At 39.4% G+C, this 72,089-nt stretch overlaps 3 protein-coding genes across 3 annotated transcripts; all 3 read right to left on the reverse strand.

Annotated features, from left to right (window-relative positions):
- Window positions 1–12,257: 12,257 nt before the first annotated feature.
- LOC141632638 (uncharacterized) lies at window positions 12,258–13,470 on the reverse strand. Its single transcript, XM_074445166.1, has 3 exons — window positions 13,379–13,470; window positions 13,085–13,186; window positions 12,258–12,756 (listed from the first exon to the last, which is right to left on the reverse strand). The coding sequence occupies exons 1-3, from the start codon at window positions 13,468–13,470 to the stop codon at window positions 12,258–12,260; spliced, it is 693 nt and encodes a 230-aa protein (XP_074301267.1).
- A 75-nt stretch (window positions 13,471–13,545) lies between these two features.
- Window positions 13,546–23,181, reverse strand: LOC141632639 (uncharacterized). Its single transcript, XM_074445167.1, has 3 exons — window positions 23,073–23,181; window positions 22,717–22,921; window positions 13,546–13,819 (listed from the first exon to the last, which is right to left on the reverse strand). Exons 1-3 carry the CDS (start codon window positions 23,179–23,181, stop codon window positions 13,546–13,548), a joined length of 588 nt encoding a protein of 195 aa, XP_074301268.1.
- Window positions 23,182–52,945: 29,764 nt separating this feature from the next.
- On the reverse strand, window positions 52,946–53,509 carry LOC141632640 (uncharacterized). The gene has a single exon (XM_074445168.1). The coding sequence runs from the start codon at window positions 53,507–53,509 to the stop codon at window positions 52,946–52,948; it is 564 nt and encodes a 187-aa protein (XP_074301269.1).
- Between the last annotated feature and the right edge of the window lie 18,580 nt (window positions 53,510–72,089).

Below are 72,089 nucleotides of genomic sequence, written 5' to 3' on the forward strand. Positions count from 1 at the left end.
GATTTTCTTCTGGGTCTGGGTTTAGTGCTGGGGCTTCCTTTGGGCGTGGCCGTGGAAGTGTGAGTAATAGTTGGGGAGTGACCTGCTATGGTTGTGGTGGTGTAGGCCACAAGAGACATGAGTGCACGAGTGCACCGGGATCTTTTCAGAGACCTGCACAGAGCTTCGCGAGCAACAGACCGGCTGGATCATGGCCAAACCGGGGAAGTCAGAGTTACCAGAGTGGAGGCAACCGCAACGGCGGTAATTCTTATCAGAAAACACCGACGAACAACAACAACAATCAAGGGTCGGGTGCTAAGCCGACCGCATCAGCCAGTACTGTCCAGGGAGGTGGACAGAAGACCAATGGCAAGTTATTCATGATGGAGAAGAAAGCAGCTGAGGAAGATGCGCACGTTATCACCGGTACATTCCTTGTTAATGGTATTCCTACCTTTGTTTTGTTCGATTCGGGGGCTTCTCAGTCGTTTGTGTCTTCGAGTCATGTTAAACAGTTGGGTTTGAGAGTATATGAATCTGTTAGTGAGCAAGTTTTCATACCTTCGGGTGAGTCTGTATCGTGTGGGAGATTGTTTAGAGATGTATCTTTGATAGTTGGGCAAGTTGATTTCCCTGTAGACTTGCTAGAGTTTCCTTTTAACGGTTTTGAGATGATAGTTGGGATGGATTGGTTAGGAAAGTATAAAGCTAAGATAGACTGTCATCAAAAGAAAGTGTCCTTAAGAGGTCCAAAGGGTGTTAGTGTGTCTTATCGTGGGTTTCTAGTCAAACCCAAAGTTAAGTTGATTGCAAATTTACCTTGAAGTCTTATCGAGGAAGGGATGTCCTTTGATCCTGTGCCATGTGAGAGATGACCGGATAGAGATTCCGACAGTTGATGAGATACCAAAGAAGTGGGAGAGTTTGCAGATGTTTTTCCAGAGGAGATTCCGGGGTTGCCACCGAAGAGGGAGATAGATTTCACCGTTGAGTTGAAGCCAGGGACGGGGCCAATCTCTAAGGCACCGTACCGTATGGGTCCTAAGGAGGTGGAGGAGCTTAGGAAGCAGTTGGATGATTTGATAGAGAAGGGATACATTAGACCAAGTGTATCGCCTTGGGAGCACCAGTTCTTTTCGTGAAGAAGAAAGATGGGAGCTTGAGGTCATGCATAGATTACGGGAGCCGAACCGTGTGACGATAAAGAACAAGTATCCTTTATCAAGGATAGATGACTTGTTTGATCAGTTGAGTGGTGCAACAGTCTTTTCTAAGATTGATTTGAGGTCGGGGTACCATCAGGTGAAGATTAGAGAGGTGGACATACCAAAGACAGCTTTCACGTCGAGGTATGGCCATTACGAGTATGTGGTGATGCCGTTTGGGTTGTCTAATGCGCCGGCAGTGTTTATGGATTTGATGAATAGAATCTTCAGACAGTTCTTGGACCAGTTTGTAGTGGTGTTTATCGATGATATCTTAGTCTACTCTAAGACTAAGGAGGAGCACTAGGAGCATTTGAGAATCGTGTTGCAGACTTTGAGGGATCATGAGTTGTATGCCAAGCTGTCCAAGTGTGAGTTCTGGTTAGAGAAAGTTGCTTTTCTGGGGCATGTGATCTCTAAAGATGGGGTAGTCAGTGGATCCGGCGAAGATTGAGGCAGTGACAAAGTGGGAAGCACCAAAGAATGTTGCTGAGGTTAGGAGTTTCTTGGGTTTAGCTGGATACTACAGACGGTTCGTGAAAGATTTCTCCAAGATAGCTAGACCGATGACAGCGTTGATGAGGAAAGAGAACAGGTTTCGTTGGGATGAGAGTTGTGAGACGGCGTTCCAAACATTAAAGGAGCGTTTGACCACAGCTCCTGTCCTAGCATTGCCTGAAGGGAGCGAGAATTTTGAGGTTTATACAGATGCCTCGAAGAATGGGCTGGGATGTGTGTTGATGCAGAATGGTAAAGTGATTGCCTATGCTTCTAGGCAGTTGAAGCCTTATGAGGAGAATTACCCTACTCATGATCTGGAGTTGGGTGCAGTGGTGTTTGCTCTCAAGATTTGGAGACATTACCTTTATGGAGCAATCTTTAAGGTATTTTCTGATCACAAGAGTCTTAAGTACATCTTCACGCAGAAGGAGTTGAACATGAGACAGAGGAGGTGGATGGAGTTGATTGGCGATTACGACATGGAAATCATCTACCATGAAGGGAAGGCCAATGTTGTTGCTGATGCTTTGAGTAGGAAGAGTGTACATTCCTTGTGTACAGCTCTATCTTTAATGAGGCTGAGGGATGAGGTAGCGAGCTTTGGGATACATATGATGCAGAAAGGAGATGCCATGGGTGATATGACAGTACAACTTGAGTTTTATGATGATATTCGAGGTAAACAGGCTTTGGATCCTAAGATAGTTGAGTGGAGAGCTGGAGTAGATAAAGGGACAGTGTCCCGCTTTTCTATTCATACAGATGGTAGTTTGAGGTTTGATGGTAGGTGGTGTGTTCCTAATGATGAGGAGTTGAAAAAGACGATCATGACAGAGGCGCATTGCACACCATATTCAGTTCATCCAGGTGGAGACAAGCTATACAAGGATTTGAAGAAAACGTTTTGGTGGCCTGGGATGAAGAAAGAGACAAATTTGAGTTTGTGTCCCGTTGTTTGACATGCCAGAGAGTTAAAGGGGAACAGAGAAGACCACAAGGTAAGATTCAGTCTTTAGAGGTGCCTGAGTGGAAGTGGGAATCCATTTCCATGGATTTCATTGTGGGTTTGCCTAAGAGTCAACAAGGTAACAACATGATTTGGGTGATAGTGGATCGTCGACCAAGTCACTCACTTTGTTCCAATGAAAGATACATGGACTAAGGCACAATTGGCTATGGCCTATCGAAAGAACGTGCTTAAGTTACATGGAGTCCCTAAGGACATTGTGTCTGACAGAGATGCGAGGTTTATATCGAGGTTTTGGAAATAGTTGCGGAATCGTTGGGAACAACTTTGAAGATGAGCACAAAGATTTCATCCCGTGATGACGGGCAGATCGAGAGAATAATCAAGACTCTTGAGGATATGTTGCGAGCTTGTGTGATGGATTTTGGTGGTAGCCGGGAGCGAGAGGTTGGACTTGATAGAGTTTTCTTACAACAACACTATCACACCAAAAGATTGGTATGGCACCGTTTGAGGCTTTGTATGGGAGGAGATGTAGGAGTCCAATCTGTTGGGACGACAAAGTCTTTGAGGCAAAGGGTTTTAGGACCAGAGATGGTGCATGAGATGGTGGAACAGTTAAGATGATCGGGGAAAGGATGAGAGCAACTCGGGACAGTGAAAAGAGTTATGCGGATCTACATCGCCGGGATATAGAGTTTCAAGTTGGGGACAAGGTTCTTTTGAAAGTTTCTCCTATGCGCGGAGTTATGAGATTTGGGAAGAAAGGCAAGCTAAGTCCGAAGTTTATAGGGCCTTATGAGATCTTAGAGCGAGTTGGGAAGTTGCTTATCGTCCGGCTTTACCAAATTGCGTTAGAGAGAGTGCATAATGTGTTTCATGTATCGCAATGCGAAGTATGTGAGTGACCCGTCACATGTGTTAGAGGCAGAGAGCTTAGAGCTAGATGAGTCCTTATCATATCTTGAGGTGCCTAAGCAGATTCTAGACCGAAAGGTTAGAAAGACTAGGAGTGGTGAGACAGTTTTGCTTAAGATCCTTTGGTCTAACCACGAGACCGAGGAAGCTACATGGGAGCCAGAGGAAGCTATGAAAGAGCGTTACCCTTTCCTCTTTGATCAGGTATGTATGGTTACGGGGACGTAACCTTGTTTCTTTTAGGGGGGTAGGAGATGATCGCGAGAGTTTTTAAGAGTTTTATACACCTTTTATATGTAGTGTCGGTATGTTTGTCGGGATGAGTTGGGTTAGTATCAGGTTTTATGTTAAATTTTGTTTGGCTTTTGAGTCGGGAATGTTGTGGGAGTACCTTTGTTAGTAGTGGTTTGAACTTCGGGGACGAAGTTCCTTTAAGGAGGGAAGACTGTAATACTCCGTATTTATAAGTCTTGGGGTACTCTATCGAGTAGGCCTTACTCGTCGAGTAAGGGTAAGTTGCGAAATAAAATAGTTTCTGACCTGTTGGGTACTCGATCGAGTAGCTGGGGTACTCGATCGAGTAAGGGGGTACTCGATCGAGTACCTTGGGTACTCGATCGAGTGTCCGGTTTTACGGGGAGTTTTCTCGGGTTTTGTTAATTATGCGATTAAGGTATTTAAGTTTCGTCGTCATTGTTTTAAATCACTTTTACAAAACCTAAATCCTGTTTAAGAGAGAAAGCAACCAGTCATCTTCCTAATCGCATTCTTAGCAATTCCCGAGTTCGACGGTCGGTTCTTGTCGTTATTCGTATCGTTGAGTTCCTTGCGTCGAGGGTAAGATCTATGTACCCTTTTATTGTTTTTCCCTTGATTTGGTTAAACCCTAATTTAGAGATTGGGGTTTTGTGTGTAGTATGTGATGTGTAGCCTCTATGTGTTATATGATAGGAGGAGGATTCGTAGAAGAGGCTTTTTGATACAAAAGTGTTGATACCGTCTGATCATTGTGCTTTCCGGGATTTCCTACTCGGTATTAGTCCCATAATGGGATATTGGTTGATGTATTGTAATTGGATGTTTGATATAATAATTGTATTGTGATTGTGGTTGTGATTGTTGTTTATTGGTTCTCGAGATGCGTTCTCGGCTGAGTGGGGTCACTTGCGGGAGTGGCTTCACGCCCTAGTTTCGCCCTTCGTGGAACCCGCCACGGAAGGGGATGTGCACATTAATGGACAGGGTTATCGCTCACTATGTGGAGCGGGGATTTGGTGGGTACGGCTGCGGTCCCCCACTGGCAGGGCTGGTCCAGTGGACAGTCAGGATTGAGATGATGGGAATTGGTTGGCTGTGTGTGTGTGTGTGTGTGTGTGTGTGACAGTTAAGTTGTCTGTTTATCTTATTATTGTTATACATGTTGATTGTGTGATTAGTACTGACCCCGGTGTTGTTTTGTAAACCTGCGGTGATCCATTCGGGGATGGTGAGCAGATATTGAGCAGGTATTGAGATGAGTACTGGGATAGCTGGGATGCCACGACATGATGATAGGAGTCTTCCGCTGTAGCCTTTAGTTTATTTACATTTCAGTTAGACAGTCAGTTTGAAATCATGTATCGTACTTTTGGTTTGGTTTTGAGGATTGTATCTATTCACTAAATTATTTATAATAAACATTTTTTTTTTTTTTTGTTTGATTATCATTGCCTCGGGTAACCGAGTGGTAATGTTTTCATACCTGAGTGGTCCTGGTAAGGCACTTGGAGTATGGGGGTGTTACATTATCAATTTGAAAACATCTATGAATCTCTTACACAGTGGAGTTGGAATTATACGAAACTTTTAAGTACAAATTAAATGAGAAATTTACAAAATCGTTTGTCGAAAACTTAACTGTACAAGAACATTCCGACCACTATCCATTAAAATATTTATTTCTCTCAAACCGTAACACTTTTAAACATGAGACATCGACATTGGAAGGCTAACTTACTGGGTTATCACTCATAAAAATTTCAACCTTAGACGATAAAGTGAGATCAAATGGCAGCTAGATCAAATAGAGATAAAAATATGACAGAATAAGGTTCAGCTCTAGGTTCCTTTTTACGAGGTCATAAGCCCTCATTAACACCCTCCTATACATGTATCAACAGAATTTGGTCATCATACTTCCCACACGAATAACATCTATCCTAAAGCATTCCTATCACAAGTTTAATCATTTCATAATATTGTAAATAACATGGTTTCGGGATTCACATAACCGCATATCACTAGAAATGATACTGTCACAAAACATCCAACCACATTATAAATATCGATTCACAATAAATTTCATGCTCAAAATCAAAACAATTCATCATCAAATCCTTATTTCATCCATTAAACAATATTAATTCTCATCTCATGGCCAAGCCAACAATCATTCACAATACTTACCGTAATATTTCCCTGTAACAATGTTAGTAACTTTATATCAAATATTCTCTAAAATATACCTCATTAAAACTACCTCATACTCTCAAGTATTTTCTCAAGGTTCCCGATTCAAAATTGAGAAGGTCATGGTACGAATTAAAGGCGCCTTCTTAACCGCACTAAGAGGGGCACCAAATAGTTCCTACCCGGGGTTTATTTTATTAGACTCATCCTAAATTCATTATGGTTCATTAGTTAGGCCTGAGGATCGTTTTGCTCTGATACCACTTTGTAATACCCCATTTATTCAGGAGCCTTTAGCTAGACATCCCAAGTAAATGAGAGCGTTACCATCTCGGTTTCCCGAGGTAGTGAATTACAAAGTACAACAAACCAAAGTACTTTAAATAAAATTTAGCGATTACATGTTTATTACATCTTAACCAAACTAAACCTTAATATTATAAAATAAATTACAACTCGCAGCGAAAATAAATAAAGTGAATAAAGAACTATGTGACCTAGACTTCTAGGTAGACTGGCCGGAGTCCTCACGTATCCCATAAGCTCCCAAGTCAGCTAATCTTAAGCACTTGCAAATCTGCTCCCCATTTATGGTTCATCACAGGTATTCACGAATACACTGTCAAACACGAGGTTAAGTAGGAATAAACTAAACAACAATAATAATCCAATCAAAATAGACATCCTTCAAATTCTCATCACTTCATTCGTATAACTCACTTACATCACTGGCAGTAGCACAACCCCCTTAACACCGTGCTATGCTCAACTGGCAGTAGTACTTGCGTACCATGCTCACCTGGCAGTAATAATTACTTACTATGCACAACTATCTCTGGCATTAGTATTACTTACTATTCACATTTGGCAGTAACGATTACTCGCTATGCATAACTGGCAGTAACACCCACCGTGTTATGCCCAATACCCGACACCCAAGAACACGTGAAAACAACCCAAACCATCAACGGCAAAACACGTGAAAACAAACCCACATACACACGGCAAAACGGTGTCAACCACTCAACCCTACCCGCCTTTTCCCGACACCACCAACTACCAATGACACCACCACGGCCAACCGCCACTAGCCTGCACCACGACGCATCCCGACATCCTCCTACCACCAGCTAAACCGTCCTCTGCAACCCTCAATCACACGCCCTAAACAGTCCCTCAAAACCCGACACAAACAATAACATAAACAACACCTTCACCCTTAACCACCCTCACGGCCACCAGTGGCCTCCACCTACTGCCCAGCCACTCTCCTGACACAGGCAACACAGCCCCCACACGACCACTACAACCCTGCCCTAGCAACACCACCACGACAACCTCAAAATAACAATACTCTCGACACAACAACAATAACTCAACCTCTTATCACCACCAGCAGCCACCTATGGCCACCACCGTGGTCTCCTCTGACCCACAGTGGTCCCACATGCGGCACCCTACCCTCGGTCATGGTCACGACCAGTCGAAGAAGACCTACCGATTAGGAATAACAACAATCACGACTTTCCGGCAGCAACCGCACCGAGCACCACCTCCGGCCACCCTATTCCACCCAAAAAGGTCGACTAACCACCCTGATACCAACCCTAGCCAACCCAGGTTAAGGCGAGTCCAAATAAGGGTTTTAATTCCGTCTAAACATATGATACATACCCTTCAAACCACCCTCGAAAAAACCCTTCGAACACCCCTTTCCCGTCGATCAATGGTGGTCAACGGTGGGTTCGGTCGACCTCTGGTGTCCCACGGTCAAGGTCATGGTCTCGGGTCAGTCAACGGTTATCTATTTAACGAGTTATATTAGTCTTAAGGTGAGTATGTTATGAGACGATTATAAATTTATCTTGTGACGATCTCCTAGCTAGTTCTTCCTTCACTTTTCTCTCATGTGAATTATTATGTCATTAGATGAAAATAAGCTTTCTTATTAGGTCATGCCATCTATTTATAGTGATAATGTAGGTCTTATAGAGAGATATTAGGAAACTACCATATTATTATTATTATTATTATTATTTTATTTTTTTTATTTTTTTTATTTTTTTATGGAAGGATGCGTGCAGCTTTCATTAAAAGATTCATAAAAGTTTACATGAAATTGGTGGGGAGCCGAGAGACAATCTGGGCTCCCACACCCTTAGCAACAGCAAAGCTAAGTCTAGTAAAAATGTAAGCGGCCACCCGAGCCCCCGCATCCTGAGATACCGAGAATTTCCGGATCCGCTTGAGCAAGGCAACAGCATCCGAACCCAGCTCCCCAAGTGAAGAGAAAGAGAAAGGAAGGAAACCATAACCCGCTACCGCGCACAAATCCCCATACTTAGCACACTTTCGCCGAGCAAAGATCGGCCGACAACCCGGCCAGGCACAAAATCCGTCATCCCGCCGAGTCAAAGGAGAAGAACCTGTCAAGTCAACGCACACATCACGCCCCCTGTCCCAAGAATAAAGCAATAAATCCCCAGGACGAAGAGAGCCACCATGTCCATCAACCAAACCGATATCAACCTCCTTTCCCGCAGTAATACCAGATCTATAGCAGATGTCGAAAAGAGTGTCCCGGACAAGGTTATGCCGATGTTTAACGCCCACAAGACCAAAGACAAGAAACAGCGTGGTCCCCATAAACATCCTCAAAGAAAAAACCCGAGAGCAAGCCGGACATGGCCTAGATACCGTGAATAACGGAACACCCACACGATACCCCAGCACACTACGGTAAGTCCTCCCGTTCATAGTCTGACCCAATCCCAAGATAGGAACCGCACGTAACCAATCAGAGGAGTGAGAACCCTGCTGAGACTGCCATAAAGCAAGCTGGCGTGGTGTCAAAGAGAAAACAGACTCTGAGGCAGCAGCAACCATCGCGAAATAAATATCTGCCAATTTCTTCATAAGTTTGGGGGCAGCAATTTCACTAGGGTTACCTAAAATACCAGATCCTGTAATCGCAGAAAACACCTGCGCGGCATCATCAAAAGCAGGGCCAGCAGCTACAATACCAGAAGGGCCGAGGAGCTTAGCCTCAAACAAACAAGGCATCGCAAACGGGACGCAATAAAAGCATAAAATAAAACATCTCCCGCCGCATAGACACCAAGACCACCAAGTGAAAAGGGAATGTAGCAAGGCGCCACCGCCAATCCCAAAACCCGCCCCGACGCGGTGACAATACGTTCCAAGTCGGAACGAAGAGCGGCATCAAAAGGAAGATGGACAGACCCAAAATCACTAAGAGAGCAAGTACGAAGTGAGAAGTAGAGCTTGGAAATACCAGTACAAGCTCGAAGAAGAAGCAACTCACATTGCGGGTCCTCAATCCTCGCAACCAAATCCATTAGCTCAATGGTCTTGGTTACTCTCTTCGCCACAATCTCACTGCTAAAATCAGAACAAGCACTGACAGGTCCACCCAAAACTGTAACACCACGAAATGGCCGAGAAATAGAAGGGGGGAAAACCCCCGGAAGCCGACTCCGAGGATCCTCAACAGGCCAAAAGACCTCCGTCTTGGAGACATTAAGATGCAATCTAAACCGAGGGCCATCCGCCAAAATCAAATCCAAGACCTTCCCCACCTCCAAAGTATCACCCACGATGGTGCCATCATCTAAGTACCACGCCTGCAAAGTGAGGTCAAAAGTGTCCCGATCTTGCAAACTAAAGGATGCAAAACCAAAGCGAAAAGCAAAGGGCCTAACGGATCACCTCCGTGAACACCCCGACAAGACCACAAGCAAGTGCTCTCCATAAAAAAGGCGGGCCGGCCTGGAATAACAAAACTCCACCCAACGGGAGAGAGCCGGCAACGACGGCGGACCTCCCGCATGGTCAAACGATCAACAAGGTTGAACGATTCTCGAAATCAACCAAGAACATAGAAACCCCCACCTCAAAGACCCCGAGCCTCAATGAGCTTCTGTTCAAGGCATGTAAGATAGCCTCTCCTCCACCGGACACACCCACCCCAAACTGAAGTCCATCAAAATAAGAAGATAAAGAAGGACCAACCATAAAAGCACCAACCTTAGAGACAAGTCGTCTCTAGACCGTGCCAACAACAATAGGACGAACCCCACCACCCGGTTTAACAAGTGGCGTGAGAGGGGCGCTGGCAATGTACTCACCTAGAGGAAGAGGACACCGGCCCTTAAGAAAAAGATTAACCACTCTAGTAATAGAAGTGATAAAATCATCAGAGATAGCCACAGCAGCGCCACTCAAACAATCCATAAGGTGCTGGGCACGAAAACCATCCCGCCCACAAGATGTACCGCGTGGGAAGCTCGAATCATATCCAAAACCACGATTTAAGAGGCAACCTGAGGATGATGATCCCTGCACAAAGGAGGCAAATAAGGAGGCGGGGCGACAGGATGCTTTAACGCAAGGCCACAAGAGTGGCATCGAGTAAGGGGCAATACACGATGAAGAAAGCACTCGCACAAAGAAGAAGATAATGACCATCACAAATCTTCCTCCGACATTGCCGAAGGTTAAGCTCGCTCAAATCAAGATCCTCCTCCACAAGAAAGGAAGGGGGAACCTCATCCAAAGTCGCCCGCACGAGTTGCAAACTGCCACCAGGCACACCCCAAGCAAGAATAGCACTGGCAATACTCTCCTCCTGGCGCTGACGTCTGACAGCGGTCCTACACTCAAGATTACTCCTCGAGGAAAAGGTCTTAAGTATACAAAGGGGCAACACAATCAAACGAATCCAGCAGGAGAGGTCACCAGGAGAGCCACCCACATCGTCCAAAGCCCCTTTTAAAACCCGAGCAAACCCAAGACGACACTTAGAGAGGGATAGATTTCACAAAAAACCCAACGAAAGCAAACGATCAAGCAAAGAGATAGTCCAACCAACCGCTCAACCCCAACATCGATTTACACTTATTATTATTATTATTATTATTATTATTATTATTATTATTATTATTATTATTATTATTATTATTATTATTATTATTATTATTATTATTATTATTATTATTATTATTATTATTATTATTATTATTATTATTATTATTATTATTATTATTATTGTTATTATTATTATTGTTATTATTATTATTGTTATTGTTATTATCATTATTATTATTATTATTACTATTATTATTATTACTATTATTATTTTTTATTACTATTATTATTATTACTACTATTGTTATTATTATTATTACTATTATTATTACTATTATTACTATTATTATTACTATTATTACTATTATTACTATTATTATTATTACTATTACTATTATTACTATTACTATTATTACTATTACTATTATTACTATTATTATTATTATTATTATTATTATTATTATTATTATTATTATTATTATTATTATTATTATTATTATTATTATTATTATTATTATTATTATTATTAGTAGTAGTAGTAGTAGTAGTAGTAGTATCAGTAGTAGTAGTAGTAGTATTATATACTATTATTATTATATCAATACTACTCGAGTAGTATGAGCCCAACATACCCATACACGACCCATCTTACGGTCCAATATCCAATTCCCGACTCACTTATTACTTTATTATTAATTATCGTCTTATTTGCAATTATTAATATAAATGCCTTTTAATTAATTATTTGAATTACATAATTTATTCTTATAAATACTTATCAAATTACGGGGTATTACAGGTTAGGTCCAAGGAATGAAAGTGGGTTGGCACTTGCAGAAAGACGTGGTCCTCGACCTAGTGTGGAAGACAGATAGGGCCCTCGTGACGAATTGATGATCTCCGAAGAAAAAATCCCGAGTGATGATGGGTGAGACTTCGTCTCGTCGTGATGGGTGTGCGGCCCAACTGAGGGTAGCAAAGCGTAGTGTTCGACATTACTATGTAATATTACTATTACTTTTTGTGCGCTTTCCATTTTAGTTGTGTGTGATGGGCTTCGCCCGGAAAAAAAAATATTATAACGGGCTTCGCCCGGAATTTAGAATAAATAAAAACTTATTATTTATCAGAAATCCCCAGTTTCTGCATCAAAAATTTCATTTTTGTTTTACATGTTTCGGTTGTACTCTTTACTAAGAGTTGTCCACGTATCTGCTTTACAACAAAATCAAACCGAGTCCGTAGTTCTCACATAAAAAATTTCATGTAGTGTTGACTAAAAATTCACAACTTATTCTAAAAACATTTGCATTTCAAAAATTATTTCACAACATTTGAGAATGAGGTCATTAAGGATAGTATTTCTTCAGCTGGTCCAAATTCTTAGGATTGGTGAAGTCATTCCCATCCAAATTTGTTAACGGAACATCGCCTCCTGACAAAATCTTCTTTACCAAATAAGGGCCTGCCCAATTTAGTTTAAACTTACCCCTCGGGTCAATAGGTAACAAAGCTCTGACCGACTTGAGAAACAGATCACCCTCACTAATTCCCCTTGGTTTCACCTTTTTGTTGAAAGCTCTCTCTATCCTTTTCTGGTAGAGTTGGACATGGTACAATGCGTTCAAACGCCGCTCATCGAGCATGACTAGTGAATCATATCTTGCTTGAACCCAATCTGCTTTAGGAACCTGGCTTTCTAGCAGGATTCTTAGGGATGGTACTTCCAGCTCAACTGGTTGAACCACTTCCATTCCATATACCAAGTAATACGGGGTTGCTCCCGTAGTTGTTCTGATCGAAGTTCTATACCCCCATAATGCGAAGGGTATCTTTTCTAGCCACTCCCTATAGTGTCAGACATCTTCCTTAAAATGATTGTAACTATTTAATTAGCAGCCTCTACCGTACCGTTCGTCTGTGGTCGGTATGGTGATGACTTGTGATGTTTGATTTTATACTTTTCAAGTATAACCGCAGTCTCGGCTTGGAAATATTTCCCGTGATCGTTGATGAACTCATGTGGTACTCCGTACCGACAAACGACGTCATTCTGAATGAATTGTGCTACTTACTTCGCTTTTAGCACTTTGTAAGACTTAGCCTCTACCCACTTCGTGAAGTAGTCAATTGCAACAAGGATAAAACAATGCCCTCCAGTTCCTGATGGGTTTACCTTTCCAATGATGTCGAAAATGGCCAGGGTGACGCCATGGTGTATAACATAGAAGGTGCCACATGCTGCACATTTGCGAATATATGACAATTGTGACAGTGCCTGAAATATTTGCAACAATCTGTTTCCATCGTTGTCCAATAGTAACCATGCATTATGATCTTACAGACTAACATATGGGTATTCATGTGTGGCCCACATTCACCGTCATGGACTTCCTCCATAACCTTTTCAGCTGTCGGTTCATCGATGCATCATAACAAAACACCTTGAGCCGTCTTCTTGTACAATTACCCGTCATCGGTCTTAATGAACTGGGCGGATAACATTTGTAGAGCGCGTTTCCCACGCATTGCAAGGTCGGGAGGATACTCTCCTATTTCCATGAATTTCAAAATGGTTGTGTACCAGGGTTCAGTTTCACCTTCCTCGGCATCATCGATTGCGTTCACATAGGCAGGTTACGATCTTCGTTCGACACATATTGGCATATTGTCTACGTGGTCAGGAATGTTGATCAAGACAGCTAGCTTGGATAACGCATCTGCAAGCTGATTTTCTTCTCTCGGGAGGCGAACATATCGAATATCCTCGAAGTACTTTTCCAATTCTTCGATCCTGGTTTGATATAGGGCCAAACATCGGCTTTTAATTTTCCATGACCCACCCACTTGATTGATCACAAAGGACGAGTCTCCATATACTAACAACTTCTTCACACCCAAGTCTAGAGTACTGCGTAAACCAAGCAAACATGCTTCATATTCAGTGGCGTTGTTTGTGACATTGAAATCTAGTTTGATGGACACGGGCACGTGTTCACCTATTGGCGAGATGAGGAGAATTCCTGTTGGGGTTGGTGTCCTTAACAGTTAGTGCAAGGACTTATAAATCTCTAAAAGGATCAAAGGGCATACTTTTGGTATTATTATCAGTTGATCCACGTTTATCAATAACGGTTGGCTTGCTAGATAAGTTTGACGTTATTGTCATACAGATGGCGGTGATCAACTGGTCCCTAAAAGTCACACCTAGAGGATACGTTTGAGAGATGTGACGGTATGAAAATACAGTCATGTAGATGCCAATTTTGACTAACCAGTTAGTCCGAGTTATTTGACTAATAATAAGTCAAAATGTGATGTTGAGATATGTTATTTAATACGGATTAAATAATAATGGCTAAGGCGAATTAAGCAGTTAATTCGTAAATTGAATATAAGCATTTTATATTTAATTAAATGTATATTGAATATAATTATACAATATCGTCTTTGTCGGACATGTATTAATAACTCAACTAATCGTGTTATTAGTTGATATTTTAATATCCGATAACCGATGACGATTTATAATAAAAACCGCGTCATATACATTTAGCAATTTGTCGAGCCGGACCACGACTTAAAATTAAGAGGAAGTGGAAGCCCACTTCCCCATGAGGGCTCACGGTTGGCCGAATGGAGGAACAAAAGGAGAGCCTCTCCTCCTTTCTAACCTAATCGATCATTTTGACAAAACATTAGGGTTTCAGAGCATTCTTCTCTGAAATTTCTAGATCTCACATCGTAAAACCTCACAAGAGCTTTCTCAATATTGCAAGTCAATTAGAAAGCATTTCTAGCATAAGGGCATAGTCTCAGACGGTCTTGGGTGCAACAATTAGGAGGAAATCTCTGTTGATTTCTGTTCTTTACGCCGTGCATCAAAGGACCCGAGGTTGATTCTTTATCTTTATCGTTTTATTGTTGTATTTCGTTTATGACCATATTTCACATGTTAAATTTACGTTATAGTCCTAAATTTAAAGGGTCTTATACGGATATTACCCCACAAGTGGTATCAGAGCGAGGCCACGTAAATTTTCATTGTGATTTTTCATAAATCGATTTGAAACGATCTTATTTTTGTCTTAAAAACCGTGCGGCATCAGCCTTTTTCTCACGGCAGAAAATTTTTTGGGCTGTTGCGTTTTTGTGTTTACACGGCTAATACGGTTATTGTCCGTTGCATATTGTTATTTTACTCGATCATTATAGCAATATGTTAATGTTTTGCAATTTGTTGATTTAATTTTACAAAGGTTTTGATCATAATTGCAATAAGTTTTGTTTTGACAAACTGTTTCACGAGGGTTTTGCATTTCCAGAAATTTTTGTACTCGATCGAGCAAGTTTTTAATCGATCGAGTGGTTTTTCTGTCTTGTTTTTGCTCGATCGAGTCCTTGTTGTACTCGATCGACCCTTTCAAAACCCTCCTCTCGATCGAGATGTCCTCGTACTCGATCGAAAGCGATTTGTTGATAAAAGTACTCGATCGACCACCGCTTAGTCGATCGAGCACTTTCTGTTTGGCAATCCTCTCGATCGACTTGCGGTTCATCGATCGAGTTTTTTTGTTCCTCGATCGAGCACTAATGTTCCTGGATCGAGGGATTTTTGTTCTGGCAGCTTTGAAAATTTATTCTTTTTGCTTTAAATTTTCTTTTGGCCTTAATATGTACTTTATACGGATATTGTACACTCGCTATGATTGTGAAACGGTTCACACACATACCATTAAGTTATTTTAAAGCGTATTTAAAGTAATCGGATCTGTATTAGATTAAAATTAAATTGATAGAAGCGGTTTTATCACATGAATTTTAATCATTAAAAGGTGGTTTGGATAAATTTAACATAATTACGGAATTATGTCACGAATGAATTTGTTTTTAGTTGATGCATTTATTTATCGTTAATTTTGAATGCTTTTGAATGCCTTTTTATTACGTATTTATTTTTACAATCAGTTGTAACTTAGCGTGGCCTTAGTAGAACGTGTTACCGTAATGATGGAACACGGTCTTGGTTGTATTTTGAGATCTCGTATCTCCGTTTTGGATTTTTCACTTGTAATTACAGTTTTAATTAGAATATAAATAGGTTTATATTTGTAATTTTAAATTGTAATTTTTGAGAAGACCAAGGATGGAGACCGGATGCTCACTCCCGCTACATGGATCAAGATGGAACATCAAGACAAGCTTCTCGGGTCCAACGGTGGATTCCAAAGTTGTTTTATGTTCTTTTTATTAGGATAGGCCACACTAGGAATTTTTATTTACGTATTGCATTCTTTTATTTATTTTTTCGTAACGATAATATGCATCATATTCCGCCTAAAAACCAAACCACCTAATTATTGCATGAAAACTGACACATTTAGAGGTCACGAGTTAGTTTTCTTTGACATTCTCATGTCACACGATTTTTAAGCCATCACCCAAATTAATTCATTCACGCAGACGCTAGTTATTCGTTCACTTAATATGAATTATAATTTAGTTGATGGGATCTTCCTCGTATAAACAAAAATTGAGAACGGTCTTTATAGGTCAAACTCCAATGAGTCCCTTCTTCGTCGGTAGGCATAATATGACCCCTTCTACGTCGGGTAAGTTGGAACCGATTGACCTATTTTATCTCAACACTATGGTCACTCGTACGATCCTGTGACTATGGTGGACTATAGATAGGATTTACGGAAATCTATCGACCAAGAGTTCTTACGGAAGAATTAGCTAAACAGTTGGCTTATCAATTTACAGAAATTGAGTCTTGGGATCACTTGTATCATTCTTGAGGGAGATCAATTATGCAAGTGCGAGAGTCTACACGTTAAAATGAATTTTAAAATAGACTTAAATCACCTCGATGAGTTTCTTATTTCTTTTTTGTTTTTCTTTCTTTTTCAGTGTAGATCACGAACTTTTAAACTGCTAATAACAAATGGTTGGTTCTACTGATAACCCAATGCCAAGTGCCACATTGGACCGTGAATCCTGGCTTCGGATCTTCATGAATCAGATGAATCAGTCTACTCGACTAAAGAATGATGGATCAAACTTCGCGGACTGGGAGGCGGCATTACGGAATGCTGCTGCTGCTGACGGGAAGCTCAAATATCTATTAGAGCCCATCCCGGCAAACCCAGGTCCCACGGCTAGAGTCTTTGAAATCACCAAGTTTAATGATTTACGTATGGAAGCGGTGCGATTAAAAACGTACTCATTTTTGCAATGGAACCCAATTTGCAGAAACGCTTCATAGCCCATGGTGCAAACAAGATTTTCACCACGCTCACTAAGGAATTCTCGAAAGCACCGAGAATCGTGACCTATGAGCATACCACTCGCTTCTTTGATGCGAGACTCGAAAGGGCCAACCTCATTAGCCCACACATTCTCGATGATTGAGAATGTCGAGAAGTCGAGACCTTTGATTGTAACATCAGCGAGAACATTGTTATCGACCGCATGCTTCATTCACTCCACGATGGTTTTTCGCAATTTAGAGCGAATTACTATATGAATGATTTGAAGAAAACCCCCCACGAACTGCATTCCCTTCTCGTACAGACCGAGAAGGATATGAAGTTTAGTGGGAGCTTGAAACAGGATGTTCTCGTTGTGACAAACAAGGGGAAAGGTAAGGGCAAAGCTCGGCAAACCTAGCGAGGTAAACCGAAGTTCAAGAAGTCGGGTTCGGGTAAGAGTGGGCCTGGTGAGTCGAGCACCTCATCGGGCACGACAAAGAGCAAGAATGAAAACATGGAATGCCATCATTGCCACAAGACTGGGCATTGGAGGCGTACATGTCCTGTTTATCATGAGGACTTAAAGGCAGGTCGTGTTAAACCTGTTGGTATGTCTTCATCCTCTTCTACTTTTATTCATATGATTGAGATTAACCACGCAAGTTACGGAACTTGGGTACTTGATACCGGTTGTGGTTCTCATCTGTGTAATCATGTGCAGGGGCTCCGAAACATCGAACCCCTCGTAAAGGGTGAGGTGGAACTGCGTGTTGGGAATGGAGCAAGAGTGGCTGCCATCTCAAAGGGGACATATGTGATCCAGCTTTCCTAGCGGATTTGAGTTGTCATTATATGACGCTATTATGTACCTAGTCTTTCGAAAAACATTATTTCGTTTTGCACTTGACAAACTTAGTTTTTCATTTGTAATAGAGAATAATACTTGCATTTTCTCTTTACACGATATGATTTATGGCAAGGCAGTCTCCATGAACGGAATTTATGTTTTAGATCAGACCACCGAAATATTACACGTAATGAATAAAAAGTTAAAGGTTGGTGACAAAGATCAAACGTATCTATGGCACTGCCGTATGGGACACATTAATGAGAAACGCGTAAAACTGCTCATCAAAAATGGAGCTATCTCGGCCTTTGATTTTCAATCATTTGGCACGTGTGAATCATGTCTCATCGGTAAGATGACTCGGATTTCCTTCAAAGGTGTTGGAATGCGCGGCTGTGACCTATTAGGACTCATACACACGGATGTATGTGGACCTATGTCAATCACCGCACGAGAAGGCTATAGGTATTTCATCACTTTCACGGATGATTTAAGTAGATATGGCTATGTCTACTTAATGAAACACAAAAGTGAATCCTTTGAGAAATTCAAGGAATACCAAAATAGGGTACAGAACCTATTAGGTAGAAAGATTAAAACACTACGTTCAGATCGTGGTGGCGAGTATCTTTCTCACGAGTTTGATCAACACCTAAAGGACTGTGGGATTGCCTTACGCTTAACTCCACCGAACACCTCACCGAATGGTGTGTCCGAACGGAGAAATCGAACACTACTTGATATGGTTCGATCCATGATGAGTCACACGATATTACCCGATTCATTATGGGGTTATGCTCTTCGTCACCGCTTCTAATACTTAACCAAGTCCGTCTAAAGTCATGACAAGATTCCATATGAACTATGGAAGGGAACGGTCCCTAACTTGTCCTTTATACGGGTTTGGGGCTGCGAGGCTTATGTCAAGTGGAGACACGAGGATAAGCTCGGCCCGCGATCAGTCAAGACGTACTTTATAGGTTATCCTAAAGGAACGCTTGGTCATTACTTTTATTCGCCAACCGAACAACGTGTTTTTGTTGCGGCTAGTGCGACATTCTTAGAGAAGGAATTTCTCGAGAATGCAAAGAGTGATAGAACCTTCGAACTGTCGGAGATTCCAGAACCAAGTACCGAGCAACTATTGGAGGAACCTATTCCTTCAATCCCGGCTGCGGGTAACATTCCTGAGGAACCTAGGAGGTCGGGAAGAGTCTCTATTCCTCCGGACAGATACATTGGTATGGTCGAGGAACATGACATAGATGACGTTCTACTCTTAACGAGTAGTGAACCCGCAACCTATAAAGGTGCCATGACTAGTCCTGACTCAAAGCTATGGCTTGAGGCCATGCAATCCGAGATGGACTCTATGTATGAGAACAACGTATGGGATCTTGTTGACTTACCTGCTAAGGTTCGTCCCCTTCAATGCAAATGGCTTTACAAGATAAAGCATTCTGTGGAAGGTCAACAAGATATCTACAAAGCACGACTAGTTGCTAAAGGTTTCACCCAAGTGCCAGGTTTGCACTACGATGAAATTTTCGCACCCGTAGTCATGTTGCGTTCCATTCGGATTATCTTAGCGATTGCCGCTTTTCATGACTATGAAATTTGGCAAATGGATGTGAAAACCGCCTTCTTAAACGGTTTTTTGGAGGAAGAGTTGTACATGGTACAACCCGAAGGTTTCATCGATCCACAACATCCTAAGAAAGTATGCAAACTTAAGCGTTCCATTTATGGACTTAAGCAAGCATCTCGGAGTTGGAATCATCGCTTCGACCAAGTGATTAAAGAAAATGGATTTACTCGATCGGTCGAGGAACCATGTCTTTATATCAAGTCGAGTGGGAGCAAGATTGTCTTTCTAATATTGTATGTCGATGACATACTCCTGATTGGGAATGACATACCTCTCTTAACTTCGGTGAAAGTATGGTTGAAAAACCATTTCCAGATGAAAGATCTGGGAGAGGCACAAAGAATTCTAGGCATCCGTATCTATCGAGATAGATCACGACGGATGTTATCTCTCAGTCAGGAGTCTTACATAGACAAAGTCCTAGAGAGATTCAGCATGACTAACTCCAAGAAGGGGTTTCTTCCTATGGCTCCAGGGGTGCATTTGAGCAAGTCTCAGGCACCAGAGACACCGGAAGAGAAAGAGCGCATGGCACGGATTCCTTATGCCTCGGCTATAGGATCAATCATGTATGCCATGATATGCACACGTCCGGACGTGGCATATGCATTGAGTATGACAAGTCGATTCCAACAGCATCCAGGTGAATCACATTGGCTGGTCAAAGAACATTCTTAAGTACCTACGGAGGACTAAAGATTGGGCATTGACTTATGGAGGCCCTCGAAAGCTATGCGCAACCGGTTACGCAGATGCTAGCTTCCAAACGGATCGAGATGACTCGAAATCTCAGTCTGGATTCGTATTTACTCTTAATGGCGCTGCAGTCAGCTGGAAGAGTTCCAAACAAACTGTTACAGCAGATTCTACGACTGAGTCCGAGTACTATGCCGCGTCTGAAGCTACAAAGGAAGCGATATGGATGCGTCAATTCTTACATGGACTATCTGTAGTGCCTAGTTCGAATGACCCGATCACCATCTATTGCGACAATAGTGGTGCCATCTTCCAAGCTAAGGAGCCAAAGTCTAGCAACAAGTCTAGACATGTACAACGGAAAGCTCATCTAATCCGAGATTACGTGGAGCAAAAGAAAGTAGTGATAGAAAAGATTGCTACAGATGATAACATAGCAGATCCTCTCACTAAAGCATTACGACAAGATAAGCATGAAGGGCACGTTTATTCCATGGGAATTAAACGTGTTCCTAAGTTGTAGTACTCTTTTATGGATTAGATTCATTCCCTTTTGTACTCTATACGACATCATCGTTTTGATATTTATATATTTTGTTTTTCATGTGGAATTGTACGACAATTTTTGAACACCACAAAGTGAACTGAAAGAACATTATATTTTTTAGTCCTTAATTGCCCACATGAGCTGATAACTCTGGCAATTATTTTGTGACGTTGGTTGATGGTGGGTTCAACGAGCCATAAGTCAACCGGTTGACTGACCAATCACAGAGGCGATTTATACGGATATTTCGTAGGACACAATTGTGACATCGACGTGGAGTCCTAAATGTTTTATAACATTCGGTGCCCGGTCGTGGATAGGACTTCCATGGTGATCCTAAGAGTCGATTCTTTTGACTATCGACTGTCTCTTGAGACTAAGGCAGATTTTGGGTGACTTTGGTTTCTTTCTCACGGTCATCCGTAACAGGGGGCCAAGTAGATTTTTTCTGGGTCATTTCATGCTGTGCTTAGATCGGAAGGAGTTCGAGTTGAAGGAAATATTCAGCCTTTATCAGGTACTCGATATTTCTCAGGGCCACTCGAGGAGTCAGAATCGAAATGCATGGCCATGCTCGGATCTGATTCGTTTTATCGGTTAAGTTACTCTCTAGTCGGGGAAACCACTCTTGATACAGATCGATTGTAAAATACGACCTTTGCGGATCCGGATCTGCAAATTGTTTTACATTGAGTGGGAGAAATTTTAAATGAATATGAGAATCGGTTATCGCACATACACTTGTACGGACAAGTGGGAGTTTGTTGGAGCTTGTGTCCTCCAGTTAGTGCGGATAACGTCATTGCACATACACTTGTACGGACAAGTGGGAGCTTGTTGGGGTTGGTGTCCTTAACAGTTAGTGCAAGGACTTATAAATCTCTAAAAGGATCAAAGGGCATACTTTTGGTATTATTATCAGTTGATCCACGTTTATCAATAACGGTTGGCTTGCTAGATAAGTTTGACGTTATTGTCATACAGATGGCGGTGATCAACTGGTCCCTAAAATTCACACCTAGAGGATACGTTTGAGAGATGTGACGGTATGAAAATACAGTCATGTAGATGCCAATTTTGACTAACCAGTTAGTCCGAGTTATTTGACTAATAATAAGTCAAAATGTGATGTTGAGATATGTTATTTAATACGGATTAAATAATAATGGCTAAGGCGAATTAAGCAGTTAATTCGTAAATTGAATATAAGCATTTTATATTTAATTAAATGTATATTGAATATAATTATACAATATCGTCTTTGTCGGACATGTATTAATAACTCAACTAATCGTGTTATTAGTTGATATTTTAATATCCGATAACCGATGACGATTTATAATAAAAACCGCGTCATATACATTTAGCAATTTGTCGAGCCGGACCACGAGTTAAAATTAAGAGGAAGTGGAAGCCCACTTCCCCATGAGGGCTCACGGTTAGCCGAATGGAGGAACAAAAGGAGAGCCTCTCCTCCTTTCTAACCTAATCGATCATTTTGACAAAACATTAGGGTTTCAGAGCATTCTTCTCTGAAATTTCTAGATCTCACATCGTAAAACCTCACAAGAGCTTTCTCAATATTGCAAGTCAATTAGAAAGCATTTCTAGCACAAGGGCATAGTCTCAGACGGTCTTGGGTGCAACAATTAGGAGGAAATCTCTGTTGATTTCTGTTCTTTACGCCGTGCATCTAAGGACCCGAGGTTGATTCTTTATCTTTATCGTTTTATTGTTGTATTTCGTTTATGACCATATTTCACATGTTAAATTAACGTTATTGTCCTAAATTTAAAGGGTCTTATACGGATATTACCCCACAATTCCCACTCCATATCCCATATAGTTCGATGCTCCATCGAAATACAAATCCCATATATCATTCTCAACGTGTACCACGTTTTCGTAGGGAAATGACCAAGTGTCCATGACTTCTGTTTCTCCGATTGGACTGTCGGCGAGGAAATCGGCAACTGCCCTTCTCTTAATTACTTTCAAAGATACATATTTGAGATCAAAATCTGATAACATGAGGGTCCAACTTGACATTCTTCCATTTTAGCACTGGTTTTTCAAACAAGTACTTGATTGGATCCATTTTGGCATAGACACTCACACTGTAGCTAAGCATGTAATGTCTCAAATTCTTCGTTGCCTAGACTAGGGCCAAACACGTCTTTTCAAGAGGTGCATACTTTACTTCATAGTCTAAGAACTTTTTACTGATGTAGTAAATAACTCTTTCTTCTTTGTCAACTGTTTGGGCTAACATAGCCCCCATCGCTGTATCCGTACCAGTTAGATATAGTGATAACGGCAGCCCGACTACCGGTGGGCTTAAACTGGTGGAGGAGACAATACATCCTTTATTTTATCGAACGCGGCCTGACACTGGTCATCCCACATAACATGTTCTCCGACCTTCAGTTTCTTGAAGATCGGCTCGCAAATCATCGCCAACTTCATGACAAAAGGGCTTATGTATTGAACTTTTCTCAGGAAACCTCGAATTTCTTTCTCGTTCTCTAGATGGGGCATTTCCATAATGGCTTTTATCTTTGATGGGTCTACTTCGATGCCACGGTGGCTAATGATATGACCCAATAGTTTGCCAGAGGTGACCCCGAAAGCACACTTCTACGGATTCAGCCTCATGTTGTACTTTCGCAATCTTTGAAAGAATTTTTGTAGTGCCCCAAGATGGCCACTATGTTCCTTTGACTTGACTATCATGTCATCGACATAAACTTCAAATTCTTTGTGCATCATATCGTGTAGCAACGTCGTTGCCGTTCTCTGGTACGTCGCCCCGGCATTTATCAAACTGAAAGGCATTACTGGGTAACAATAGGTTCCCCATTGTGACGTAAATGTTGTCTTATTCATGTCTTCCTCGGCCATCTTAATCTGATTGTAACCGGCATATCCATTCATGAAACATAGTAATGCATGATTTGTGGTGTTGTCAACCAAGATATCGATGTGAGGTAATGGAAAGTCGTCCTTTAGACTAGCTTTGTTCAGGTCCCGAAAGTCTACACACACGCAAACCTTACCATCCTTTTTCGGTACTAGCACTACATTGGCGACCCAATCCGGATATTCTGACACCTTGATGAACCCGGCTTTGAGCTGTTTATCAATTTATTCCTTAACCTTTAAAGACCACTCCGAACGCATTCTGCGTAGCTTTTGCTTTACTGGTTTGAACCCTGGTTTAATCGGAATCCTATGCTCTGCAATTTCCCTATCAATACCGGGCATGTCTTTGTAAGACCATGCAAAAACATCTTTGAATTCAATCAGAAGGTCAATGAACCCTTGTCTCTTAACAAGATCTAAAGTAGTTCCTATCTTAAGCTCCTATGGTTCTAGGGTGGTTCCCACATTATAGTTTCGGTATCTTCGATCACTGAGTTTCTTTGGTCATATTCTTCTAACCCTCTAACCAAGTGTGGAGGTGGTTCTACCTCCTCTTCTTCTTCTTCTTCAACCTGCTCGCCTTCGGCCTCATTCTTAATGTCATTACTAAAACAATTATTTTCAAAAATTGAATTGCAGTGTAAATAAAACAAGTCGTAAACAAACTGGTTCATCTTATTATTATTAATTTGAAACTGCGCGAAATGCCCTAACATTTAAGCCAACTGATCGGAGGTCTGTGGCGAGACAACAGAGGTACCCGAGACAGGCCCCAGGATACCAGAATTAGAAAGGGGTGCATTGAAAGGAAAGACTTGGGAGGGGGTGGCTTCGACACCTGACTCCTTAGACTCAAACTTAGGATTCTTATCAGACTCGGACTCAGACTCAAACTCAGACTCGGAACCATCATCCAGCTTAAACATTTTTCCTTCTCCCGTAGTCAACTTGAAGAGGAGTCCTCTATTGCCAGTCCATTTAACAGTTTTCCGCCATCCAGAAATAGTCCTCTTAGGATCTACATCAGTGATGAGGGTAGATGGATCGAACCTGTCACTTCGAGGGATCATGTTAACCAAATCTTCGCTCGGTGGTACCCTCTTCCTTTCTTCTCCGAAGAGGAGACCCAGCGCCCTCCCATCTTGGATAGGGGTCGAATCATTCTTCTCTGGTACTACGGCTAGTACATCTTCGGGGATGTAGTAACAGTCTTGGAATATTTCAATTCTAGGAACCATCCTTTTATTCTTCCAATCGTAAATGGGTTCGGGAAGCCTCCACTTTGGCCGAATCTGAGTAAGACGAAGGTCAATGTAGTCTAGTCGAGACAAATAAAGATTAAAAAACGTACCTGGGCCTCTTATATTACCCGTCTGGAGTAGCTGGAATATGGAGAAACAAAACTTTGTTTCTGTTTTCTGATTTCTTGGACTCTCTTAGCTTCACAGGTGAACGGAACTAGACTGCTTAGTTTCGCAGGTAAACGAGACTGGATTTTTAAAATGATTCCGCAGGTGAACGGAACCTAAATGCTTAGCTTTGCAGGTGAACAAATCTGGATTGCTTAGCCTCGCCGGTGAACAAGACTGGGTTTCTTTTATTATTATTCCGCAGGTGAACGGAACAAGATTGATTTGCTTCGCAAAGGAACGAAACTGGATTTGCTTAGTTTCGCAGGTGAACTAAACTAGATTTTTTTTATGATTCCGCAGGTGAACGCAAACTGGATGGCTTAGTCTTGCAGGTGAATGAAACAAGTATTGTTTAACTTCGCAAGTGAACGAAGCTAGATTCTGATTAATTCCGCGGGTGAGCGGGATCTAATTTCGCGGGTGAGCGAAAGTGAAAATAAATATATAAAAACTCATGCGGGTGAGTGAGCTTAGTTTCGCGGCTGAGCAAAACTGAAAATAATTATTTGAACATATTGACAATTTTTGATGACGAAAGACATTAATGAACAAATGACAAATGCACATTGTTACTAAATTATGTCTAAAGTACAGATTTGGATGTGCTTTTCTATGTATGTATTTATTATACAATGGATAAGTAAAATTAATTAATATAATATTTATCCTTTAACCTTTCCTTTTGCAAATAGGAAAACTTTTATTAAAAAGTTGTCTTAAAAAGAAAACAGCACTTTCCTAAACAAAGTACAACAAAGCTATTTTTGTTTGCTAGTATTTTATGATCCAAGAGAAGTATAATTGGGAAGAGAGTAAGTAATCCTAATCTTTCTCTGGGAGATCCATGACTCATGTATAAATAGCTCTATACGCTAGCCTTCTTTTCCAACATAATTAATTCAATCCAAGATGTCTCCTAATTTTGAGAAAGATTTACACGACTACACGTATAGCTTCGCAATTTGACCGAAAATGAGAAGATGTATGTAAATGGTATTCAGCTCAGAACTCTGTTGCAATCTTTGAGACATGTAAAATTTCATGGAATTTCGTACGAGCAACTACTTCATTATGGGATTCTGATTTACATGTTTTTCGATTTGGGCATCGCGAGATCTGTCCTATGCCTGAAAAATTTAGCGCCATTATGGGTTTATCTTTTCAATCCCCTCCTGCTCTCCCCAACTTGGAATCAGATTTATCGCAAGACTTTAGGGACTACCTAGGGGTTACTACCAATTTAGAAAACTTTCTTGATGGTCATAAGGTGAATCTTTGTCGGTTATATGCTTATTTTACAGCCCCTAACTATCCCATGACTGTCATTGATTTTCGATATAGGAATAGAGCATTGGTATTATGCTTGCTGAATCGGTATATGTTTGTCTCTTCCTCAAGTACCATGGGTCACGGTTGTTTAATTAAAGTGGTGAGACAAATGCGAAATGATAGCTCTCATATGCCTCTGGTATTAGCTGGAACTCTTCATTGTCTTGATACTCTACGACATAATCCAGAGGCTCCGTTTAGCGGTAGCCCCCTGTTACTCCAAGTTGGTTTTTTTTCTTCTCTTTTTTTTCACTATTCACGTTTTTCTCACGCGTTACTGTTTACGGTCAGTTTTTTTTTTTTTTTTTTGTGTGCGTCACTTTTCACGCTTTTTTTTTTGCGCGCGTCACTGTCCGCGTTTTTTTTGGTGTGCGTCACTGTTCACGCTTTTTTTTGTATGTTTTGACCTGAGGTGGGTCTTTACTCTACGTACTAACTTCAACCACTGCTAATTGTACTTATGCTAGATATGGCTACAAGAACACATGCGGCTTATTGAACGTCATATCGATTCTATATCATATCAACCTAAAAGCTTTGTTGGAAGACGAAAGATTATCAAAGAGGAGCAATCACTTGGCTATTGGAGGGAGTTTATGGGTAGCGGGTTTGCAATACGTTGGACCATATCTTGGTGGCGAATACCTGCTATGACTGCACCCCGATCATCAATAACCTATATTCGACTTCCTGAGCTCTCTCAATCAACTTTCATATTTCCTTCTCGTTTGCTACGACAATTTGGGCGCAAGCAACATATTCCTTCTAAAGACACGGAGCCGCCTGGGTTACAACCAAAGACAATGAATCACCTCCGTAACTGGTATCAATACTGGAATACGTGCAAGACATGGACTGTTCATAGTGTTCCTCAAAGTACATATTAGTGTGCACTATAGGGCCTGGATGACATCTCCTTCGAGTGAGGAGCGTGAACGAGCCCGACAAGCTGAACGAAGGATAAAACTTGACGTTATTGATACATGAGAAGGATCTGGACAAACTTCAAAAAGACCAGAGATGAGACCTCCTAATAAAGGTCGTGACACTTGTGAAAATAAAGGGAAAATGGTGTGGAAGAGAAAGAAATGTTGGAGTATGTGTCCTCAACAATAGTGCCATCACATGATTTAAAATCATAATTAAATCTCATAATAAGAATGCGGAAAGGATGATAAATTATATATTCAACTGCTCAACATTAATCAGTAATGATTGGCTAACTTGAGTTTGACGTTATTGTCGTATTGACGACGGTGATCAGTTGATCCCTTAAGGTCACACCTATAGGATGAGACCCAAATAAATAATTAATTAATTGTATTCGATACAGATTAATTAATCCCTTATTTATGTGACTTGGATTTTGTATCTTATTGTAATGTGATTAAATAAGATTCGATTTAGTGGATTAATATATTAATTCACTAAATTATGTTGAGGTTTTATAAATATTTCGAGGTAGAGGTAATTAGTTATTTACATTTACAAGAGGTTGTAAATTTAACTAACTAGCTATTATGGGACCCATTATATGTTGATATAATGATAAAATATTACTCAATAAATTGAGTGAATATATGTTTATTAATTTGTCACATAATTGTTGTATGATCAAATTAATATTTAATTATGTAAGATAATTAAACATAAGACTTATAAGCATTTGTGGGACAAATATTATAAGACCAAAATGGACCAAAATAACTCATGCACCGTCCAAATGGTAGAATGGTTGAGTTTTTTAGTTTTGTGATTTTGTTGTTGGAAAGATGCTCCAACATCTTATGACACCCTTTATTAACTAGCCTACCACCTACACTCATAGCATGTGATTTTTGAGAAGAGAAAAATGCTCTAAAAAGAGCAAAGTGGCTGGACCTTTGAGTAAGAGAGAAGAACATTTTGTTCTCAATTTTACCTCTTTACTTATTCTCTCTAAAATGCTTATCTCCTTCATACACTCAAAAACCTCAATAACCACTCATATACTAATATTTGTGACATATTACTAGTGTAGTAGTATTGGTAATATTAGTAATAATTAAGGATACATTACTACATAATATCTAGTTAACATTAGTAGTAATTTTTGGGTTAAATCTTGGGTGCAATCAAAAGGAGGGCTCCTAATATAGAGTCTTGGAGGATCATCCTATTACTTATCATAGCTCAAGAACAAGTTAAGTTAGGAGACCTTACTTGTGCCCAAAAATCCGAAAATAACAATGTAAGTATAATTGCTTTCTCATTTTATTTCTTATTTAGTTATGCATGCACTAGATCTAAAGAACTCATATTAAAATGTTAAGTTATTCACCATTAGAGATGTCTAATAATAGGTATATGAACCTAGCAATTGACATCAAGAGCTTTGGTGTTGCATGCATAATCGGTTTGGTTTTTCCGAGTTAAATATAACTTAATTAAAACTAGTTATTTTGTGATTTATAAGGATAAAGCCACGGAAATTTTTGTATGTTATACATTCTGGTTCTAAAATATTTTTAGGTCATATTGATGATTTATGGAAGATTATTGCTTATTTTAATGATTTTTAGTGAAATAATTACATTTTTATGAGTAAAATAAACTTTTATTTACTAAAAGTAGTTAAACTTCACTACTGGCCGTGATTTTTTAGTATGACCTCACATGCATATTTTAAGTATTGTATGTAAAATTTCGTATTAATGTGATTAATATTGCATGATTTATGATTTTTATGAGATAAAAATGGAGTAAATGGAGGTAAAATGACTAAAAATAGTTAAACTTCGAAATAGGCGATGAAATTTTAATATGATGTCACATACATATTTTACAGAGTGTATGTAAAATTTTAGATAAATGTGATTTATTATGTATGATTTATAATTTTAATCGTTAAAATGATATAAATAGTGACTATTTTTAGCAAAAATAGCTAAAATAAATTTTATGGCATGAAATTTTTTCCTAATGTTTTATATATTATATGAACATCAGATCTAAAGTTGCATAATTAATTTTGATTGATTTAATATGATTATTGATTTTTATGTGATAAAATCGATAAAAGGGCAACTTTATTAATCATAAAAATAAATTCGAAATTTTTGGTTGAAATTTTGCCATTTCCAGGTTCTGAAATTTTTTTAAGAATTTTCCAAATTTTGATTTTGATTTTTCCATAATTTTTATGTTTAATTTGGAATTAAATGGTAAAAGTTATATTTTATACAATTTATTAGGGAAATAAAGTATACATATTTTTTGGGCAAACTTTTATTGAGTTTTTGGAATATTGATAATATTCCAGTATTTAAAAAAATGTTATTTCGAATTTTTCCAAATTTTTATGATTTATTGGGAATTATTTCATATTTATTAGGATTATAAGAAGTTTAAATAAGCAATAATACAAAACCAAGTTGAATTATTGTCAAATATTTAGTGAAGACTAATTTTGAGTCCTAAGAAGGTTAGGATAATTAACTTTGGCTTAAATTTGATTTAAGTATTGATTTGTGAATTTAATAAGTTATTATCACGCATATCGATAAAGCCGGATTACATACGACATAAAGTTTAAATAGGGCGATTTGGCACATAATTTGGCATGATAAATACATATTATAATGTTGCATATTTTATTGTTGAATGTCATATTTTATTTATTTAATTTTGAAATATGTAATTTTATCTTAGTATGGCCTTAGTTTTTAATCAGTATTACCCGTAATGAAAGGGAATATCGATTTGGTTGTAATTTTAATGTGATTTCTCATCACCGTTTTGTAATTTAATAGATTTAAATTTTATTACAAATGTATAATAGGAATAGCCATGTATTTTTATTATTATTTTGTAATTCCGGAGTTTCCTAAAGACGGAGCCATTCGGAAAGGAGTTCTGGTCAAGATGGTGTTTTCCTTGGGAGGCGTGTCATATGAAGTTCAAGGGACCAAAGGAGTTGGTTTCCGAATATGTAATAGATTATTTGATTTTCTATTTTAGGAAGGCCATACTAGGAAATTTATTTATTGCTTATGCATTTTTCATTATATGTTGCATGCATTGCCAAATCGCCATAAACAACACATGAATATCATATCGAGTAATCGACCGTGTCAATTATAATTATCGATAATTCAACTTTAGGTCACTTTAAATTGATAGATAATAAATTGACAAGACCTTTACTTTTAAAAGATTGAGACTTAGCCTTGCCAAATAGTAGAAGCCCATGAATCTAAATTTCATATAGGTATAATACGGTATTGAAATATTATACCGGAGTACTTGCTTTGACGTTGGGTGATTGGGGTAATAAATAGTTATTAAACTTCGAAAATTTGGTTGATCTCAACGAAGATATTTTGCGACCGTAGCCGCAAAAGGTTCGGGCTAAATATGAGTTTAATGTAAAATCATCGACCGAGAGTTCTAATTGTAGAATCGATTAAAAGGGTTAACCCACCAAGGTTATATTAGCAAAGGGTGTAGAGGGCACGTATGCTCACATCCAAGATTTAATATGAATTTTGGGTCTCAGAATCGTTTATATAATTGGGTGGAGGTCATTATATAAATGTTAAAACATGCTAAAATGTTTTAGATATAGCGATGAATGTTTAATTTTCCCACCATTTCGTTGTTTTTAATGTTGTTCTATTTCATTACTCCTACTCATTTGCGATATCATTCGATTGTAACACGAGTCTTAGCTAAACCACTTTTGCTAAACGACAAAGAATCTCTTTCTAAAAATGAACCGTATCATAGATTGTGGACTAGCTCCATAGGAATCGTTCTATTCCATATAACTCCATAGGAGTTGTCCTATGTTGTATAAGATTAGCATCTTAAAATTCCTAACATACCTATGTATGATTTCTTGTGAAGAAATATGACTAGAGGTAATGATTAGTCAAAATATGTTTTGATTATATCTTCTATGCATACATGGTTCAAAAGTTTTATTGCTCAACCTAAACACTTGTCATCAAGCACTTAAGTTGTTAAGAACATGAAAATGTTAAATTGGTAAATTAATTTGTTAGAAATTCTGATTAACCAAAACTACAATAGAGTTAACCCTTGTGAAGGATTAACTAGGAATTTATATGAAGATAAGTCTTCATCAAGTAGAAATTCTTTAAGTGAGTGGGAACAATATGAAGTAAAGTTACTATCTTAATTGTTAAGGATAGAACTAGGCTCGAAAGAGAAAGTGTTAGACACTTAAATAGAGACAAACCCCAAATGAGTAAAGATCTAGGAAGTTGGTCGTGTGACTCCATTATATTCCTTCCTAAATATCTATGACATTGACATTGCATTCTTGCCAATTACCACATCATGAGTATTTGATACAAATTTATGAATTTCGTCATAATAGTTGGCATTATCGTGTAACGACTAACAAGAATAAACTCAGATATTTACATGAATGGAACTAGGGTAGTTGCCATTTCATCCATGGACATATAAGTGTTATAGTGTACTCATTTTAGTTTTGTATTTAGAAATGTACCTCAATAATTATTATGATGTACAATATGTCTAAATAAGAATATAATTTGAGTTTTGCACAAAAGGTAAAGGGTTTTAGCATTATGTAATTAAAACAAGCGTTGTACTCTTACATACCACGACTAAATTTATGGTGAGACCATGCAAGTCAAGGTAATTATATTCAAACTAGAAATAAAATGTCATATATACAAGACTTATGTTGGTAACCCCAACCATTTCTTAATTATCAATTGAAAATCACTTTTAAAAACTAGTTTTGACTAGTCTCCCAAACCATTTGATTGGGAATCTTTTGGTGTATGCGAATCTTGTATTCAAAGCAAGTTAATTCATGACCTTTTTCAGGAAAAGGATTATGAATAGAGCAAGATATTCTCCCTATTTACACTTTGAAGTGTATAGTCGAATACAATTTCAATCAGAGAAGGTTATTACTTCTTCATCTCTTTTACCAACGAATTAGGTAGATACTTGATATCCACTTAATGAGGTAAAAAGAGAAATTCTTTGAATAAGTTCAATGAATGTTTAAAAAGTATCAAAACCTACATATTATAATACCAAAGTATTATTACTTTGTTAAAATGGGGAACAATAAAGTGATGACTTTTATCTGCACCAAAAGAGTGTGATATCGTATCGCAAGTTCACTTTCATTATGATATGATTGAATCTTTACATTACAGTTGGAGGTAGTTTCTATTATAAAATTTGTCTGGCATTTAAAAATTTTCCACTAATATAAAACATGATTAAAGCAATCATCTATTTTTCATATGATATGGTTAGGCATGGTACCAAAATTGTAGCTTTAGTAAACATGTGCTCATTTTTCCTACAAGATCACAAGAACGAAGGGTTTGTCGCTCGTGGTGCTGTCTATTAAGAAAAGACGATTATTTCTTAAAGACAGAGTGGGAGGAAATGTTCAAGAGCCACAAACTGAGAATAAGATGTAGGAAGATGTTCCTTCTTACTTATTAAGATGCTTTATCTAGTCTCAACTGCACAAGAGTCCGAAATGAGCATAAACATGAAGATGTTTACTTAGCTTGGTTGATTGGTAGCAAAGGGTTTTGCACGCAACAACAACGCTTTATTGAATTCGGATAACACTTTATTGAATTCGGATATGATTTGACAGTTGGATTTCAAAATCATCTTGCATGAGTTTTGATAATCGCAACTATCCTAAGGTAGGATACGAACTTAAGAAGAAATCTTAAGTAAATGTCAAGGAGTTGAATGATATGTTTTGATCATGTGATAAAATTTTCTCGAATTGTCGAATAGTTCTGTTTATACATGGAGTTTAGTGGGAGTAATGTGGTGTTACTAGTCTTATATGTAAGGGACATATTGATCATTGTGAATGATGGAAGACTTAGGAGAAGAATAATACATTTCTAAGGTATCCAGACCTATAAAGATAGTTCTAAGAGGATATTAGCGTTAAATGAACATTCTTATGTTAATAAGAATCTTGACAAGTTCAAAAGTATTGAACATGTAGAAATTGAATCTACATGCTTCCGTTGAGGGATTAATTCATTACGCTAAGATGTATCACCATTCTTGACCTTCGTATACTTGGAGTATGACGAGAAGTTATAAATCGAATCTTTAAGAGAAGTCTCTATATAGCCACATAGTTCATTAGTTAGTACTCAGGAAGTACTAAAGATATGAAGCTAAGTATTTAGAATTGAGATGGATTTATGTGGAAAGAGTTACACAAAAACCACATTCTAAACACATATGGATGATTAGAGAACCATATTGGCTATATTATTTAAGGAGGATATCTGTTAGAAACATCCTAGGCATTTGAACAATGGGATATACACAACGGAAAATGAGTACACTTGCAATAAGGTCATATTCAAGAAGGAAGGGATGATATTAAGATTCGGTTTTATGAATTAGAGGAACTATGGTAGTTCGTTCCAATAACCGAAGGTCCTATCCCCACACACTGTGAGGACAGTGGGAGTTATTTAAGGCAAGAGAGCCTATATCTAGATTGGATATAGACACGTACTCAAAAGGTTTTTTTAATAAACATTATACATAACAATGGGAAATAGTATATTGTAAGGTTAGGAAGAGTGCAAGGTGTTGCTAAGACTTACTAACCAAAGGCCTTTTCACAGGCTTAACATGATAAGTCATGTAATTTTAATTGAGTTGAAATGTACAATTATATAAAATGGAATATGGATTATAGATTATGTAGAAATTGATATTGTATCAATTTTACATATGTGATAATGCATTCATCGTTTGAATTTTATATTAAAACTCTTTTATTACTTTGTTATATTCAAATAGGTTGTATGGACAACGTTGAACCCTATTAAAGTGAACTGGATTAACATAGTATTGACCTCTAGTTGCTTATATGAGGTGACGTCTCGAAGTAACTAGAGTGTGATGCGATTGATGGCAAGTTCAAGTGCCATAGAGTCATATGGGATGACTAGTCGATTACGTAGGCAGACTGTATGTGACACTCTGTCGGGCAGTGACCGCTTATAGAGTTCTGGAAATTCATAAAGCCTGGTCATGGCAAGAGCTACTAAAGTATTCTTATGAGTCGATTCTTTTGACTAGAGACTATTCGCCCAAGTTGGCACAAGTTTCTGATTGGCTTTGATTTATACTCTACGACTGTCGTAATTGAAGTCAAATGAGTGTATTTTGGGTCATGATGATCTGTGGCTAAACGAAGGGAATAGTGCGATAGGAATTGTCCACCCTCTTGTCAGGGTTGTTTGAAATCTCAGGGCCACTCGAGGAGTAGTGAACTGAAAATGCGTGGCCACGCTCGGAAGGTATCTACGGTAGATAATTCCGGTCAGACAGTTACTCTCCAGATCGAGGAAACCAGTCAAGATATGATCAAATGCAAGTACGACCTGCAAGACACCTTGCATTGAGTGGGAGATTGTAATAGGACAAGAGAATTGGTGACGCACACTTGTCTCGGACAAGTGGGAGATTGTTGGAGTATGTGTCCTCAACAATAGTGCGATCACATGATTTAAAATCATAATTAAATCTCATAATAATAATACGGAAGGGATGATAAATTATATAATTAACTGATCAACATTAATCAGTAATGATTGGCTAACTAGAGTTTGACATTACTGTCATATTGACGGTGGTGATCAGTTGATCCCTTAAGGTCACACCTATAGGATGAGACCCAAATAAATAATTAATTAATTGTATTCGATACGGATTAATTAATCCCTTATTTATGTGAGTTGGATTTTATATCTTATTGTAATGTGATTAAATAAGATTCGATTTAGTGGATTAATATATTAATTCACTAAATTATGTTGAGGTTTTATAAATATTTAGAGGTAGAGGTAATTAGGTATTTACATTTACAAGAGGTTGTAAATTTAACTAACAAGCTATTACGGGACCCATTATATGTTGATATAATGATAAAATATTACTCAATAAGTTGAGTGAATATATGTTTATTAATTTGTCACATAATTGTTGTTGATCAAATTAATATTTAATTATGTAAGATAATTAAACTTAAGACTTATAAGACTTTGTGGGACAAATATTATAAGACAAAAATGGACCAAAATAACTCATATGCACCTTCCAAATAGTAGGATGGTTGAGTTTTTTAGTTTTGTCATTTTGTTGTTGGAAAGATGCTCCAACTTCTTATGACACCCTTTATTAACTAGGCTACCACCTACACTCATAGCATGTGATTTTTGAGAAGAGAAAAATGCTCTAAAAAGAGCAAAGTGGCCGGACCTTTGAGTAAGAGAGAAGAACATTTTGTTCTCAAATTTTCCTTTTACTTATTCTCTCTAAAATGCTTATCTCCTTCATACATGCAAAAACCTTAATAACCACTCATATACTAATATTTGTGACATATTACTAGTGTAGTAGTATTGGTAATAGTAGTAATAATTAAGGGTACATTACTACATAATATCTACTTAACATTAGTAGTAATGTTTGGGTTAAATCTTGGGTGCAATTAAAAGGAGGGCTCCTAATATAGAGTCTTGGAGGATCATCCTATTACTTATCATAGCTCAAGAACAAGTGAAGGTAGAAGACCTTACTTGTGCCCAAAAATCTGAAAATAACAATGTAAGAATCATTGTTTTCTCATTTTATTTCTTATTTAGTTATGCATGCACTAGATCTAAAGAACTCATATTAAAATGTTAATTTATTCACCATTAGAGATGTTTAATAATAGGTATATGAACCTAGCAAGAAAGACCCTGGTGATGAAGATGGGACAAAGAAAAGGGAAGCGATGGATGGACCCGCTAATTAAGCAATATGATTTAATATTAGAAAATATTAGGACTTTATTCTTGAGCTTAGAAGCAAATAAATAATATGTAGCTGAGTTTTGTTTTTTTGTTTTTGTTTTTTTAGAATCTTGAGACAAGTTGCCAATTATTTATGTCCTTCCAATTAAGAGTATTCTATTAAATCTATTGTGGATTCGTGATTTGAGCTACTTTTACTCGCACAATTTCTTCTCCGACCTGGTGTGGGTCGATTTGTTATTGGGTATAATTCCTTTTCACTTTTTTTTTCGCGCGCGTCACTGTTTGTTCGTTTTTTTTCGGCCTAGTGTGGGTCAACGTATTATTCACGTTATTTAACGACCTGGTGTGGGTCATCTAGATCTGAAGATCGTTTTATATTTAAACATGGTATTTTTATAATTGGTCTATATTAGTTAGCTGCATGAGTTCTACCCCTTCAAGGTCTGTTAATTTCGCTGCCCCGCCACGTAGAATTTTTTGAATAATATATGGCCCTGCCCAGTTTGGTTTGAACTTTCCTCTAGGGTCTCTTACAGGTGCTCGTACTTCTTTAAGCACCAAGTCTCCTTCCCTTAAATTGCGAGGCTTCACCTTTTTATTAAAAGAACGAGAAATCCGTCGCTGATACAATTGAACTTGATTCAAAGCTGATAGTCTTTTTTCATCTAGTAGAAGCAACTCTTCATATCGAGACTGTACGCAATCAACTTCTGGTATTTGACTCTCTAAGGCGATTCTAAGGGAAGGAATTTCAATCTCTATTGGGAGTACGACTTCCATCTGTTGGAGCTTGTGTCCTCCACAAATTAGTGTGATAACATTTGTAAATCTCTTACTGGTTCACAAAGGTATACTTCGTATATTTAATCAGTTGATTAACGTTTACCTAATAACGGTTGACTTGCTAGAAAGTTTGACGTTATTATCATACAGATGGCGGTGATCAACTGGTCCCTAAAGGTCACACCTATAGGATGTATTTGAGAAATGTGGTTATAGAAATATAACTACATTGATGCCCAAAATGACTAAAAAGTTAGTCAATGTGTTGATGAGATAATTATTTAATGAAAATTAAATAATATTAAGTTAAGACGAATTAACTGTCAATTCGTAAATTAAATATAATAAGTTATATTTAAATTAAATATATATAAATTTAGTTTGGACGAATTAATCTGTTTATTCGTAGTTAAATATAATCAGTTGTATTTAATATCAACAAGTTGAATGTGTCATAGTGGTAATAGTGAGGGTACACATACCAAGAGGTCATGGGTTTGATCCTCACTAGATGACAATTCAACACATATTATATATTTTTGGAAAGACCAAAAATAAGGAGTATTCACTCCTTATTTCGGTTTGTTTTGGCCGAAAATTAGGGAGATTTTTCTTTCCTAATTTGACTCCAAATTTCAGTCTATATAAAAGAAAGGTAGAGAATTATTTCTACTCTAATGCTTTTTCTTGACCTAGTCTCGTCTTTCTCATCACAAAACACAAAGACAATAAAATTTTACAGAAAATTTTAGATTGATTTCTAGCATAATCAAAGGGTATATCTCAGATCGTCTTGGGTGCAACTAATAGGCGAATATCAATTTTGATATTGTTCTTAGGCCATATTTGCTAGGACCGAAGGTTAATTCTAAATCTTTTTACTTATGTTTATGTATTTTATTTTATGACCTTAGATCATCTTTATTAAATCGTTATAATCCTTCTAGTTTAAGGGAAGTATACAGATTTATTTCCCACAAGTGGTATCAGAGCACTAAGCTACGATTTTAATCTTGATGATTTTCATAAAAATTGTATGTAAACAATTACCTAATTCTCGAAAAAATTAGGGTTTCGTTTTTTTTTCGGCTGAAAAAAAAAATTTATTTTTTTTGGCCGTTTTTTTTAATCTTTCGGCCTGTTTTTTTCTTCTTTCGTTTTTCCTTTTGTTTGATGATTTATATCCAATTTTTTTAGATCATATCATTGTTTTAATCGGTTAAAATTATCATATGCGAATTGGTAGATTTTGATTTAATGCAGATTAAGTTAAAATACATATAGTATCATATCATGTCATTGATGTAAGAATTTGTTTTTGCTATATAGTTTTAGCATATACGATTAATCATGTTTGTTAATGCTTTTGCTAAATCATGTCCTAATAGCAACTTAAATATTTTCTTCATAAAATCTTTGAATTAGGGCATATTGCCGCAAAAGGGAAATATTTTTTTTTTTGACGGCTCATTTTTTAGGGTTTGCCGTTGGAAAAGAAAAAAAAACGGTTTTTAAGAATTTTTTTTTTGATTACCGAATCAGAAAAAGAAAAGGAAAGTTTTGTTTTTTTTTTCTTTTTGCCGCATAAGAAAAAAGGGGGGAAAGTTTTTTTTATTTTTTATTGCCGGATAAATAATAATAATAAAAAATTTATGGCTGTTTTCTTTTTCCAGCCGAGAGCTGGGATTTTAATAAAAAAAAAAATTCTTTTATTTGGTTCTGCCGAGACCAAACAAGAAAAAAAAGGTTGTTTTTTTATTTTTATTTTGGCCAATTAGTTATTGTGAATCGGTTCACAATTTAAAGATACCGAGTTATTTTAAAGCGGTTTAAAATTTAGACGGATAGAATTTATATTACAAGTTTAATATGGATTAAGTATTGAAATTAATGTGATTAATTATGAATTGTCACTTAATTTAATTTAAATAGGTGGTTTGGATAAATTAATCAACATAATTACTTTATTGTATTATGTATGTTTAATTTTTTTAGTTGATGCTTTTAATTATGTTGAATGAATCGAATGAATGAATTTTATTTACGTATTTAATTTTGCAATCGGTTGTAATTTGTAATACTTAGTGTGGCCTTAGTCAATTATGTTTTCGTAATGAAGGAAACATAATTTTTATGTAATTATGAGATCTCGAATCTCCTTTATTTTAGTTTTGGGTTTTGAAATTAGAATGTAATTAATAGGTCAATTATGTAATTTTAATTATTGTAATTTCAAAGAAGACTAAAGATGAAGATTCAAGCTCACTCCCGCTACATGAATCAAGATGGAACATCAAGACAAGCTTCTCGGGTCCAAGGATGGATTCCAAACTTGTATATATTGTTCATTTTGATAGGATAGGCCACACTAGGACTTTTACTGTTTTTTTTACGTTTTTCATTTTATTGCTTTTCATTAACATGTTAGTAATTGCATCATTTTCCGCCTAAAACCAAACCACCTACTACTAAAATGCATGAAAATTGACTCATATAGTTGTATGTTAGTTTTCATGAACATGCAGATGTCACTGTCTATAAGCCATCACTTTAGTTTAAATCATTCTCGCATGCTAGATTATAGTTCACTTAAAATGAATTAAAAATAGTTGATGGGATCTTCCTCTAAAATGGAAATTGAGATTAGTCTTTATAAGGGCAAACATCTATGAGTCCCTTCTTCGTCGGTAGGCCTAATATGACCCCTTCTACGTTGGGTAAGTAGTTGTGTTGACTTAGTTTACCTCAACATCATAGTCCGAAGAGTTTCTCGTGATTATGATAGACTAAAGATAGAATTTACAGAAATTTATCGACCAGGAATTCTAACGGTAGAATTAGCTAACAGGTTAGCTTATCAATTTACAGAGAATTGAGTCTTGGGGTCATTTATATAATTCTTGAGGAAGGTCAATTGTATAAATGTTTTTGAGTCTTCGCGTTATGACATTAGTTCATTAGACTTAAAATAAAAACGATGCATGCTTATTATTTTATTCTTCTTTCGCAAAGGTAGAACACGCTTATTATCAATAATCATGTTACAACAAATGGGTGGAAATAACGCAATCCCAATGCCTAGTGCCACACTAGATCGTTCGTCCTCGCTTAAAATGTTCATGGACCAAATGAATCAATCCACTCGATCAAGAATGATGGGTCCAATTTTGCGGATCGGGAGGCGGCACTACGGAATGCTGCCACTGCGACGGTAAGCTCGGGTATTTAATCGAGCCAATACCGGTCAACCAGGCCCAAATGCGGAATCAACGAGTCACTCGCTTATAGTGATTTCGTTATGGAAGCGGGTGCGATAAAGAACGTACTCATCTTTGCAATGGAAACCAATTTGCGGAGACGCTTCATTGCCCAAGGTGCAAACAAGATTTTCACCACGCTCACTAACGAGTTCTCAAAGGCACCGAGAATCGTTACATATGAGCATACCTGTCGCTTCTTTGATGTGAAACTCCCGGAAGGGCCAACCGGTTAGCCCACACATTCTTCACATGATTGAGAATGTCGAGAAACTGGAGTCACTGAATTGTAGAATCGGTGAGAGCATTGTCATTGACCGAATGCTTCATTCTCTTCACGATGGTTTTGCCCTTTTCGGGCGAACTACTACATGAATGACTTGAAAAAGAGTCCTCATGAGCTACACTCCCTTCTCGTACAGACCGAGAAGGATATGAAATTGAGTGGGAGCATGAAGCAGGATGTTCTCACGATTCACAACAAGAGTAAAGGTAAGGGCAAGGTTCATGGTGACCTAGCTGTAGGTAAGCCAAAGTTTAAGAAGCCAGGAAACGGTAAGAGTGCGCCTGGTGAGACTAGTGGCTCACAGGGAAGGACAAAGAGCAAGGGCGGTGACATAGAGTGCCACCATTGTCACAAGACTGGACATTGGAGGAGGAACTGTCCCGTCTACCGTGAGGACATCAAGGCAGGCCGCGTCGTTCCTGTTGGTATGTCATCTTATATTCATATGATTGAGATTAACCATGCAAGTTTCGGAACTTGGGTACTAGATACTGGTTGTGGTTCTTATCTGTGTAATCATTTGCAGGGCCTAAAGAACATCATACCTCTCGAAAAGGGTGATGTGGACCTGCGAGTCGGGAATGGAGCACGAGTTGCTACTGCCTCGAAGGGAACATATGTAATCCAACTCCCTAGTGGTTTTGAGTTATTTTTAAATAATCACATTACTATGTACCCAGTTTATCTAAGAATATATTTCTGTTTCCATACTTGCTAAAGACGGTTTTACATTTTCAATAAAGGATAATAGTTGTATTTTCTCTTTTAATGAAATGATTTATGGCAAAGCAGTTTCCATGAATGGAATTTATATCTTAGATCAAATCACGGAAGTATTACACATGAATAATAAGAAATTAAAGGTTGGTGACAAAGATCAAACCTATATATGGCATTGTCGAATGGGACACATAAATGAGAAACGCGTAAAGAAACTCGTCGATAACGGGACTATTCCCTCATTCGGATTTTCTACATATGGCACGTGTGAATCATGTCTTATCGGCAAAATGACTCGAATTTCCTTCAAAGGTGTTGGAATGCGTGCTAGTGACCTATTAGGACTCATACATACGGACGTATGTGGACCTATGTCAATTACCGCTAGAGATGGCTATAGATATTTTATCACTTTCACGGACGATTTGAGTAGATACGGATATGTCTACTTAATGAAGCATGAAAGTGAGTCCTTTGAGAAATTCAAGGAATACCAGAATAGGGTACAGAACCAACTGGGTAGAAAGATTAAAGCACTCCGTTCAGATCGGGGTTGCGAATATCTTTCAAATGAGTTTGATCAACACCGAAAGATCGTGGAATCGCTCTACGCTTAACTCCACCGGAACACCTCAATTAAATGGTGTGTCCGAACGGAGAAATCGAACCTTACTTGATATGGTTCGATCCATGATGAGTCACACCGTAGTGCCTGAATCATTATGGGGTTATGCTCTTTTGTCAGCCGCTCTTATACTTAACCGAAGTCCGTCTAAAGCTGTCGATAAGACTCCATTTGAAATGTGGAAGGGAACGGTACCTAACTTGTCCTTTATTCGGGTTTGGGGCTGCGAGGCTTATGTCAAGTGGAGACACGAGGATAAGCTCGGCCCGCGATCGGTTAAGACATAATTTATAGGTTATCCAAAAGGAACATTTGGTCATTACTTCTATTCGCCAACCGAACATCGAGTTTTTGTTGCGGCTAGTGCGACGTTCTTAGAGAAAGAATTTCTCGAGAACAAGTCGATTAATAGAACCTTCGAGTGCTCGGAGATTCCGGAACCAACAACCGAGGAACAGATGGAGGAAGTCGTACCTCCAACCGATGATACGGTTAATATTCCTGAGGAACCTAGGAGGTCGGGTAGAGACTCTCATCCTCCGGACAGATACATTGGTATGGTCGAGGAGAATGATGTTTTACTTCTAGAAAGTAATGAACCCGCAACCTATAAAGGTGCCATGGCCTGTTCCGACTCAAAGCTATGACTCGAAGCCATGCAATCCGAGATGAACTCCATGTATGAGAATAACGTATGGGATCTAGTTGATTTACCTAATAAGGTAAAACCTCTACAGTGCAAATGGCTTTATAAAATAAAGCGTTCTGTAGACGCGCAACCAGATATCTATAAGGCACGAATTGTGGCAAAAGGTTTCACTCAAGTGCAAGGATCGTATTATGATGAGATTTTTGCACCTGTAGTCATGCTACGTTCCATTCGGATAATCTTAGCGATTGCCGCATTTCATGATTATGAGATTTGGCAAATGGATGTAAAAACCGCCTTCTTAAACGGTTATTTGGAGAAAGAGTTGTACATGGTGCAACCCGAAGGTTTCATAGATCCTAAACATCCTAATAAAGTATGCAAGCTTAAGCGTTCCATTTATGGACTTAAGCAAGCTTCTCGGAGTTGGAATCATCGTTTCGACCAAGTGATAAAAAAGTATGGTTTCACTCGATCGGTCGAAGAACCATGCTTATATATCAAGTCGAGTGGGAGCAAGATTGTATTCTTGATATTATATGTCGATGAGATACTCTTGATTGGGAATGACATTCCTCTCCTTTCTTCGGTTAAAGAATGGTTGAAGAACCATTTCCAGTTGAAAGATCTGGGTGAGGCACAGCGCATTTTGGGAATCCATATCTACCGAGATAGATCACGACGGACGTTATCACTTAGGCAGGAGTCTTATTTGGATATGGTTCTTGAGAGGTTCAGCATGACCAACTCCAAGAAGGGGAACCTTCCAATGACGTGTGGGATATAGTTGAGCAAGTCTCAGTCACCCACGACGCCTGAAGGGGTTGAACGCATGAATCGTGTTCCTTATGCATCAGCTATAGGATCAATCATGTATGCCATGATATGCACACGTAAATCTCTTACTGGTTCACAAAGGTATACTTCGTATATTTAATCAGTTGATTAACGTTTACCTAATAACGGTTGACTTGCTAGAAAGTTTGACGTTATTATCATACAGATGGCGGTGATCAACTGGTCCCTAAAGGTCACACCTATAGGATGTATTTGAGAAATGTGGTTATAGAAATATAACTACATTGATGCCCAAAATGACTAAAAAGTTAGTCAATGTGTTGATGAGATAATTATTTAATGAAAATTAAATAATATTAAGTTAAGACGAATTAACTGTCAATTCGTAAATTAAATATAATAAGTTATATTTAAATTAAATATATATAAATTTAGTTTGGACGAATTAATCTGTTTATTCGTAGTTAAATATAATCAGTTGTATTTAATATCAACAAGCTGAATGTGTCATAGTGGTAATAGTGAGGGTACACATACCAAGAGGTCATGGGTTTGATCCTCACTAGATGACAATTCAACACATATTATATATTTTTGGAAAGACCAAAAATAAGGAGTATTCACTCCTTATTTCGGTTTGTTTTGGCCGAAAATTAGGGAGATTTTTCTTTCCTAATTTGACTCCAAATTTCAGTCTATATAAAAGAAAGGTAGAGAATTATTTCTACTCTAATGCTTTTTCTTGACCTAGCCTCGTCTTTCTCATCACAAAACACAAAGACAATAAAATTTTACAGAAAATTTTAGATTGATTTCTAGCATAATCAAAGGGTATATCTCAGATCGTCTTGGGTGCAACTAATAGGCGAATATCAATTTTGATATTGTTCTTAGGCCATATTTGCTAGGACCGAAGGTTAATTCTAAATCTTTTTACTTATGTTTATGTATTTTATTTTATGACCTTAGATCATCTTTATTAAATCGTTATAATCCTTCTAGTTTAAGGGAAGTATACAGATTTATTTCCCACAAGTGGTATCAGAGCACTAAGCTACGATTTTAATCTTGATGATTTTCATAAAAATTGTATGTAAACAATTACCTAATTCTCGAAAAAATTAGGGTTTCGTTTTTTTTTCAAAAAAAAAAAAATTATTTTTTTTGGCCGTTTTTTTTAATCTTTCGGCCTGTTTTTTTCTTCTTTCGTTTTTCCTTTTGTTTCATGATTTATATCCAATTTTTTTAGATCATATCATTGTTTTAATCGGTTAAAATTATCATATGCGAATTGGTAGATTTTGATTTAATGCAGATTAAGTTAAAATACATATAGTATCATATCATGTCATTGATGTAAGAATTTGTTTTTGCTATATAGTTTTAGCATATACGATTAATCATGTTTGTTAATGCTTTTGCTAAATCATGTCCTAATAGCAACTTAAATATTTTCTTCATAAAATCTTTGAATTAGGGCATATTGCCGCAAAAGGGAAATATTTTTTTTTTTGACGGCTCATTTTTTAGGGTTTGCCGTTGGAAAAGAAAAAAAAACGGTTTTTAAGAATTTTTTTTTTGATTACCGAATCAGAAAAAGAAAAGGAAAGTTTTGTTTTTTTTTTCTTTTTGCCGCATAAGAAAAAAGGGGGGAAAGTTTTTTTTATTTTTTATTGCCGGATAAATAATAATAATAAAAAATTTATGGCTGTTTTCTTTTTCCAGCCGAGAGCTGGGATTTTAATAAAAAAAAAAATTCTTTTATTTGGTTCTGCCGAGACCAAACAAGAAAAAAAAGGTTGTTTTTTTATTTTTATTTTGGCCAATTAGTTATTGTGAATCGGTTCACAATTTAAAGATACCGAGTTATTTTAAAGCGGTTTAAAATTTAGACGGATAGAATTTATATTACAAGTTTAATATGGATTAAGTATTGAAATTAATGTGATTAATTGCGGAATTGTCACTTAATTTAATTTAAATAGGTGGTTTGGATAAATTAATCAACATAATTACTTTATTGTATTATGTATGTTTAATTTTTTTAGTTGATGCTTTTAATTATGTTGAATGAATCGAATGAATGAATTTTATTTACGTATTTAATTTTGCAATCGGTTGTAATTTGTAATACTTAGTGTGGCCTTAGTCAATTATGTTTTCGTAATGAAGGAAACATAATTTTTATGTAATTATGAGATCTCGAATCTCCTTTATTTTAGTTTTGGGTTTTGAAATTAGAATGTAATTAATAGGTCAATTATGTAATTTTAATTATTGTAATTTCAAAGAAGACTAAAGATGAAGATTCAAGCTCACTCCCGCTACATGAATCAAGATGGAACATCAAGACAAGCTTCTCGGGTCCAAGGATGGATTCCAAACTTGTATATATTGTTCATTTTGATAGGATAGGCCACACTAGGACTTTTACTGTTTTTTTTACGTTTTTCATTTTATTGCTTTTCATTAACATGTTAGTAATTGCATCATTTTCCGCCTAAAACCAAACCACCTACTACTAAAATGCATGAAAATTGACTCATATAGTTGTATGTTAGTTTTCATGAACATGCGGATGTCATCATCTATAAGCCATCACTTTAGTTTAAATCATTCTCGCATGCTAGATTATAGTTCACTTAAAATGAATTAAAAATAGTTGATGGGATCTTCCTCTAAAATGGAAATTGAGATTAGTCTTTATAAGGGCAAACATCTATGAGTCCCTTCTTCGTCGGTAGGCCTAATATGACCCCTTCTACGTTGGGTAAGTAGTTGTGTTGACTTAGTTTACCTCAACATCATAGTCCGAAGAGTTTCTCGTGATTATGATAGACTAAAGATAGAATTTACAGAAATTTATCGACCAGGAATTCTAACGGTAGAATTAGCTAACAGGTTAGCTTATCAATTTACAGAGAATTGAGTCTTGGGGTCATTTATATAATTCTTGAGGAAGGTCAATTGTATAAATGTTTTTGAGTCTTCGCGTTATGACATTAGTTCATTAGACTTAAAATAAAAACGATGCATGCTTATTATTTTATTCTTCTTTCGCAGTGTAGAACACGCTTATTATCAATAATCTTTTGTTACAACAAATGGGTGGAAATAACGCAATCCCAATGCCTAGTGCCACACTAGATCGTTCGTCCCGGCTTAAAATGTTCATGGACCAAATGAATCAATCCACTCGATCAAGAATGATGGGTCCAATTTGGCGGGATCGGGAGGCGGCACTACGGAATGTCGCCATCGCTGACGGTAAGCTCGGGTATTTAATCGAGCCAATACCGGTCAGACCCAGCCCAAATGCGGGAATCAACGAGTCACTCGCTTATAGTGATTTCGTTATGGAAGCGGGTGCGATAAAGAACGTACTCATCTTTGCAATGGAAACCAATTTGCAGAGACGCTTCATTGCCCAAGGTGCAAACAAGATTTTCACCACGCTCACTAACGAGTTCTCAAAGGCACCGAGAATCGTTACATATGAGCATACCTGTCGCTTCTTTGATGTGAAACTCCAGAAGGGCCAACCGGTTAGCCCACACATTCTTCACATGATTGAGAATGTCGAGAAACTGAGTCACCGAATTGTAGAATCGGTGAGAGCATTGTCATTGACCGAATGCTTCATTCTCTTCACGATGGTTTTGCCCTTTTCAGGGCGAACTACTACATGAATGACTTGAAAAAGAGTCCTCATGAGCTACACTCCCTTCTCGTACAGACCGAGAAGGATATGAAATTGAGTGGGAGCATGAAGCAGGATGTTCTCACGATTCACAACAAGAGTAAAGGTAAGGGCAAGGTTCATGGTGACCTAGCTGTAGGTAAGCCAAAGTTTAAGAAGCCAGGAAACGGTAAGAGTGCGCCTGGTGAGACTAGTGGCTCACAGGGAAGGACAAAGAGCAAGGGCGGTGACATAGAGTGCCACCATTGTCACAAGACTGGACATTGGAGGAGGAACTGTCCCGTCTACCGTGAGGACATCAAGGCAGGCCGCGTCGTTCCTGTTGGTATGTCATCTTATATTCATATGATTGAGATTAACCATGCAAGTTTCGGAACTTGGGTACTAGATACTGGTTGTGGTTCTTATCTGTGTAATCATTTGCAGGGCCTAAAGAACATCATACCTCTCGAAAAGGGTGATGTGGACTGCGAGTCGGGAATGGAGCACGAGTTGCTACTGCCTCGAAGGGAACATATGTAATCCAACTCCCTAGTGGTTTTGAGTTATTTTTAAATAACTGTTACTATGTACCCAGTTTATCTAAGAATATATTTCTGTTTCCATACTTGCTAAAGACGGTTTTACATTTTCAATAAAGGATAATAGTTGTATTTTCTCTTTTAATGAAATGATTTATGGCAAAGCAGTTTCCATGAATGGAATTTATATCTTAGATCAAATCACGGAAGTATTACACATGAATAATAAGAAATTAAAGGTTGGTGACAAAGATCAAACCTATATATGGCATTGTCGAATGGGACACATAAATGAGAAACGCGTAAAGAAACTCGTCGATAACGGGACTATTCCCTCATTCGGATTTTCTACATATGGCACGTGTGAATCATGTCTTATCGGCAAAATGACTCGAATTTCCTTCAAAGGTGTTGGAATGCGTGCTAGTGACCTATTAGGACTCATACATACGGACGTATGTGGACCTATGTCAATTACCGCTAGAGATGGCTATAGATATTTTATCACTTTCACGGACGATTTGAGTAGATACGGATATGTCTACTTAATGAAGCATGAAAGTGAGTCCTTTGAGAAATTCAAGGAATACCAGAATAGGGTACAGAACCAACTGGGTAGAAAGATTAAAGCACTCCGTTCAGATCGGGGTTGCGAATATCTTTCAAATGAGTTTGATCAACACCGAAAGATCGTGGAATCGCTCTACGATTAACTCCACCGGAACACCTCAATTAAATGGTGTGTCCGAACGGAGAAATCGAACCTTACTTGATATGGTTCGATCCATGATGAGTCACACCGTAGTGCCTGAATCATTATGGGGTTATGCTCTTTTTGTCACCGCTCTTATACTTAACCGAAGTCCGTCTAAAGTCAGTCGATAAGACTCCATTTGAAATGTGGAAGGGAACGGTACCTAACTTGTCCTTTATTCGGGTTTGGGGCTGCGAGGCTTATGTCAAGTGGAGACACGAGGATAAGCTCGGCCCGCGATCGGTCAAGACATAATTTATAGGTTATCCAAAAGGAACATTTGGTCATTACTTCTATTCGCCAACCGAACATCGAGTTTTTGTTGCGGCTAGTGCGACGTTCTTAGAGAAAGAATTTCTCGAGAACAAGTCGATTAATAGAACCTTCGAGCTGTCGGAGATTCCAGAACCAACAACCGAGGAACAGATGGAGGAAGCTGTACCTCCAACTGATGATACGGTTAATATTCCTGAGGAACCTAGGAGGTCGGGTAGAGACTCTCATCCTCCGGACAGATACATTGGTATGGTCGAGGAGAATGATGTTTTACTTCTAGAAAGTAATGAACCCGCAACCTATAAAGGTGCCATGGCCTGTTCCGACTCAAAGCTATGACTCGAAGCCATGCAATCCGAGATGAACTCCATGTATGAGAATAACGTATGGGATCTAGTTGATTTACCTAATAAGGTAAAACCTCTACAGTGCAAATGGCTTTATAAAATAAAGCGTTCTGTAGACGCGCAACCAGATATCTATAAGGCACGAATTGTGGCAAAAGGTTTCACTCAAGTGCAAGGATTGTATTATGATGAGATTTTTGCACCTGTAGTCATGCTACGTTCCATTCGGATAATCTTAGCGATTGCCGCATTTCATGATTATGAGATTTGGCAAATGGATGTAAAAACCGCCTTCTTAAACGGTTATTTGGAGAAAGAGTTGTACATGGTGCAACCCGAAGGTTTCATAGATCCTAAACATCCTAATAAAGTATGCAAGCTTAAGCGTTCCATTTATAGACTTAAGCAAGCTTCTCGGAGTTGGAATCATCGTTTCGACCAAGTGATAAAAAAGTATGGTTTCACTCGATCGGTCGAAGAACCATGCTTATATATCAAGTCGAGTGGGAGCAAGATTGTATTCTTGATATTATATGTCGATGAGATACTCTTGATTGGGAATGACATTCCTCTCCTTTCTTCGGTTAAAGAATGGTTGAAGAACCATTTCCAGTTGAAAGATCTGGGTGAGGCACAGCGCATTTTGGGAATCCATATCTACCGAGATAGATCACGACGGACGTTATCACTTAGGCAGGAGTCTTATTTGGATATGGTTCTTGAGAGGTTCAGCATGACCAACTCCAAGAAGGGGAACCTTCCAATGACGTGTGGGATATAGTTGAGCAAGTCTCAGTCACCCACGACGCCTGAAGGGGTTGAACGCATGAATCGTGTTCCTTATGCATCAGCTATAGGATCAATCATGTATACCATGATATGCACACGTCCAGACGTGGCATATGCATTGAGTATGGCGAGTCGGTACCAAAAGAATCCAGGTACCTACGGAGGACTAAGGATTGGGTATTGACTTATGGAGGAGATACTAAGCTATGCGCAACCGGTTCTGTGAGATGCTAGCTTCCAAACGGATCTCGATGTCTGTTCGTCTTCACTCTTAGTGTGTTGTAACAGATTCTACTCTTGAATCATTGAATTATGATAAGCATGTAGGGCACGTTATTTCCATGGGAATTAAACGTGTTTCGGAGTTGTAGTACTTGATTATGGATTTGATACATTATCTTTTTCATATACTATTTATAACTTCATCGTTTTATATATAATATTTTGTTTTTCATGTGGATTGTATCGACAACATTGAACGCCACAAAGTGAATCAATTACATTATATTTGTTTTGGTCCGTAATCGCCAATGTGAGTGATAACTCCGGCTATTATATTGTGCGACCGATTGATGGTGGGTTCAACGAGCCATAAGTCAAACGGTTGACGATCGATCACGAGATGCGAGATTATGACGATACCTCGTAGGACAACTTTTTGTGACAACGTAATGGAGTCCTAAATGTTTTTATAACATTCGGTGCCAGGTCGTGGATAGGACATCCATTGTGTTCCTAGAGTCGATTCTTTTGACTATCAACTGTCTCTTGAGATTAAGGCGCTTTTGGGTGACTTTGGTTTCTTTCTCACGGTCTCATCAGAATCGGGGCTAAGTAGATTTTTTCTGGGTCATTTCATACGTGCTTACGTCATAGGATTCGAGTTGAGGAAAATATCCATCCCTTATCGGTATAGTTATTTCTCAGGGCCACTCGAGGAGTTGTAACTGAAATGCATGGCCAAGCTCGAATGTTGATTCGTTTATCAGTTAAGTTACTCTCTAGTCGGGAAAACCACTCTTGATAATGATCGCTTGTAAAATACGACCTTTGTGAATTCGGATTTGCAAATTGTTTTACATTGAGTGGGAGAAATTTTAAAGGATATGAGAATCGGTTATCGCACATACACTTGTGAGGACAAGTGGGAGTTTGTGTCCTCCACAAATTAGTGTGATAACATTTGTAAATCTCTTACAGGTTCACAAGGGTATACTTCGTATATTTAATCAGTTGATTAACGTTTACCTAATAACGGTTGGCTTACTAGAAAGTTTGACGTTATTATCATACAGATGGCGGTGATCAACTGGTCCCTAAAGGTCACACCTATAGGATGTATTTGAGAAATGTGGTTATAGAAATATAATTACATTGATGCCCAAAATGACTAAAAAGTTAGTCAATGTGTTGATGAGATAATTATTTAATGAAAATTAAATAATATTAAGTTAAGACGAATTAACTATCAATTCGTAAATTAAATATAATAAGTTATAATTAAATTAAATATATATAAGGTTAGTTTGGACGAATTAATCTGTTTATTCGTAGTTAAATATAATCAGTTGTATTTAATATCAACAAGCTGAATGTGTCATAGTGGTAATAGTGAGGGTACACATACCAAGAGGTCATGGGTTCGATCCTCACTAGATGACAATTCAACACATATTATATATTTTTGGAAAGACCAAAAATAAGGAGTATTCACTCCTTATTTCGGTTTGTTTTGGCCGAAAATTAGGGAGATTTTTCTTTCCTAATTTGACTCCAAATTTCGGTCTATATAAAAAAAAGGTAGAGAATTATTTCTACTCTAATGCTTTTTCTTGACCTAGCCTCCTCTTTCTCATCACAAAACACAAAGACAATAAAATTTTACATAAAATTTTAGATTGATTTCTAGCATAATCAAAGGGCATATCTCAGATCGTCTTGGGTACAACTAATAGGCGAATATCAATTTTGATATTGTTCTTAGGCCATATTTGCTAGGACCGAAGGTTAATACTAAATCCTTTTACTTATGTTTATGTATTTTATTTTATGACCTTAGATCATCTTTATTAAATCGTTATAATCCTTCTAGTTTAAGGGAAGTATACAGATTTATTTCCCCACACGATCCCATACACTAGTGAGTATGGTGTTGCCCCGGTGGATGTCCTAACTGATGTGCGGTATCCCCACAAAGCAAACAGTAATTTTGCTGGCCAATCATGATACTTGTCAGTCATCTTCTCAATTATAGTTTACACATTTTTATTTGCTGCTTCAACTGCCCCATTCATTTGTGGCTTATAGGTAGACGATTTTCGATGCTGAATTTTATATTGCTCTAGTAAACTAGCCACATCCTTCTTAAAATGAGAACCATGATCACTAATTAACTCATGTGGAACCCCATATCAACAAATAATATTTTCTGTGATGAACTTAGCTACATGTTTTGGCGTTAAAGTGGCATATGATGCTGCTTCAACCCATTTAGTGAAGTAGTCGATTGCTACTAATATATATTCATGTCCACCTGTTCCCTTTTATGTTATTTTTTCGATAATATCTATCCCTTATATTGAAAATGGCCATGGAGACATGAGGTTGTGCAACAACGACGGGGAAAGGTATTGCACAATCGCATAAATCTGACATTTATGGCATTTCTTAACATAATTGCAGCAGTCGTGTTCCATTGTGGACCAAAAGTATCCTACTCGCATAATTTTTTTAGCAAGCATTCGACCATTCATGTGTGGCCCACATGTCCCACTATGTACATCTTCTATTATGCATTGAGCGTCTTTCTCATCCACCCAGAGAAGTAAAATCCCTTGTGGGGATTTCTTGTGTAATTTTCCTTGGCTGTGGATATATTGTGCCGCAAGCCTTTTTATCGCCCGTTGGGTTCTTATGTCGGAGTTTGGTGGGAACTCTTTGTCTATATGATAATTTAAAATGTCAGTGAACCATGGATTTTGGTCGTTGCTCGTATCTTCCATGGCCATAGAGTATGCAGGCTATTCTCTACTTTCTATGCAAAGTGGAATATTGTCCAGTTCATTTGGTATACTGATCATAGAAGCCAATTTTGCTAAGGCGTCCGCGAATTGATTTTCTTCCCGAGATAGGTATGTGAATTGAGGACGATTTTCAAAATTTTTGAGCATGTTCTCGAGATATGTTTGATACAACGATAACCCCTCACTTCGAACCTTCCATTTGCCTAATATTTGGGTTATGATTAATGATGAATCTCCATAAACTCTTAAATTTCTCACAGCCAACGCTATGGCAGCTTGAAGACCAAGTATACATGGTTCATATTCCGCCTCATTGTTAGTTACGCTAAAATCTAGCTTGACTGATAATGGAGTATGTGCTTCATCCGGCGATATTAGAAGGACACCTATGCCATATCCCATTTGATTTGATGCACCGTCAAAGTATAGTTCCCAGGATTCGTCATTGGTAACTAAAATTTCTTCATCTGGGAAGTTGTATGCTTCCTTCTTTTCCTCTTGAACAGGGAATTCGGCCAAATAATCTGAGACTGCTTTGCCTTTTATGGACTTGTGGGTCATAAACATTAGGTCAAATTCTCACAGAATCATGGTCCATCTTTTAATGCTTCCGTTAAGTACTGGTTTCTCGAAGAGGTATTTCATGGGGTTCATTCTTGATAGGATATGAACCGTGTGGGTTAACATGTAATGTCGTAATTTTTTGGTTGCCCACACAAGTGCTAAGCACGTCTTCTCGATGGGGGAATACTTGGTTTCGTATTCGAGAAATTTTTTACTTAAATAATATATAGCCTTCTCCTGCCCTTCTTGAACTTGTGCTAACATTGCCTCCATGGCTTCCTCCGTAACAGTCAGATATAATAGGAGTGGTGTTCCTGGTCTAGAAGGGACCAAGATTGGAGGATTTTCTAAATATTTTTTTACTCTTTCGAAAGATTCCTGAAATTTCTCATCCCATTCAGGGGACGCCCCTTTCTTGAGCTTCTTAAAAATTGGTTCACAAACCATGGTAAGCTTGGATATAAACCGACTAATGTATTGTAATTGCCCTAAAAATGCCCGACCTTACTTTTCTGTCTTTGGTGGTGGCATATTACTAATTGCCTTGATCTTGGATGGATCAGCTTCTATTCCTCTTTCACTGACGACGTACCCCAAAAGATTCCCCGAGGTAACGCCACAAGCACATTTTTGTGGATTAAGTCGAACGTTATATTTTCTGAGTCGACCAAAAAATTTTCTTAGTGTCGTCGTGTGGCTTTCCCTATCACGTGATTTCACTATCATGTCGCCTACATATACTTCGACTTCTTTATGCATCATGTCGTGTAGAAGTGTAGTAGCTGTTCTTTGATAAGTGGCCCCTGCGTTCTTTAGTCCGAAAGGCATCACTGTATAGCAATAAGTGCCCCATTCTGTGATAAATGTAGTCTTTTCCATGTCATTTCTAGCCATTTTGATTTGATTATAACCCGCATAACCGTCCATAAAAGAGAGTAATGCATGGCCTGCAGTGTTATCCACTAAGATTTCAATATGGGGTAGTGGGAAATTATCCTTCGGACTGGCTTTATTAAGGTCTCTGTAGTCTATACACATCCTAACCTTTCCTTACTTTTTGGGCACGGGAACAATGTTTGCCACCCATTCTGGGTAGTTAGCTACTTTTATAAAACCAACATCTAACTGCTTTTCTATTTCCTCTTTTATTTTTAATGCCCATTCTGATTTCATCCTTCGTAGTCTCTGTTGTATTGGTTTTGCATCATGATACAAGGGAATAGTATGTTCCGCGATTTCTCTATCTATGCCGGGCATATCTTTATATGACCATGCGAAAACATCATTAAATTCTTTGAGAAGATCTATTAATTTTGCTCGTTCCTCCGAGTTGAGTGATAAACCAACTTTTATTTCTTTGATTTCATTTTCGGTTCCGATATTTATTAACTTAGTTTCTTCAATTATTGATGTTCTTTCTTCTTGGTTTTTCATTGCTTTTATGACTTATTTTGGAAACTCGTCATCATTAGAAACTAAACAATCAAAAGGAGTGGAAGAGCCAGAAGAATAATTGAAAATTACTTTATTACTTTTAGAAAGAAGTACATCAAGAAGTAAGTCACTAGACTCATTATTGATAAGGGGATTCCCTGACTCATCTTGGATAGAAATTGGGGTATTCCCCGACTCACTAGGAAGACTAGTGTAACACCCCCATACTCCAAGTGCCTTACCAGGACCACTCAGGTATGAAGACATCACCATCTCGGTCGCTCGAGGTATGATAATCAAATAGACAAAACAGAAACAACATTTATTATAAATAGTTTAATGAATAAATACAATCCTCAAAACCAAACCAAAGTGCGATACAATATTCTCAAATGACTGTTCTAACTGAAATGTAAATAAACTAAGGCTACGACGGAAGACTCCTATCATCATGTCGTGGCATCCCACTATCCCAAGACTCATCTCAATACCGCTCAATATCTCGCTCACCATCCCCGAATGGATCACCGCAGGTTTACAAAACAACACCAGGGTCAGTACTAATCACACAATCAATATAGATAACAATAATAAGGCAAACAGACAAATTTTGAATCTCACACACACACACACACACACCACCAACTCCCATCATCTCAATATCGATCGTCCACTGGACCCGCCAGCCGATGGGGACCGCAGCTGTTCCCACCTAAGCCCCGCTCATCATACGAGCGATAACCCTGTCCCATTAATGTGCACATCCCCTTCCGTGACGGGTTCCACGAAGGGCGAAACTAGGGCGTGAAGTCACTCCCGCAAGTGACCCCACTCAGCCGAGAACGCATCTCGAGAACCATCAACAACAGTCACAACCACAAACACAATACAATCATCATACCAAACAACTAACTACAGCACATCACCAATATCCCATTATGGGACTAATACTGAGTAGGAAATCCTACCCGGAAAGCACAACAAGCAGACGGTATCTACAACTGTATCAAAACGCCTCTTCTACGAATTCTCCTCCTATCATACAAAGACATAAAGACTACACATCACAAACTACACACCAAAACCCCCAATCTCTAAATTAGGGTTTAACCAATCTTAACAAAAAATTATAAAAATTATGTTAAAAGCTTACCCTCGACGCAAGGAACTCAACGATACGAATTACGACACGAACTGACCGTCTGAACTCCGGGAATTGCTAAGAATGCGATTAGGAAGATGAATCGATCGCTTTCTCTCTTAAACAGGGTTTTAGGTTTTGCAAAAGTGATTTAAAACAATGACGGCTATGTTTAAATACCTTAATCGCATAATTAACAAAACCCGAGAAAAACCCCCGTAAAACCGGACACTCGATCGAGTACCCAAGGTACTCGATCGAGTACTTCTTACTCGATCGAGTACCCCACTACTCGATCGAGTACCCAACAGTCGAAACTATTTTATTTCGCAACTTGCCCTTACTCGACAGAGTAAGGGCTACTCGATAGAGTACCCCAAGACTTATAAATACGGAGTATTACAGTCTTCCCTCCTTAAAAGGAACTTCGTCCCCGAAGTTCAAACCACTACTAAACAAAGGTACTCCCCTAACATTCCCGACTCAGCAACCAAACATAAAACATGATGCTGACCCAACTTATCCCGACAAACATCCCGACACAACATATAAAAGGTGTACAAAACTCTTAAAAACTGCTCGCGATCATCTCCTACCCCCCTAAAAGAAACAAGGTTACGTCCTCGTAACCATACATACCTGATCAAAGAGGAAAGGGTAACGCTCTTTCATGATATCCTCTGCCTCCCATGTAGCTTCCTCGGTCTCGTGGTTAGACCAAAGGATCTTAAGCAAAACTGTCTCACCACTCCTGGTCTTTCTAACCTTTCGGTCTAGAATCTGCTTAGGCACCTCAAGATATGATAAGGACTCATCTAGCTCTAAGCTCTCTGCCTCCAACACATGTGACGGGTCACTCATATACTTTCGCAGCTGCGACACATGAAACACATTATGCACTCTCTCTAATGCAGCTGGTAAAGCCAGACGATAAGCAACTTCCCCAACTCGCTCTAAGATCTCATAAGGCCCTATAAACTTCTGACTTAGCTTGCCTTTCTTCCCAAATCTCATAACTCCACGCATCGGAGACACTTTCAGAAGAACCTTGTCCCCAACTTGAAACTCTATGTCCCGACGATGTAGGTCTGCATAACTCTTTTGTCGATCCCGGGTCGCTTTCATCCGTTCCCCGATCATCTTAATCTGTTCCACCATCTCATGCACCATCTCTGGTCCTAAAACCACTGCCTCAGCACTATCGTCCCAACAGATTGGACTCCTACATCTCCTCCCATACAAAGCCTCAAACGGTGCCATACCAATACTGGTGTGATAGCTGTTGTTGTAAGAAAACTCTATCAAGTCCAACCTCTGCTCCCAGCTACCACCAAAATCCATCACACAAGCTCGCAACATATCCTCGAGAGTCTTGATTGTTCTCTCAGTCTGTCCATCTGTCGCAGGATGAAACGCTGTACTCATCTTCAAAGCTGTTCCCAACGATTCCTGCAACTCCTTCCAAAACCTCGATATAAACCTCGCATCTCTGTCAGACACTATGTCCTTAGGGACTCCATGTAACTTAAGCACGTTCTTTTGATAGGCCATAGCCAATTGTGCCTTAGTCCATGTATCTTTCATTGGAACAAAGTGAGCTGACTTGGTCAGACGATCTACTATCACCCAAATCATGTTGTTACCTTGTTGACTCTTAGGCAAACCCACAAGGAAATCCATGGAAATGGATTCCCACTTCCACTCAGGCACCTCTAAAGACTGAATCTTACCTTGTGGTCTTCTCTGTTCCCCTTTAACTCTTTGGTATGTCAAACAACGGGACACAAACTCAGCTGTATCCTTCTTCATCCCAGGCCACCAAAACGTTTTCTTCAAATCCTTGTATAACTTGTCTCCACCTGGATGAACTGAATATGGTGTGCAATGCGCCTCTGTCATGATCGTCTTTTTCAACTCCTCATCATTAGGGACACACCACCTACCATCAAACCTCAAACTACCATCTGTATGAATCGAAAACCGGGACACTGTCCCTTTCTCTACTCCTCTCTCTCCACTCCACTATCTTAGGATCCAAAGCCTCGCTTATCCCGAATATCATCATAAAACTCCAGGTGTCTTGTCATATCACCCATGGCATCTCTTTTCTGCATCATATGTATCCCAAAGCTCGCTACCTCATCCCTCGGCCTCATCAAAGATAGAGCGTACACAAGGAATGTACACTCTTCCTACTCGGAGCATCGCAACAACATTGGCCTTCCCTTCATGATAGATGATTTCCATGTCGTAGTCGCCAATCAACTCCATCCACCTCCTCTGTCTCATGTTCAACTCCTTCTGCGTGAAGATGTACTTAAGACTCTTGTGATCAGAAAATACCTTAAAGATTGCTCCATAAAGGTAATGTCTCCAAATCTTGAGAGCAAACACCACCGCACCCAACTCCGGATCATGAGTAGGGTAGTTTTCCTCATAAGGCTTCAACGCCTAGAAGCATAGGCAATCACTTTACCATTCTCGCATCAACACACACCCCACCCATTCTTCGAGGCATCTCAGTATAAACCTCAAAATTCTCGCTCCCTTCAGTAATGCGAGGACAGAGAGTGTGGTCAAACGCTCCTTTAATGTTTGGAACGCCGTCTCACAACTCTCATCCCAACGAAACCTGTTCTCTTTCCTCATCAACGCTGTCATCGGTCTAGCTATCTTGGAGAAATCTTTCACGAACCGTCTGTAGTATCCAGCTAAACCCAAGAAACTTCTAACCTCAGCAACATTCTTTGGTGCTTCCCACTTTGTCACTGCTTCAATCTTCGCCGGATCCACAGCTACCCCATCTTTAGAGATTACATGCCCCAGAAAAGCAACTTTCTCTAACCAGAACTCACACTTGGATAGCTTAGCATACAACTCATGATCCCTCAAAGTCTGCAACACGATCCTCAGATGCTCCTCATGCTCCTCCTTAGTCTTATAGTAGACTAAGATATCATCGATAAACACCACTACAAACTGGTCCAAGAACTGTCTGAAGATTCTATTCATCAAATCCATAAACACTGCCGGCGCATTAGACAACCCAAACGGCATCACCACATACTCATAATGGCCATACCTTGACGTGAAAGCTGTCTTCGGTATGTCCACCTCTCTAATCTTCACTTGATGGTACCCCGACCTCAAATCAATCTTAGGAAAGACTGTTGCACCACTCAACTGATCAAACAGGTCATCTATCCTTGGCAAAGGATACTTGTTCTTTATCGTCACACGGTTCAGCTCCCTGTAATCTATGCACAGCCTCAAGCTCCCATCTTTCTTCTTCACGAACAGAACTGGTGCTCCCCAAGGCGATACACTTGGTCTAATGTATCCCTTCTCTATCAAATCATCCAACTGCTTCCTAAGTTCCTCCATCTCCTTAGGACCCATACGGTACGGTGCCTTGGAGATTGGCCCCGTCCCTGGCTTCAACTCAACGGTGAAGTCTATCTCCCTCTTCGGTGGCAACCCCTAATCTCCTCCGGAAAAACATCTCGCAAACTCCCCACCACCGGTATCTCCTCCACCGCTGGGGCTCTCTATCCGGTCATCTCTCACATGGCACAAAATCGAGGACATCCCTTCCTCGGATAAGACTTCAAGGTGACAAATTTAATCAACTTAACTTTGGGTTTGACTAGGAACCCACGGTAAGACACACTAACACCCTTTGGACCTCTTAGAGACACTTTCTTTTGATGACAGTCTATCTTAGCTTTATACTTTCCTAACCAATCCATCCCAACTATCATCTCAAAACCGTTAAAAGGAAACTCTAGCAAGTCTACAGGGAAATCGACTTGCCCAACTATCAAAGATACATCTCTAAACAACCTCCCACACGATACGGACTCACCCGAAGGTATGAAAACTCGCTCACTAACGGACTCATATACTCTCAAACCCAACTGTTTTACATGACTCGAAGACACAAACGACTGAGAAGCCCCCGAATCAAACAAAACAAACGTAGGAATACCATTAACAAGGAATGTACCTGATAACGTGCGCATCTTCCTCACCGCCTTCTTCTCCATCATGAATAACTTGCCACATCGGTCTTCGCCCACCTCCCCGGACAAGATCTTGGACGATGCGGTCGGCTTAGCACCCGACCCTTGATTGTTGTTGTTGTTCGTCGGTGTCCTCGATAAGAATTACCGCCATTGCGGTTGCCTCCACTCTCCGTAACTCGACTTCCCGGTTTGGCCATGATCCACCCGGTCTGTTGCTCGCGGCTCGTGCGAGTCTCCGAAAGATCCCGGTGCACTCGTGCACTCATGTCTCTTGTGGCCTACGCCACCACAACCAAAGCAGGTCACTCCCCAACTATTACTCACACTCCCTCGGCCACGCCCAAAGGAAGCCCCAGCACTAAATCCAGACCCAAAAGAAAATCCTTTAGACTGATTGTGGTTGCCTTTCTTGTGATTAGATTGGCCACCACCCTCGCTCTCAGACTTCCTCTTCTCACCACCAGACCTCTCCTGAGCCATCTCCACCACCTCTCGGCTCTTCCACCCTCTCATAAGCTTCCTTAACATCGGTAAGGATTCCCACGGGTAACTTATCCATAATCGTGGTAGTCAACCCTCTCTCAAACCTCAATGCCAGGTTCTCCTCACTCAAACCCATATCCTCAGCATACCTGGACTTCTCATTGAACTGCCCGTAGTACTCGGCTACAGACATCTCGGCGGTCATCTTAAACTTATCAAACTCTTCCCTCAACTTACTCCTCACATGCTCCGGTACGAACTCCTTCCTCACAGCCCTACGAAACTCCTTCCAAGGTATAGCAGGTAAGCCTTGGTTGGTATATATCTCCTTAGCACTCACCTTCACCAATCCCACCACTTGCCTCCGCGCCTCCCTCAGATAGAACGCAGCCCGTTCCACTCTCATCTCATCAGGGCAATGAACCAAGTCTAAGATGTTCTCCATCTCTCTCAGCCAACTATCCAGCAGATTAGGCTCCCCAACTCCGTTGTATTCTTTCGGGTTAAACCTCGCAATATAGAGGCTGATTTTAGAATGATCAACCTCCTTCTCCTTACTCTTATCCTTGTCCTCATTCACTCTCTTCAGGGTCTCAGTAAGAGCATCCTGGTGCTCTAACATCTTAACGATGTCATCCGTGGTCATAAGCTCAGCTCTCGCGTACAAAGCAGTTCTCTTGGGCGGCATCTTGAAGCTATATAAGAAAGGGTAAACATAAACACACGTACTAAACCTCAAAACACGAAAACACGATGCCCAGAACCCACTCGATCGAGTTCCCAAACACACTCGATCGAGTAACGGGCTACTCGATCGAGTGCCCCACGTACTCGATCGAGTACCCAAACTCCGAAACCAAACGGACCTTCGATCTCTTACCTACTCGATCGAGTATCTAGGCTACTCGATCGAGTGACCCCTACTCGATCGAGTACCCCTAGTTACTCGATCGAGTACCCCAAAACTCGATTCTGGACTCAAAATCGCCAAAAACCCACCCGATCGAGTCAGTCTCACTCGATCGAGTAACACTAACTCGTAAGAGCTACCCGCATGTTACGTCGTACACTAACATGCTAAACTTTATAAAACCACATGATAACATAATAAATATGCTACGCATCTATTCTACTATCAACAAGATCAATTCATCATGCTATTAAAGCCACATTGTAAACATCCAACATGTTATTCCAACATCAAGTCTACACATATATTACTTTTCTTTCACATTCTCAACTTCTCCTTCAACATCCAACAATCACACACTTCATCACATTGTTAACAAGTTAACCAAGCACACATATGACTCGACAAACACTTTCCCATGTGACCGGTTCAAAGTTGTAGGGCGACCCCCGCGACTTTAGGACGTCTCCCAAGCCTTTGCACTAGCTCCTACAACTTTTACCCCGGGTTCATTTTAATTGACTCCCTATGTTCATTAAGTTCATTGGTTACAGGTTTCATGATCGTCGCTCTGATACCATTTGTAACACCCCCATACTCCAAGTGCCTTACCAGGACCACTCAGGTATGAAGACATCACCATCTCGGTCGCCCGAGGTATGATAATCAAATAGACAAAACAGAAACAACATTTATTATAAATAGTTTAATGAATAAATACAATCCTCAAAACCAAACCAAAGTGCGATACAATATTCTCAAATGACTGTTCTAATCGAAATGTAAATAAACTAAGGCTACGCGGAAGACTCCTATCATCATGTCGTGGCATCCCAAATATCCCGTACTCATCTCAATACTCGCTCAATTTCTCGCTCACCATCCCCGAATGGATCACCACAGTTTACAAAACAACACCAGGGTCAGTACTAATCACACAATCAATATAGATAACAATAATAAGGCAAACAGACAAATGAACCACACACACACACACACACACCAAACTCCCATCATCTCAATACGACCGTCCACTGGACTACCACCGATGGGGGGACCGCAGCCGTTCCCACCTAAGCCCCGCTCATCATACGAGCGATAACCCTGTCCCATTAATGTGCACATCCCCTTCCGTGGCGGGTTCCATGAAGGGCGAAACTAGGGCGTGAAGTCACTCCCGCAAGTGACCCCACTCAGCCGAGAACGCATCTCGAGAACCATCAACAACAGTCACAACCACAAACACAATACAATCATCATACCAAACAACTAACTACAGCACATCACCAATATCCCATTATGGGACTAATACTGAGTAGGAAATCCTACCTGGAAAGCACAACAAGCAGACGGTATCTACAAATTGTATCAAAACGCCTCTTCTACGAATTCTCCTCCTATCATACAGCACATAAAGACTACACATCACAAACTACACACCAAAACCCCCAATCTCTAAATTAGGGTTTAACCAATCTTAACAAAACATTATAAAAATTATGTTAAAAGCTTACCCTCGACGCAAGGAACTCAACGATACGAACTGACCGTCTGAACTCCGGGAATTGCTAAGAATGCGATTAGGAAGATGAACTGACTGCTTTCTCTCTTAAACAGGGTTTTAGGTTTTGCAAAAGTGATTTAAAACAATGACGGCTATGTTTAAATACCTTAATCGCATAATTAACAAAACCCGAGAAAAACCCCCGTAAAACCGGACACTCGATCGAGTACCCAAGGTACTCGATCGAGTACCCCCTTACTCGATCGAGTACCCCAGCTACTCGATCGAGTACCCAACAGGTCAGAAACTATTTTATTTCGCAACTTGCCCTTACTCGACAGAGTAAGGGCTACTCGATAGAGTACCCCAAGACTTATAAATACGGAGTATTACAACTAGACTCGATATTAGACTTACTAGGGACACTATATCTAAGTTCAAACCCTTCATCGGACTCGGTTTCAGACTCAGCTTCTTTGAAGACGGACCCTTCTCCTACACTTATCTTGAACTGTTTTCCATCTAATGTAGTCCATTTCCAAGTCTTGCACCACAGATGCTCAGTATTGTGGTAAGGAGTGATTAACCTAGAGGGATTAAAGTTTTCATATTGAAGTGCTATGGTAAAATGATTCAGATTGCTCTCACATTCTTGCCCAAACAGTAAACCAAATGCATTATTGTTTGCTTCTTGCATCCAATCTTCTGTCGAGACTTTCAAGGGAAGTTGAGGTGCTTCCGAAGCCGAGAACTAACACTCTTCAAATATTTCAAATCCTGGGACTACCTTCTTGGTTTTCTCTACAAAGAATGGCTCGGGAAAACCGTAGTATGGAAAATAGTCCCCTTCTTTAATAAATTAACCATTTAAAGTATGTGGGTATGCACGTATAGTTTGATCATTAGATTTCGTGTCTTTTTCGGCTAACTTTTCCTTCATTCTCCGAGTCAGTGCTTCTTTTAATTCTTTCGAGGATGGTTGATAGCCTAAACCAAAAAGGTGGTGTCTTCTTTTTTAGGTGTCGGATTGGATTCCCATTTCGGTGTTTTACCGAGAGTTGTACCATGTATATATCCTCTACTTTTCATGATGGAGTTGACTATAAGATTTGGGTAGTAAGGTGGAGCCTCCATTTTACCCTCTTTATTTTCTTCAAGAACGAGAATGTCTTCGCAGAATCCCCACAGGTCCAAGTCTTCTTGGCCATGGTCAACTTTCAATATAGGATTGGGTGTTGCCTCGACCTTAATTGGTGTTGCATCTAAAGTAACCATGGATCCTTGAATAATCATCTTGACTTTATGGTATAAGGTGGAGGATACAGCGTTAAGTTCGTGGAGCCAAGGTCTTCCTAGGAGAAGGTTATACGTAGCCGGGATATCGATTACTAAGAACGAGACTTTCTTTACAATTGGTCCTGTGGTGACATTAGTGGTCAATATTCCTAGCACGTCTCGATGCGTATTATCATATGAACGCACAACTCGATTAGTTTGGCGGTTCATAAAGGGCATAGATTCACAGCTAAACCATTGTCCACAAGTGAGAGGGGGACACATTTCTTGTTGCATATTGTTGTTAAATATAAAGCGTTATTATGTTGTACTCCTTTAGGTGGTAAATCCTTATCAGAAAAGGTGATTGATGGTGCATCTCTTTCAGCTATTAAGAAGTTAGCTAATTCTGTTGGGGTTGTTTCGGGAGGTGCGCTCATACTAGTTAAGGCATTTAAGATTGCTTGGCGGTGCTCAAGTGAATTACAAAGCAAATCCCAAATACTAATATCTGCTTTTAGCTTCTTAAATAGTTTAATGAGAGTATCCTCTTCACTCTTATTTACTTATTCCTTATTTTCCATGGCCTGGAATACGCCTTGCGTTATAGGTTTAGAGTGCCTACCTGTGCGCGTGAGATGTTGTATATCTTCTTTTGAAACTTCGGACTCACTCTCACTTTTTTCTCCCCAAACATTATGCTTAGGATGGCTACCAGTGGGAGTGAGATGTTGCACATCTTCTTTTAAAATTTCTGACTCACTTTCACTTTCTTCTCCCCAAACATTATGTTTTATATCATCATTGCCCCACTCATCATCTTCCTCACTTGTCCATATACCCATAATGTCAACTGGCTTGATATATGCAGAGGGATTTTCGACGATGCTTGTAGTTGAGATTGTAATACCCGCCCTTTTAGAGACCCTTTGACCAGCGTTGACTGACCTTGGGAGCGGGAGTAGTCTTAGAATTGCGTGCCAAAACCATCTTGGGTTGCGTGTTATGAGTGGTACTCGATAGAGTAGAGGCTACTCGATCGAGTAGCTAGGTTACTCGATCGAGTAGGGGGCCACTCGATCGAGTATGTTGGGTACTCGATCGAGTACCGAGTTTTCAGCGAGGGTTTTATATCGCGTTTTGTTAAATCCGCATATCACTTCCGCCACTTTCCTCCTATCCTTCAGTCGCCTCTTTCCCTCCCTTCACCTCAAAACCTCCATGGAAGCCTTTTGAAGATCCTTGTGCCTTAGGAGAGCGTCACTTGAGTCGGGTAGCGGTCTTTTGCTGAGTTTCTCCCTATAGGTATGTCATAATCATCATCCGTGTCCTTGTTCTTTACAGTTAGGGTTTGCTTGTTAGTAATAGATAATTGTATTGTGGTTATAGGCTTTGCTTGGTCGCTGGATATGTTGTTTGTCGACATGGATTGGTTGCGGTTGCTTAAAGGTAGGTTCGCCTACTCAGTTTCTGTAGATGGTCTAGCGTGTCGGTTGTTGTGGTTGTATTGTGGTTGTTTAATATCGTAATTGTATTGTGACGGCTGTGATTGTGATTGTGGTTGTGGTCTCTAGTTCTCGAGATGCGTTCTCGGCTGAGTGGGGTGACTTGCGGGAGTGGCTTGACGCCCTAGTTTCGCCCTTCGTGGAACTCGCCACGGAAGGGGATGTGCACATTAATGGACAGGGTTATCGCTCGATATGATGAGCGGGGCTTAGGTGGGAACGGCTGCGGTCCCCCACTGGCAGGGCTGGTCCGGTGGACAGTCAGTGACCGAGGTTGGTTGGATTATCGTGATTGTGTATGAGGATGGCAGCGTGTATTGTGTTTTTAATTATAGTTGCGATTGTTGTATTTTATCTCAGTACTGACCTTGTGTGGTTGTTTGTTTGTTATGTGCCTGCCGTGATCCCTTATGGTGAGCAGTCGGTCTTAGCAGGTGCTGATGTTGTTGATAGCTGGAGTCTGGGAAGGGATGAGTCTTCACGATATTCGGTAGTCTTAGCGAGTAGTCTTTCAGTTGTATCTTTCATATCGTTTGTTGGTTTAAATCGCTTGTAATATAATATAATAGTTCTTTTATCGACATTTGATTATTACTACCCTCGGGCAACCGAGATGGTAACGCCCTTATATGCTAAGGAAGGCCTAGTTAAGGCTCCTCTGAATATGGGGGTGTTACAAAGTGGTATCAGAGCGACGATTTTAGAACCTGTAACAAATGAACATAATGAACGTAGGGAGTCTAGTAATATGAACCTGGTGTATGTGTAATGGGAGCCCCAGCTGATGCTAGGTTTTGGGTGAGTAGGCGCCCTCATTTCAAAATCTTGGCCCCATGATGCTTAAGCCAGTCACATGGTACGGGAATGTGGAGTCCGTGTGTATATGTGTGACGTGTATGCTAATTGTGTCGGAGCTACTTGTAGTTGAGCCTTAGTTAGCGTTAATAAGGATGTGATAGCTGTATTTGGGCCGTGTTTAGTGAAGAGTTGGCATGATTAGTGAGCTTGTATGATGATTTTGAGATACGTGACAAAAGTCTATTCGATAGAAATGCTTGGGAATGTGAATGGGTGTGCTATAATAGAAGGATGAACATGTTGGTGTTTGCTTAAGTTGATGGTGACGGTAGTCATGTACGAGCCTATAAACCCTGTCGTGTGTACGATGATGATGGTTATAGAATTGTTGAGTTATAATTTGAATCATAGGATATGGTAATGTATATATGCTTTATTAGTTAGTAGAAACTTTTCCGCTGCATGACAATCGATTTGTGTAAAATGAATTGCTTATAATTGTATTGGAGAACATGGATAGATTGATTTGTTATGAAGAGTATACAATTATATGTTATATGAAATAATGAATTAATGTTAATTACATGTTTCATGTTATTGTGAACGCGAGTTTGGTAGCGATATGTTAAGACAAGTTTAAGTGTTATATAATGACGTACTTATGTTTATGAGGGACTCCTGTGAGTAAACCGAGTTGGGTAATTGTGTAGCGTAATGTGACGTACACCTTATTTGTCGAGACGATGCTTAATGCTTGAGTAATGATTGTAAAACGTGACCGAATGTGATAATTAGTGCCGAATTCCGAACTTAGTTTGGAATCGACACGCGGTGTTGTTTTGCAGGTATCTTCAATTTTCTTCGTATTTCTGACCGAGTACTTAACTATACTTGACCGAGTGCGAGTGCTTACTAGACCAAGTAGACCTCACTCGATCTAGTTAGGAAGCTATGACGTCGGGATGTGGAAAGATTCCCTGCAGATACTCGACGAAATGGCTCCTACTCGATCGAGTAGGGTGGTACTCGATCGAGTACCCTAGGCACTCGATCGAGTAGGTTACTGTACAGTGAGACTTACAGGTTTCTTAAAACCCTTATTCTTTCTATTCCTCCCATTCATCTCCTATATTTCGAAAACCTAAGTCTACAATCCTCTCAAAATCTCTCCTACTCTTGGGTTAGTGGTGATTCTTGGGGTTGATTTCCTTGTTTAATTTCGTTTCTTTACTTTGCTACTCAATCAAGGTATGCTTTTCTTCCTAATTTACATGATTTATTTATTTGGATGTGTTAGAATAAGGATAAAATCTGAAATTTTCGATTCATATGGATAGATTGTTGCTTTTAATAGTTGCAATATGATTCACATGCCTTCATTTCATGTTTGTTGATGACTAATTGCTGTAAATTAGACTTGAAATTGCAAATATTGAACCCGAAATTTCTAGGGTTTCCAAAATTGAAATTGATTTTTGGTTGTTTTACAATGGTTAGATGGTAGAATTGAGTCTTATTTATTATTTATATCATGTTGAAAGATGGATTTTGATGATTTTTACCTTAGAAAGTTGCCTTAAAACTCCGTCTTAAAAGTGCCTCAAGTGGAAATTCGTGATCTATAATTGGAATTTGGTGTGGTATATGACTGTTTAAGTGAAGATTGAACTTCAATATGATAATAGAGACGATAATTGATGAAAAATATGCCAAAATTGTTACAGCTGTAAAGACCGTCTGAAAAATTTAATTAAGTTGTTCATAATATTGAAGGGTGATGATGATATGTTCTAAGTTACTCTTTTCCATGAACTAGTAACAATGCCTCACATGTGATTAGAAGTGTGTTTGGAACAACCTTTAGAATCACGCTAGGATATTCGAATTTGTTGAGCATGTGTATTCAGTATGATAAATCGTTCACAACTGTGGCTTATGAATAGCTGTAAACTGAGTTTATATATATATCAAATTTGGGAGACTGCTGGTGAATGTGTGTACCTAGATGAATATTCAAAGTTAATGGCATGAATTATGTGCTTCACATGTCGAATTTGTTGGTGAATTTGAGTGCCTAACTGAGTATGTAAAGTCTAAATTACATGAAGTATATGCTTTACGTGTTTATGCAAGTTGCTTAAGTCACATGCTGAAACAGATGCCGAGACTGAACATAGGAACTCGTCAAAGTAAACGGGGGAGGGGTAATCCACCTGAGATGGGGGAAGGGAGTGGACCTGTGGTACCCGCAGTTCCGGAGTACCCTTCTGTGGTTTTTGTTGATTTCAAACAGCGAGAGCGTTTTGTAGTTTTACAAAAACGCAAGATGAGACCAACGAGGTGTATAGATACTACTTTGTTGGAGGAATTGGAGATAGAGACGGATGTCCGTCACATATTTGAGACCTTGGGCCTTATGGGTTTGTATAGGCTGAGGAAACACTCTTATCCTTTTCTTACCTTGGAGTTTATGAGCTCCTTTATCTATGACCCCGCTGGCCAGACCGTTGAGTTTCGGTTGATGAACACTAGTTTCTTGCTTTCTATGGACCAATTTGCTTCTCACCTTGGGTTGGCCAAGCCTCCCAAGGACTCCATCACCGATATCCCTGCTGAGTGCGGTGTATGCCGCCTAATGCCTTGTCTGACCGGGAAACCAGCCCCCACCTCGAGTAACATGCTGATTAATGATGTTCAGCATGTCAAATTGAGGATCTTTCTTCGTTCTCTCTCGAACCTCCTTTATGATCGACCGGATATCAGTAAGCTGAACAACCATGAGGTGTTACTTCTGATGTCTTACTTGAACCTGTAGCGGACCAGGAAAGTGGTCTTTAATGCTCCTTCGATGGTTTGTGCTGCCCTTGCCTTGATGGCCACTGCCTCTTTCCGGTACTTGAGTTGTGGCGCCATCGCCACTCGGTTAGCTGAAAAGCTAACCTCTATCGAGGCTTCTTCGGAGTACGTGCCTATAGCTACCCCTGTGCCCACTATGGATCGTGACTACTATCTCGACCTGAAATGGTTGAGGACTTTGGCTGACGGTAGCTTAGCTTGGAGGGTGTGGGGCGTGAGTTGGATGAAGATTCCAGCTCCTGAGCACCTCCCACCGACGGAGCCCTTAGAGCCGACAGTAGTGACGGTGGACTCCGATGATGAGGAGGAGGAGGAGGATGTTGATAGACCCCGCCATCTGCAGACCTACCTCATCGACGACACGATTCTCGAGGTGATGCCAGAGCCGAAGAAGGGAGAGAATGCGTCGGTCGTGGCAGTGGAGAAACCTAGGTTGGGGAGAGGACCCCGTCGAGTGAGGGAGAGGACCTCGGAGACTAGGCCACGGCCGGTAGCACCACAGCAGCAGCAACATCTTTTTCCGTGCTACCCTTACCTCGACACCCCGGAGACGCGATCCAGCTACTTAGCGGAGAGAGTGTCATCTACCTTGACACTCCGGAACATGCACGAGATGGCGTACGCTCAGGGGATAGGGACCGAGGGACCGCATCCGGTTTGGTGGAGTAGAGTTGGGGACTACACAAGGGTTTTCCATTCCTACGGGGTGGATCAGTCGACGTGGGAGACACCTCAGTCCTTTGCCTACGGTGGCTTGACCCCAAGGTACGTGAGCCCGAGAGTTGGAGCAGGAGTGGATGCAGGGTTTGGGTCATCGGGAGCAGGTACTTCTGGCGGTGGTGGTGATGATGAGGTGATGGTTGAGCAGCAGCAGCAGCAGCAGGAGGAGTGATACTCCTTGTTCTTATCTTTGTTGATGGTAGTTGGTTTAGATGTTGGTAGTGTTGTTAGACTTTAGTAGTTGTTTTCGTTGAGACTTAGTTATGGATTTGTATTGTTGGCCATAAGGCCGGATTGGATATTTTGAGCTTATTGCAGGATGTTGGGAGTCAGGGAGTCATCCCGACTCGGATTATATGACAACTATGTTTATATATGATGGCTTACGACAAGTCTTATAAGGCACTGTGACCTGTAGGTACTCGCCAGAGTACCCCGTACTCTATCGAGTAGCTGCAGGAAAGTGGGATAAAAATCATTCTGATCTATGGGCTACTCGATCGAGTAGCCAAGACACTCGATCGAGTAGCATGGCACTCGATCGAGTACCGCTACCTACTCGATCGAGTAGCACTTTATTCAGAGGTTTTCGAAAATTAGAAATGTTCAATTGTTTTATAATTGCAAGTTTGATGTTTAATGTGGTTATTAGTGCGTAGTAACACCTTTGAACCGTTAATTTCATATGTTGGAAGTCAAGTTTCGGTTTTATATGCGTGTTTGTAACAATTAGTGAAGTGGCGACGATTTCTTGATTGTTTTAATATTACATATGCCATATTACCATTCATTCATTGAAGTTACATTTCCTCGTGCGTTTGTGCATACGATACTAACGTGCTTTATCGATTTATGCAAGTTATCCCGGTGGTTTGTATACGATTGGTGATTTAACGAGTTTATGCTTAGCGAGTAATGTCCATAATAAATAATATGTTTCTAATACATGTTATGAATCAAGTAATAAGTAAAATGTGTTGTAATTTTGGTGGTGAACTTCGGGGACGAAGTTCCTTTTAGAGGGGAAGAGTAATGTCGCAAAATAAAAAGGCTGAATTTGAAGTTATATGGTTATACGTTTACAATGTTTTGTTGTGTTATGTTGTTACTCGTTACAATGTTTTGTTGTCGTTGTAGTACTTTGGTCACATTGCTTATATGAAGTGTAAGTGGTTACTTTAGTTCATTGAAATGAATATGATAGTATGTTGTAAAGGACCGTTATAAAGAGCCAGTTGTGGCGCGATGTGTCGTAATAGAATGAATTAGTGAGTAACACAAAGGTGTTAGTTGTGCGAAAGATGAGGTTGACATGAGATACGTTTCGGGTTGATCGTCGTTATCATATGATGAGTGATGGTCGTTTGTGTTGGCTCGTATGGCAAGGTCGATGTTTGATATATAATAATTTGTAAGAATTGATGCATACATATAGAGTGACATTTAACGGTGATACTGTTTGCATGATAGTTGTAAGAGTCGATAGGTACAAAGCGTAGACGGTGATGATGATGACATGGGGGGGAGGGGGGGACGATATTTCCAGGGAGCAGTGATTTGAGTAGGAAGATTAGTGATGTCGTGTTTTTCCGTGTCTTGTGCGTGAGATAGGTGAGTTGAACTTCGGGGACGAAGTTCTTTTAAGGGGGGAAGACCGTAATACCCGCCCTTTTAGAGACCCTTTGACCAGGCGTTGACGACCTTGGGAGCGGGAGTAGTCTTAGAATTGCGTGCCAAAACCATCTTGGGTTGCGTGTTATGAGTGGTACTCGATAGAGTAGAGGCTACTCGATCGAGTAGCTAGGTTACTCGATCGAGTAGGGGGCCACTCGATCAAGTATGTTGGGTACTCGATCGAGTACCGAGTTTTCAGCGAGGGTTTTATATCGCGTTTTGTTAAATCCGCATATCACTTCCGCCACTTTC

Source organism: Silene latifolia, chromosome Y (genome assembly GCF_048544455.1).
Source record: "Silene latifolia isolate original U9 population chromosome Y, ASM4854445v1, whole genome shotgun sequence".
NCBI lineage: Eukaryota > Viridiplantae > Streptophyta > Magnoliopsida > Caryophyllales > Caryophyllaceae > Silene > Silene latifolia.

Excerpts from the sequence above, each read along its gene's own strand:
- LOC141632638 (XM_074445166.1), bottom strand. The coding sequence starts at position 13,470 with ATGGAAATAGGAGAGTATCCTCCCGACCTTGCAATGCGTGGGAAACGC. Across the intron at positions 13,187-13,378 it reads TTCATTAAGACCGATGACGG|GCACTGTCACAATTGTCATA; the intron begins GTAATTGTACAA and ends CAAATATTTCAG. Across the intron at positions 12,757-13,084 it reads TTTTCGACATCATTGGAAAG|GGAGTGGCTAGAAAAGATAC; the intron begins GTAAACCCATCA and ends CTGACACTATAG.
- LOC141632639 (XM_074445167.1), bottom strand. The coding sequence starts at position 23,181 with ATGGGGGCTATGTTAGCCCAAACAGTTGACAAAGAAGAAAGAGTTATT. Across the intron at positions 22,922-23,072 it reads TGCACCTCTTGAAAAGACGT|ATTTTGATCTCAAATATGTA; the intron begins GTTTGGCCCTAG and ends TCATGTTATCAG. Across the intron at positions 13,820-22,716 it reads TATGGAGTGGGAATTGTGGG|TACTCTAGACTTGGGTGTGA; the intron begins GTAATATCCGTA and ends TGGTTTACGCAG.
- LOC141632640 (XM_074445168.1), bottom strand. The coding sequence starts at position 53,509 with ATGACCCACAAGTCCATAAAAGGCAAAGCAGTCTCAGATTATTTGGCC.